The sequence below is a fragment of the Populus trichocarpa genome, chromosome 7 (assembly GCF_000002775.5).
Source record: "Populus trichocarpa isolate Nisqually-1 chromosome 7, P.trichocarpa_v4.1, whole genome shotgun sequence".
NCBI lineage: Eukaryota > Viridiplantae > Streptophyta > Magnoliopsida > Malpighiales > Salicaceae > Populus > Populus trichocarpa.
In genome coordinates, this window is record NC_037291.2 from 5,534,604 (window position 1) to 5,595,858 (window position 61,255).

General features: G+C 32.9%; 1 protein-coding gene and 1 long non-coding RNA gene across 4 annotated transcripts; one reads left to right on the forward strand and one right to left on the reverse strand.

Moving 5' to 3' along the window:
• Positions 1–48,154: 48,154 nt before the first annotated feature.
• LOC18101122 (uncharacterized) lies at positions 48,155–50,782 on the forward strand. Of its 3 annotated transcripts, XR_008059700.1 has the most exons (4): positions 48,158–48,875; positions 48,964–49,090; positions 49,173–49,557; positions 49,846–50,782. It is a non-coding gene; the product is annotated as an uncharacterized LOC18101122 (long non-coding RNA). The 3 variants fall into 3 exon arrangements; XR_008059701.1 differs by having other exon boundaries at positions 48,155–48,875; positions 49,023–49,557; XR_002982955.2 differs by having other exon boundaries at positions 48,164–49,090.
• Positions 50,783–51,045: 263 nt separating this feature from the next.
• On the reverse strand, positions 51,046–54,727 carry LOC18101121 (uncharacterized). The gene is made up of 7 exons (XM_052454517.1): positions 54,489–54,727; positions 54,249–54,392; positions 53,740–53,838; positions 52,978–53,054; positions 52,690–52,798; positions 52,231–52,559; positions 51,046–51,452 (listed from the first exon to the last, which is right to left on the reverse strand). Exons 1-7 carry the CDS (start codon positions 54,556–54,558, stop codon positions 51,360–51,362), a joined length of 921 nt encoding a protein of 306 aa, XP_052310477.1. The 5' UTR covers positions 54,559–54,727; the 3' UTR covers positions 51,046–51,359.
• Between the last annotated feature and the right edge of the window lie 6,528 nt (positions 54,728–61,255).

A 61,255-nucleotide genomic window follows, 5' to 3' on the forward strand; every position in this document is an offset into this window, starting at 1 on the left:
CACTGAGGAACCCATTGTCATCTTGTAGTGGAATAATTCCTTAGAGGTCTCATACCTCTTAGTTTTACTAACTGCATCAAACAACTCTCTATGATATAAAATTATAGTATGGGCATCCATATTCTCATGTTGCCTTTGAAGTTTAGGTGACATGTTGGCTAACATCGCACATGTAGCATGCTCATCGTTATCAATATGACGTTGATATTCATTCCAAACTTCTTCATTAGCATTCTCATCAAGGGCAAGAGGAATTGGATTTTCAACGTATAACTTTTCTTCTTAATTGAAAACAATTCTCACATTGTGGTACTAGTACAAGAAATTTAGTCTTGTCAATTTGTTACGATCAAGTATGTTGTGTAGGGATACATTGCTACTAATTTTTTTATAAACCCCTAGTCTAAAATCGATAAATTGGTATTGAAAGTCCTATAATAAATCAAATAAGTTTCAATTGGATAATATATTAACAAAAGAAAAATCTAAAATATTGGTGGAAATTCCTATAAAGCTTAAATAAATATCGAATAACACAAATGATCAATGTAAGTCTTAAATAAAATCCGAGAAAAATTATTATTTTCAAGGAAAAAGGTCATAAAGGAGTATATTTAGCACTACCAGAAATTCAACAAATACAAACGGAATTACTGATGGTTTTTTTTGTTGTTGGTATTTTACTATGATATTAACCGACATAAATTTTTCCATTGCTAACTCTGTCAGTATATACCGACAGAAACACTCTATCGGTAAATACCAAGGGAATCCAAGACAGAATATGAAGAATAAAAAAAAACAAGTTGTGCGATGACATATAAGTTTTTGTCGATGAGTTTACCGATAGAATTATAGTTGGACTCAAACCGGGCTGTCTGTATAGTGACGTGTCAACAACACTAATAGAATTACTGAGAAGGCGACAGATGAAATAATTTCGTCCGTAATTTTATTGGTAATAGTTAATATGTCCTGACCATCAACCCTCCCCTCCCCTCCCATATTTCTCCTTCTTCTCCCCCTAAATCTAAACCAGCAACCAGCTCCCTCCCCCCAAACATCCCCCCTCATCTCAAAAAAATCTTTTTAGTCTTAGCATCCGTGTTCTGATTTATTGTGGATTTTTTATTTTTAGTAAGTAAATCTATCCTTTTTAAAATTTAATACAATTTTAAAATGTCAATTTTATTATTGAATGTTTTTTTAGTATATGTATTTTGTTTGGGTGTTTACTTGTTTTATTTTTTTTCTCAAACATGTAGTGTGGATTTATAATTTGGTACTTGTTTGTTATAGATTTTGTAAAATTGTATTTGTTTGTAAATTGTTGAAACTTATGTCAATTTACCGACTTAGGTGTGTTGTGATGAAATAAATAATGGCTTGTTTACTAGGTCTGTTTTAATTTTTTTTCAATTTTATTGTTGAGTTGTAATTTCCGTAAATTATTGTGTATAAATTTGTATGTACTTACGTAGATAATTGATAATGAATATTTAAGAGAAGTTTGAAAGTAAGTTGGATAATCTTGAGCTAAACCAATATTTTTGCAAATTTATTTACTTAACATAGTTAATTAATACATGTTGTCATCATTGTTTTATACAGATTCGATATAAGTCGTGGCTTCACGCAATTGCACGAAAGACTACCTAATTCATTGATGTATCGAGATTCACCCTAAGGATTGCGAAGGATGGATTACTGTAATGGGGTTCAGAGTTTTATTAATTTCACAACATCTATTCTGAGAAATTTTAGTGGAGGCAGTATTAGATGTTCATGCAGGAGGTGTAAGAATAAAAAGTTTCTTCATCAAGATGTTATAACGATGCATCTTCTACACAAAGGGTTCATGGAGGATTACTTGTGTTGATATGCATATAGAGAACTATTTATGAGTAACGAGAGCATGGTAGGAAGGATGGGTGGGTCAACTTCTAGTGCTAACAATGTGCATGGAGTTGTAGATGACAACAGTAATCCTTATAGGAATATGATTATGGATGCAACGAGAATGAACCAAGGTAATGTCAGTCAATGCCCAATTTTAGAAGAAGAACCTAATGCAGACACGACCAGATTTTTTGATCTGTTGAAAGATTCTGATGAACCTTTATGGGATGACTGCACAAATCACAGTAAATTATCGGTTGTTGCACAGGTGTTCACCATCAAGTCGGATTATGGGTTGAGTGCGACCGGTTATGATAGAATTGTCGAATGGGTGAAATGCATTTTACCTGAAGGGAACAGGCTGAAAAGAAACTTTTATGCTACCATGTCCATGATGAAACCCCTCGGTCTAGGATACCAGAAAATTAACATGTGTCCAAGCTTCTGCATGCTGTACTACCTTGAAAATGCTGAGCTGACTGAGTGCATGACATGTGGGTATTCCCGTTACAAACCCAGAACTAGCATAGGAAAGACTCTTGTAGCAGAGGTTATTCATGTCACCAAAGACTGCTGAACACATGACATGGCACCAATCACATGATGCGGTTGATGGAGTGACGGTGCGTCCTTCTGACAGTGAATCATGGAAACACTTTAAGAGTGTGAATCCTCACTTTTCAGCTGAATCAAGGAACATGCATCTTGGATTGTGTACAGACAAATTCAACCCTTTCGGGTCATTTGCTGCTCCTTATTCTTGTTGGTCGGTTATACTGATGATTTTACAACTTGCCATCGGGAATGTGTATGAGGTCAGAGTTCATGTTTTTATCTATGATCGTACCCGATCCTAATAGTCCGGGCTAGAATATAGATGTTTGTCTTCGACCATTGATTGATGAGTTGACGCAATTGTGGTCCTCCGGGGCTTTGACTTATGATTTATTGAGAAAACAAAATTTTCTTATAAGGGCAACTTTGATGTGGACTATCAATGATTTTCCAGCTTATGGAATGGTTTATGATTAGAGCACGCATGGAAAACTGGCATGTCCATACTGCATGGAAAACAACAAGGCATTCATGCTAACAAACAGGGGTAAAACATCTTTTTTTGACTGCCATCGACGTTTCTTGCCAACAGATCACAGGTACGGAAAAAACATAAAGGATTTTTTTGTTAGTAGAGTTGAAAAGGATGTTACACCCCCCACATCTTTCTGGTGAAGAATTGCATGACGTGGTGTCAGAGTACGGTGACATTGTGTTGGTTTTCAGTTCGGTAAGCAGAAGTTTCCTGGTTTTGGTTTGACCCACAACTGGGTAAAGCAAAGTATTTTCTAGGAGCTTTCTTATTGGAAAATCAATCTCCTTCGCCATAACCTTGACGTCATCCACATAAAAAAGAACATGTCTGAGAACTTTTTCAACACGATCATGGACGTGAAGAGAAAGACAAAGGACAACATCAAGGCTAGAATGGATATAACGTTGTTTTGTAACTGTAAAAATATGGAGTTGGTTTTTGATGGGTCACAGGTCGCAAAGCCCAGAGCAAGCTTCGCCTTAAAGAAGAACCCACAACTACCAGTCTACCAATGGCTTAAGAGTCTGTGTTTTCCTGATGGACATGCCTCGAACATATCAAGGTTGGTTAATCTAGAGGAATGCAGATTGTATGGAATTAAGAGCCATGACTGCCACATGTTTATGCAAAGGGGATAGGAGATGCACTCACGGAGACTAGTCATTTCTTTAGAGATATATGCTCCAACAAGTTGCAAACACATCACATTGAGAGGCTTGAAACGAATATCATTGAGACAATATGCAAACTTGAGATGATATTCCTTTCATCATTTTTTAACTCGATGGAACATTTACCAATATATTTACCGTATGAGGAAAAAGTTGGAGGCCCGGCCCAGTATAGATGGATGTATCCATTTGAGAGGTTAGATATTACTATTGAAATGTAATTACTAATGCATTGTCATTGTTTTTCATAATTAAAAATATTTTTTTAATTCGATGCAGGTACTTGTTGAACCTTAAAAAAAAGGTTAAGAACAAGGTGCATGTTCAGGCTTCAATATATGAGGCCTATATTGTTGAGGAGATCTCAACATTTATATCATACTATTTTGAGCCTAATCTAAAAACAAGAATTAACCACGTTCCACAACATGATGATGGTGGTGAAGTGCCTTCGAGTGGGAACTTGTCAGTATTCTCTAATCCTGGACGACCCACATCTAAAAATGCTTAAAGCAAAGATATTTGTCTGAAATAGAATTCAAACAAGCACTTAATTATGTGTTATTTAACTGCAATGAACTGAGACCTTTTATTCAGTAAGTATATATACTACTTAAACTTTGTTGTAAATGGACTATTTATCTATTGCAATATCACAAACTCATACATTTTTTGAAAATCTCGTAGGCAACATCGACAATATTTATTGTCTAATAAATCACAGCTAATGGAATCCCAAATCTTTCAATTACAAGATGAATAATTTGTCATGTGGTTCAGAACATATGTAAGTACGATCACAAACTCATCATGTATCATTGTACATAATTTCATTACAGAATTCTTGTTTACTGTTCATTGTTGTACTTGATGTACAATGTTTATCAATTAGAAATGAATGCTAGTGCTTTATTGTCTTTACTAAGTTTGGGTCCTGAACGAAAAGTGAAGTGCTACAATGGGTATATTGTTAATGGATATGTGTTTCATACTGAAGAATACGGGGATAGAAGAAAGACATATAACAATGGTGTTTATGTTAAGGGATCGACTAGTAGTGAGTTTGAAGTTGACTATTATGGTAAATTAGAAGAGGTCGTTGAATTGTAATATGATAGCAAGCATAATAGAGTGTTTTTATTCAAATGTTATTGGTATGACACCATTGACAGAGGAATTAGAGTAGATCCCCATTATGGTCTGGCCGAAATTAACTCAAAAGCTAGACTCTGCAACGTAAACGATGTCTTTGTTTTCGCCAAGCAATGCTAGCAAATTTATTACACATACACCCTTTCCTTTGGAAACGATCGTTGAAGAGTTAATTGGTTATCCATTTTAAAAACAAAACCCATAGGTTGTGTAGAGGTTGTTTGGGATGAGAACAAAGACACAAGTGTGGAAGATGATATCTTTCAAGTTGGTGAGTTAGTTGAACCATATCGAGTTACTCCATCGATTGACTTAGAATACAATTCAAATTTTCATGTCTTCGATAATAGTCTTGTTAATGTTGACACTGAGGTGTTAAATGTTGTTATGAGCTCCAGCGGACAAGCACAAATCGATGAAGATGATATACCAATGTTATCAACATTAAAGATTGTAGTGGAGATGATGACGATTCAATTGAAGAAGAAGAAGAAGATAATAATGACTAACTATCAAAACACAAAACGGTAATGAATTTTTTTATAATGTAATTTTTATGGATGTAGAAATATTTATTTCATAATTCATTTGTGAGCTGTTGTTGTCGTGTTGGGCGTGCAACTTTCAATTTAAGTATTTGCATGGAGGATATACATAAAATAGAGACAACTTGTCCTTCACTGTACACATCACCGATGGAAACACTGACGGTTTCTTGTCTGTCGGTGTTTTACGGTGGCGAAGGGAACTGTTCACAATCTTAATTGGTGAACAGTTCCCACATCATCGATGGACACCGATGATTTCTGGTCCATCAGTGTTTTACAGAGGTGAAGTGAATTGTTCACACTCTAAATAGGAACAATTCCCACATCACCGATGAAAACACTAATAGTTTCTAGTATGTCGGTGTTTTACTAAGCCAAAGGGAACCGTTCCCACATCACCGATGGAAACACCGACGACTTCGTTTCCGTTGATGTTTTACAGAGGCGAAGGGAATTACCGATGGAATATGAATTCCAAAGTGCGGGCAATTAATCCATCTCTAACCGTATGTACTGTTTCAAATTAGCGAGGGAATTATCGACGGACGGTGAAAATTCTGGAGGTTTTTTTGAAAATCTTAGAGCGAAATGAAAATTTCAAGGTGAATTCACTGAGGGAATCACTAACGGATGAATTAAAAATAATATTATTTAATAGTCCGTCGGTAAAAGCGCAGTATAAATCCCAGCAAGTGCCCCTTCAGTTCCTTTTTTTCTTTTGTTCAATTTTCTTCAATCACCTCTCGTTGTTTCCTCTCAATTCAAGTGATTGTGCTTTAATTTCTCATTCTATCTTCATCTTCAAAGTTTAAAAGGTATGCATTGTGATTCTCCTCACTTGTTATGATTTTCTATTTTTCATCTTTTCTTCGGTTTATTAACAATATATTTTTTTTTTTTGTATTGTAGTAGATAAATTTTAAAAATAAACACATTATTAAGGTAAGCATTTTTCATTCCTAAATTCTATAGGTTTTTTTTAAAAAAATTATTTTTATTGCAATAACGATTGATTGTTTTGTTGAATTTTAATGGATTATTGTTAAATTTGCTATATAAATGTTAATTGAATATATATAATTAAATTTAATTGTTTTATCTCAATTTTATTATATATATTACATAATAGAGTGTTTGATTGTTTTGTTGAATTTCAAATGTTATTGTTAAATTTATATAGATGTTAGTTGAATATATAGGAATATCTTAGGAATATTTGCAAGTTTAAATAATTTGAGTAGTCTCCAGTATAAGAGAGGCGCTGCCAATTGTTTTTTTTTTTTAAATCATAGTTGATTATGTAATTATTCATCAAATTTGTATAGATACGTGGAACAAAATAAATAACAAGTCGTGAGTACATAGTCGCAGCTAGTTCTTCTAGCTACGATGATGACGTGTCATTAGGTGCCGACTAAGAAGAGGCACCTGCGGCGAATCACGACGCTGCCTTTTCCAGTGCGGTTCCACAACGTAGTGGTGGTGTGCCTTCACAACAGGGTCAATTCACCCGCAAGTACGAGACATATTAGAAGGATGATGATGCAACCATATTATTCGATAGTTAGAACCATATTTAACTAGTGTTTTGCCTATGTTTTATATATAAAATGTCTTGATATTCTTTGTTTTATATTTTGAAGGTACTTTTGGATGAAAGATGCAAAAAAGAGTAAATTGGATGTTTTGTGCAGAGCATAAGCTCTAAAGGTCGAAATGAAGTGATTCTAATGGCATTAGAAATCTAACATCCATACCTTTCTATAAATCTAAGGCAAGAAAATAAAATAAGGAAGAGCATGGAAATCGCAGCCTTCAAAGTCAAATATCGCAATCTGCCAGTGTTGAGCTTCAGCCATTCCGACTTGAATATCTGGAGCTACAGAAGTCCAATTGATGCAAACTCAATTGTTTTGGATTCCTAACTCAAATACCTATTAACTCTAGAAAAGTCAGCCAAAAACGATGTCAAAGATGACAACTGAATTCTGCCAGCAAACAGGTTTCGTGAAGAAACGAGTCCAAATTACGTTCCGAAGCATCTAAAACGACATCCAAGTTTTTATTTCAACAATTTAGCTCCTCTAAGTCAAAGCTTAAAGATTTCATGCAAGGCTATTTCTTATTTTTTAGGAAAATAGTTATTGAAGTACTTAAATGTAAATTGTCTACTTAAAGGAGGACTATTTTGTAAAATAGAGATTAGGGTTTTCTAGGATATAAAATGAATGAGAGAAGAGAAGGGGGGCAGCCAACCAAGAAGAGAAAAATGCCCCCTTCCTCTAAGAAACTCGAAATCATGCATTCCTCCTTTTTGATTAGTTGTTCAACAAACATGTAAGGCTAAACTCTTTTTCTTGGTTGCAAGGACACAGAAACCTTCGGATTTTAAGGACAGTGAGATCTATTTTACCTTTTCTTTTCAGTTTATATAATGAATATGTTTGTTCTCCTATGCTTATTTTTTCTATGATTGTTTATTTTAATTGCTAGAGTGGACTCTAAGTTATTATTGTAGACAATCTATTGCTAAGTTTGATATCAAAACCAGAGTTGTGGTATATGAACTTATGAAGCAACTGAGTTTAATAATTATGGCGGATCTACGTTATTAATCTTAGGGAGAGCATTCAATCAAATCAAACATAGACTGCGGACAATTGTGTTTTCTTGATTAATCAATTTATCTAGTTCTTAAGTCTGCTATTGAATTAAATTACTAGTGCGGACACTGTGGTTGTTTGATGGTTAGGGTTAGTAATACAGCGGATCTGTTAACTAACCAATGTTAAGAAGAGATAAATATTCAGAATATAAATTGATGTCTCGTTTCCATGATCAGTTTTGATTTATATAGGTGGACGTTTACTTGTGACCAAGGTTTGTTCTCTTAATAATTTTCTGATTTTATTTAATTTTGCTTGATAGTTTTCTATTTTCTTTTGTTTTAGCCTAGATAACATCCAACCCCCCCCCCCCAAATTGAATATCATCTAGCATAAAAATCTGACTTGAACCTTCCTCGTGGGATCGACCCCTTGCTTGTTCTATACTATCTTGTGTGTTGTGTTTTAGGTTAAGGTAGTTAATTTGTGCGACCATGACATCACAACAAATTTTGGCGTTGTTGCCGGGGAAGTAATTTTAGTTGATTCTTGTGTTGTTATTTTTATTTGTTGTGATTATTATTTATTTTTCTGAAAAAAAAAAGAGAAACAAAATTTTTGTTTGCTACGGTACTGTTCATTTATGGCAGCGATATTGTTCAAAACAGATTTTTTTGTGGAATTAGGTATCGGCCTTTTGTTTCCTGAAGGGAAACGACGTTCTAGGATTAATTAATTTTTGTTCAAAATATATTTTTTGCTTACTGTGATGGATTTATATTTGAAGATCAAATATAATATCTAGAAACATGACATGACACCCTAAATATTAGAAAAGTTAAAGGTGGTTTAATTTAACCTTTCAATAATCAGTTTCTTAGTATAATTATTATCTCTTTATCATGAATGTTCTTATTTAGATATTATAGCATGAATTATTTTCTTTGTTGAATCATGTTTGTTCTTAATACCATAGTCATTGATTCTTTTAATAATATTTGAAGCCCTTTCAAATCTTATTTCTTCTTGCACAAAGATTTCACAATCAATACTATTTGAGAACATATTAAACACTTTTTTTCTAATTCACCTAGGGTGATGAATCATCTCTTTATCATTCAAATACCTTCATATAGTTCATGTTATACCCAATATCTACTTGTTTGTTACCCTTGATTAGGATAATATATAGTCAAGATCAAAGCATAACATTCTGTATTTAAAATAATTTAATGATCTCAAGTCTAAAGATTACTTACACAACTATCACATAAGCCTTTCCATAGACACAAGTGATCTCTCTAAATGGAATTCTCATGCAGGTTAGTTCAATGTACATGTCATATGAGAAGCACCTACATATTAGTTTCAGGTATCTCTTATACTTTAACTTATGAGAACAATTGTTTCTTTTCATAAAGGAAAGAACATAATATGTATCAGTCTTAACGACTCTAATTAATGTTCAATTTTAATAGAGCATCGACTAGAAAACTTTAGGAGCAATTCTTTGATGCAATAGAAATATTATAATTATAAGAAATTATTAATTTTCTTTATAAAGTATTTTTATTCTAATGACTTTATCTTTACTCTATATTTATTTTTTAAATATTAGATTCATTAATCAAACATCAATGAATATTAATGATAAGGAAATCTTTTATTAATAATAAATATTTTCTTACATTAAAAAAGTCAGTGTTACGTGTAACCAACTGATTGGTTATAGGGCACATACACTAGAAAAACCTCTCTACCATTTCTTCTAAGAAAAAGGTGTAAGTACATCTAAATGCTTCTTGTATGCAGAGGAAAATCTTGGGCAATATCTAATAGTAACTTCTTCCACTCTTTCTAAGGTTGTCTTCTCTACACCATTCTTGTTCAAAGTTTAATGTATTAGGAAAGGGACTTCTTGGATAAATCCTAATTGTATTGCTATGAATTAAAGGTTGTATTGATCACAAGAATAGTTAGTATTCTCTTACACTAGATTAATCACTAGCCCAAAGTGTTGATCCCTATATATGAGAATACATTTTTAAACTAGTATGTTTTGTTTTCTTTTAGAGTCCAATCTTTTGTTTCCTTTTATCCTTGCAAATGAAAGAGGAGACATCAAAACACCATTCCTCTTAGTAAGATACAAGAGGGTTTTTATGTATCATTTGAAAGAAAAGTTCTTAAAAAAAAGCTTAGAACAGGCTATTTCCTATGCAAATATAATTGGGTTCATGATTGCCCTAATGCTACCAAATTCTTGAAAATAGGTAGTGGACCATCATGTGCCTATAATAGGATTCCATAAACATTTATTTTTATCATAAAAAGGTGATATTCATATATAGTTTGGCATTCTCCTAATGCCCTATAGTCATAGTATAATATAAATGGTCCTAGGCCAATTGTATTGCTTTCAACCAAAACTACTATCATCTTGGCTTTGGTTGGTTTCTTTAACCTAGATCATATTAGGTATCAACAAATCTAACATATTAGGAAGGCCACATGCTCCTTATGAGAGGATAAGTTTGTCTTTTATTTCCCTCTTTTCTACAACATACTGATTTTAGGAGCGCCTAACAACAAGTCTTTGAAAGGACTAATAGAAATTTAGTTGGTAGCACAAAGCTTCTCACCTATTAGGTATAGGCCTCCAATTAAGGTTAGGTCATACAAAGTAATAGTTTGTATCTCATACATAAAGAGGAAGACATTGTTGGATTTTGACCAGAATAGGGAAATAATGGCTAATAACTCTCTATTAGGTTTGATTGTAATTCTAGAGTTGAATATATTGAAGATTTATTTATATTTTCGTTGTTTACCAAAGCTTTCTTGCATTTTACCTAACCATCTTATGTAATCAAAAAGGGTTGTGCTTGGTCACATCAAGATTGGCTTAGTTTATTTGTTAAGATTTACATGGTCATCTTAAAAAGAACAACTTTTTTCTGTGCTTTTTTTTACACTTTTTTAATAAAATGGGCTAAGAAATTCTTTATTCATATTCTTGGTGCAACACTAATGATAATCCAGTTGATGTTGGACAAACAATTATGAGGTTTTGATAATGAGAAAAGATTATAGATTTTGATGGAGTATAGCTTAATGCTACCATTGTTGTTTTTAATAAGAAGATAAGTGTTTAAGGTTCTTGATTGAATCTCAGCAGAGAAATCTCAAGGACTCGTAAAGAATTTAGGGATTTTTTAAAAAAGATAAAGAATTTGGTGCAATTTAAAAAACTTAAACATTGCATCTAAAAGTTAGGGCAAGCGTTGCTTTTAAGTTAAATTAATTGACTGAAGCATTTGATATGTTAGACATGTTTTAAAGTATGACTGACTAATTTTAGATGAATGTGTTATTTGTCACATCATATTTGGTTGGTTTGGTCGATTGATTTTAGTATAAATGTGATGGGATTGATATTCTTTAATTTAAGAAATAAAGCAATATGGACACATTTTTTATACCTAAAATAAACACATGAGGGTCAAATGTAAAGAATATTTACTATAATGCTAGGGGAAAGCTAAAATAAAACATGAATCACAAGAATTGGCCAAGTTAAAAGAGTTGAAAGAGTAGTTGACTAGTCAACTAACCAATCATAAGTCATGATCGACCAAAATAAAGTGATTAGACAATAACGTTTAAATGTACGAAGAACCCAAAGATACAATCCTATTCATAGTGAGGTTCTTTAATTGAATAACTAATAAGAAGTCATAAACTAGAGTAGAATTATTATATGTATAAATAGAAGAGAAATTTAGCTTATATCAAGATTTAATAACCTTTTTTTATCCGATCTCAGTATATGTATAGGGTTAGAATTACCTATGTAAGTATAATTCAAACTTTATAGTACTTTAAATAGGGCTAAATATTACTGTAAATGATGGTCAACCCATATATTTAATTTTCTATAATTTTATTTCTTTATTCATTTATAGGGTTTTATTTATTTTACTACTTTCTTATTTCTTTAGTTACTACTTTGTTTATTTTCTATACTTAATTTTCCTACAAGCTCATTCTCTCTTAGAACTCCTATTTTTTCTTTACATGATAGTGTTTTTAGAACAAATTACTCTTATTAAGGATACGAGATCTAGAATCCTCGTGTCGTTCGATTAGAGATAGTTTTTGCCTTATTGTAGTTTCAGTCCTCCATATACTTCATGGGTAAAAATAGCCTAACTATTAGGCCTAAAATACAAACATTATTGATTTGGAGCAGCTTCATGTTTATGATATCTAGATGGATCACTTAGTTTCCTTTAAAATATAGAAAATATCTTGAAATTGTTTGTGAAGGGTCTATAAGTAGATTATGATCTCTTCTCTTCAATCCTTTTATAGATCAAGAACACTAATTTTATTGAAATTCTTTACTTGTACTTAGTAGAAAATTTTAGCAACATCTTTATCTTCATTATTTTGTGTATTTTTACAATTTAGACCAAAGAGCATGCGTAAAATTAGACCTTGTAGAATCTTAAAAAAGCTCTTGGATCTTCGTATAAGAGACTTAGTACTTGTTGATCTCAAAAGATTTTTGCATGGGTAAAATTGACTCAATTTTTTTGTTAAGGATAAAGGTAGTGACTAGATTATTGTTCAAATATATATTGATGATTTATAATTCGACGCTACTAATACAATTTTATGCAAGGGATTTGAGTCATGCATGAATAAAGAATTTCATATGACCATGATGGGTGAAATGACATTCTTCCTTGGACTTCAAAATAAATAAAGTGAAGATGAAATTTTCATCAACCAATCCAAGTACACAAAAAAAAAACTTAGGAAGTTTAGATTAGAATCACTTTAAATGAGTCCAACTCTAATGCTCAACAATGATGGTAATGGTAAGGAAATGAATGTTCAATGATATTGAGGTTATATATCTCTTGACTTTATGACTATGGATAAGCAAGTGGCAGACATCTTCATTAAACCTTTAAGTGAAGAACTTTTTTTCACACTTCAACTTGACTAGGAATTGGTAACCTTTCTTAAACTCAAACTTATCTTTAAAATACCATTTGTTTGGTTTATTCTTTTAATTGGTAGCTAATTAATATTTCTATAGTCATATTCTTAGTAATGCATAATTATTAATATGCATATCATGCATTGTATTTTGCATAAATTGGTCACAAAGATAAAAAGAAAGAGTAATAAAAATGTTTTCTAAACTTCATAAATAGAAGTGTTAAAAGATATAGGCATTAGGAATTCTAGATGGCTAAACCAGATAGAAGTTATAAGAGGAAAATTTTAGTTTAAAATGCTAGACAACCCCTTGTATAAGAAAAACAAGCTGAAATTTTAGACAATTATAAGTTATGTTGTTTACTTGGCCTGGGTATCATACATATTTTAAAGCATTTCTCCAACTAAAAATACCTCTTATTGGATGAGTCTTCTTCATGTCGATTATCATTATGGACAATTTCATTTCATGCATTTTATTTCATTTAGAATTGTTTTTGTTCGGGGATTTATTATATGAATATTTAATGCTTTATCATGCTTTGTTGATTCATGAATATTGTTTGTATCATAGAGATTTTTTTTTGTCTCTATGATATGATATTATTATTGGTATGATATTGCTTTTCGGTGTGTGTGTGTGTGTGTGTGTGTGTATTATTCTTATTGATTTTCATTTTAATTTTCATTTAGTAAATGCTTTTATATCTTGAGATAATATGCTTATATGTCATAAACGTATATTTATTGATCTTGAAACATGTATGTTGCTGAATTCTCCCATGCATTTCATAAGCATATTGTATAATTGATTGCGGGAAGTATATTATGATAGATAGAGGGAGCAATCATGCATATTTATTATTGACATGTTAATACTTGGGAAAGTATTAATAGTTTGTCATCATCAAAAAGGAAAAGAATGTTAGACTAAATGTATCCATTGCTACTAGTTTTGATGAATCAAACCATTAAGAAGATACTAATCATTACCTTGAGGTTTTAACATTGAGTATATGAAAAAGGTGCTAGGTTTTAATTTTTATCCTATAAAAGATTAGTGGGTTTTGATCTTGCTTCTAGTGTAAAAGGTTGGTTAGGTTTCAATCTTTATCCAAAACAAAATGGTAGTTTTCAACTTTGAGCTCGTGAAAAACATTAATAGGGTTTTATCTTGATCCTGATGTAAAAGGATCACTATAAAGGTTTGAATTGTGAATTTGTAAAAGAATTTGGTGTAAGATGTGGTCTAGCTTATAAAATAGACTAAGTTTGATAGTACATGATGCGATCCAAACTACACTCAGAAGATCCATTACAAGTGTCAATTGAACTAATTACGCAATCAAGGGAAAAGAAGCTCAATGATGCATTCAATAGGCTTCTTCAGAGTGTTTTGACCAAGGTGAATTTCAAGGAAGCTACAAAAAATAATAATTAAACCTTAATTGTAACATCCTCTATAATTACTAGCATAATTACTAGCAATCATTACTTAGTTTCTCATGAATATTATAATTTTTAGAGTGAAATTTGTTTTTTATATAAAATCATAAATTTGAAAATCTACTGAAATTTCAGCAGAGTCTTCCTTATACCAAGGGTTCCTAAGTTATCGACTATAAACATGATACACTTTAATAGTCAATCAATTCACATTTCATTCATTCTCCAATCATCCTAGACTCATCACAACTCAACCCATCACATCCATCACATTTTATTATGGTTCACTATATACATATATTTATTAATATAAAATATTTAAATTTTCAAAACAAAATAAAAAGGCATAATCACACACTAATTATCTATGACATAATGAAAGAAACTAATATGGCGTCATAGGTTTACATAATCGAATCGAGTTCAAATTACATAGTCTTTAGGATAATTAATATTGAAATACAGAACCCAATACAATACAAAAGGGGTATCTAATACAAGTTCAATCAAAATTATCAAAATGTTGTCCTACATATTTATCATTCGGCTCGTGGTTGTGAGACACTTATAATTAATTTATAAACAACTATTAATTCAATAACAAGCAAATACTTAAACAAACAAAATAGATGTAATAATGCATTTAGAATGTAACTCATCATTGCCAATAATTCTCTAATAATTAATCAACATAATCTATCTATTAATCTACATATTCACTCACCAAATCAAAATCTCCACTCAAAAAGATTAGTTATTTAGAGAATAAATGTCAGTAAAGGAATGACAAATATTCATTCCAAGTAATACCCAACACCAGGTAATTCCCTTCTTCGCCTATGTCTAGGTGTTATTCCTACTTCTAGAAATCTGAATTTATTCCCCCATTATTGGGTATTATTCCTGTTTCTAGGAATCTAAATCCATTGCTCAGTACCTGGCATTAGTTCTAATGTCGGGACACACTACCCCTTACGCTCATTATCGAGCATTAATCCTATTACCAGTAAACTAATTCCTTCACCCTTTACCAGGCATTAGTCTCATCACTGGGAAACTAATTCCTTCACCTCTTACTAAATATTAGTTCTATTATCGAGAAACTAATTATTTCACCCTTAATCACAATTTTAACATGATATAATAATACATTTTCAATAAGCTGTTATGATAAACTGATTAGTACTTAAAAGTGCATTTTTATCAAGGTTTTATATCATCATTTTGCACTTGAAGTATCAATAACTCCTTAACTAAAGCATGTTTTCTAATATCATGTCTAATACTATAAGATACCTTTAATTTATGGTAAATGTTCATCTTAAATGCAGGCCTATCACATAAATCAAATGATTGATTGATGAGTTTAACTACTGAAAGTAAGAAGACAATTAGAGGGTTAAGCTTAGAAAAGAGATGCTGGTTCAGTCCAAAATGGAACACTGTTCAGTCATTGGTCATATCTAGAGCTGTAGATCTTGGATTTCAATTTGGTTTATATGGCTAGAAAGCTAAGACATAGGCCTAAAACATTCATGGGAGTCCAAGACTCAATTCTGCTGTTTGGAAGTCCAAATCTTCGTAACAACAGAGAAGTCAGAATCTGTCCTGCAGCCCAGACACTGTTTAATGTTCAACCCATATCTCGAGTTCTAGAAGTCCAAATGCACTGATTTGTTTTTTTGTTGGAAAGCTGAGATAATTTCCTAGAACTTTCATGCGGACAATCTGTTCAAATTCTGACGTTATCAATGACGTTTTGTTCAGACAAGAAGATAAGGATTGTCACCAAGTCAAGATGTGGCCACCCACTCAACAATTAGTCATCAAATCAATAGTTCCAAATTTTGGCCTATAAAAGGAGACATTTGCTATGCACTTAGGCATCTTGGTTTTCAGATCAAGATCATGCTCTTGCTTTCTCTCTTTTTGTAATGCTTAAGTTTTGTTTATATTAATCTCCAATATCTGTTTGATCTCCCTATTAGTAAGTTCTACCTGTCCACTCGTCTGAGGGTGATAAGGGGTGGTAACTTTGTGTGTGATTCCATATTTCTTCATTAAAGACTCAAATGGCTTGTTGCAGAAATGTGTTCCACCATCACTTATCATGGCTCAAGGGATTCCAAATCGACTCAAAATATTTTCTTTTAAAAACTTTATCACTGTTTTGTGATCATTGTTTCGACTTGGAATTGCCTCTATCCATTTTGAAACATAATCTATTGCGACTAATATGTACAAGAAACCAAATGATGGAGGAAATGGACCCATGAAATCTATACCCCAACAGTCAAAGATTTCAATGACAAGAATAGGATTTAAAGGCATCATGTGATGTTTTGAAATAGATCCCAACTTTTGACAATTTTCACATGTCTTGCAGAATGCATGTGAGTCCTTGAACATGGTGGGCCAGTAAAATCCACTTTGTAAGATTTTTGCAATTGTTTTTTTATGAGAAATGACCCCCACATGCCTTAGAATGATAAAATTTAATGACACTACTTACCTCATTGTCAGGAATGTATCTTCGAAATATTTGATCAGGACAATATTTGAATAAATAAGGGTCATCCCAATAAAAATTCTTCACTTCGTTCAAGAACTTTCTTTTGTCTTGGGTACTCCAATAAGCTGGCAATTGTCCTGAAACAAGAAAATTAACAATATTAGCAAACCAAGGCATTATAGAGATAGAAAATAAAGATTCATCAGGAAAGTAGTCATCGATTGGTGTGATGTCAGATCTTGAATCTGTTGTCAATCTTGACAAATGATCTACGACAACATTTTATGTGCCTTTCTTGTCTTTGATTGTGATATCAAATTCTTGAAGTAACAAAATCCACCACACCAATCTAGCCTTAGAATATTTCTTAGAAAGAAGATATTTCAATGCTGCATGATCACTAAAAACAACAACAGGTGAGCCAACAAGATAAGACCTGAATTTTTCACATGCAAATACTACTGCAAGTAATTCTTTTTCAGTGGTGGTGTAATTCATTTGAGCACTATTTAAAGTTTTACTTCCATAGTAAATTACATAAGGTTTCTTATGTTTTCTTTGTCCCAAGACAGCACCAACGGCATAATCACTAGCGTCACACATTATTTCAAAAGGTAATGACCAATCAGGAGGTTGAATGACAAGAGCAGAAGTAAGCAAGCTTTTAAGTTTAACAAAGGCTTTTTCACATTGTTCAGTCCATTCAAAAACATTTTCCTTTGTTAGAAGGTTACACAATGGTTTAGATATTACACTAAAATCTTTGATGAACCTTCTGTAAAATCCATCATGTCCTAAGAATGATCTAACATCTTTAATAGATTTTGGTGTTGGCAAGTTAGCAATTAACTCGATTTTAGATTTGTCAACCTCAATTCCTTTTAATGAAACAATATGACCAAGTACAATGTCGTTTGTTACCATAAAATGATATTTTTCCCAATTCAGTACAAGATTCTTCTCTTCACACTTGTTCAAAACCTTTTCCAAGTTAGTTAAACAATCATCAAATGAATCACCAAAAACAGAAAAATCATCCATAAAAATCTCAAGAAAACGTTCAACCATATCACTGAATATGCTAAGCATGCATCTTTGAAATGTGGCTGGTGCATTACATAATCCAAAAGGCATTCTTTGATATGCAAAAGTACCAAATGGACATGTGAAAATAGTCTTCTCTTGATCTTCCAATGCAATTTCAATTTGGTTGTAACCTGAATAGCCATCTAGGAAACAATAAAATTCATGACCTGTAACTTTTTCTAGGATTTGATCCATGAAAGGTAAAGGGAAATGATCTTTTCTAGTCATTGAATTAAGTTTCCTATAGTCAATGCACATGCGCCAACCAGTAATAGTCCTAGTAGGAATTAACTCATTTTTCTTATTTGTTATCACGGTGACTCCAGACTTCTTGGGTACAACTTGGGTAGGACTTACCCATTTGCTGTCAGAAATAGGATAAATGATTCCATTATCTAGAAGTTTAATGACTTCATTTTTCACTACTTCTTTCATATTAGGATTAAGCCTTCGTTGCATTTCTCTATAGGGTTTAGCATCTTCCTCCAAATAAATCCTGTGTGTGCAAATCAAAGGACTAATTCTTTTTATGTCAGCTATGGTCCATCCTAATGCATTTTTGTGTATTTTCAGAGTTTGTAATACTTACCTTCTTGATGTGCATTAAGTTTTGAAGAGATTATTACCGGAAAAGTTTTATTTTCTCCCAAAAATAAGATTTGAGATTGAATGGTAACGGCTTCAAATCAGGTTTTGGTGGTTGAACACTTGAAGGTATGGACTCAATTGATCGTGGTGGCAATTCTTCAATTTATGGTCTCCAATTACATGCCTTTGATTCTTCCTGAAAATAGATCATTTGCAAATCGTCAGATTCATCAATCTCAGTTTCACTGGAAGTGGTTTGAAATTGATCATGAACTAATTTTTCAATAAAGTCCACTTCATGTAAATCATTATCATCTCCAGGTTGCTTGCAAATGTTGAAAATTTCATCTCCAATGTCATGTTTCCAAATGATAGCTTCATCAATCCATTCCTACAATTAATCAATGCATTAGAAGTTGCAAGAAATAGATGTCCTAAAATGACAGAAATTGAATTACATGCTTCAACAGGTTGTGTATCCAAGACAACAAAATCTACAGGGTAAATGAATTTATCAACTTGTACTAACACATCCTCAACTATTCCTCTAGGCACTTTTACAGATCTATCAGCAAGTAAAAGAGTTACAGAAGTTGGTTTTAACTCACTTAGAATGAGACTTTGAAAAACCGAATATGGAAGTAAATTCACACAAGCTCCAAGATCAAGTAAAGCTCTTTTAATTTTATGTTCTACAATAAAGCAAGAAATTGTAGGACAACCAGGGTCTTTATATTTCAAAGCATTATTGTTCTGAAGAATAGCACTTACTTGTTCAGCTAAAAATGCTTTCTTTTTCATATTCAGTTTTCTCTTCACAGTGCACAGATCTTTTAAAAATTTAGCATAGAAAGGTACCTGGTTAATAGCATCCAGCAAAGGTATATTGATCCTTACCTGTTTGAAAGTTTCAAAGATTTCAGAGTTGTGATTGACTTTTCTTTGTTTGGTCATGGCATGAGGAAATGAAAGTGCTGGCAGGGAATCAGTCTTTTCTTTGCAATGTTCAGATTCAACCCCTTCCTTACACTCAGAGATTGACTCATCATCTTTCTCACAAGGTTCAAGAGTGGGTTTTTCAATAACCTTACCACTACGAAGAGTAGTGACTGATTTGACTTTATCCATGTGTTGGCTTCCAGAACTACTTGCATTGCATTGTATTGCCCCCTGGGATTTTGTTGTGGTTGAGATGGAAACTTACCTTTCTCTTGAAAACTGAAAGCAGATGTGAACTTTGCAAGAGTATCTTTAAAATCTGTCATGGTTTGAGCATTTTGAGTGTTGATTGTCTCTTGCTTTTCAATGAATGCATGCAATGTTTCCTCAAGATTTCTTCTAGTATGGGTTATGATTGAGCCTTTGAAAACTGTTTAAAGCATGGGCTTGTTCATGGAGGCATTCCTTGAAAGAAGGCAAAGTTGGATAGTCATTGGTTGCATGTTCATATGTTTCACAGATTTGACACACAATGTCTTAAACAGATTTTAATTGACCACTCTTTTTACATTCAAGTGCCTCGACTTTTCTAGCTAAAGATGCAAATTTGGCTTGGAGGTCATGATCTTCCCTAAGGTTGTACATACCTCCACTAGATGTATGAGGTTGAGTTTTACCCGGTGCCTCATAAATGATCGTAGTGTCTCAATTTTAAGCATTTTCAGCTAGCAAATCTAGGTACTCCATTGCTTCATCAGGGTCTTTATTTTTAAAAGTTCCATTGCACATCAATTCCACCATTTGTTTATCTTTAGGTGTTAACCCTTCATAAAATTATGAAACCAATCTCCATGTTTCAAAACCATGATGAGGGCAAGTATTAAGCAAGTCTCGATACCTATCCCAACATTGGTAAAATGTTTCACCTGGTTTTTGAGTGAAAGTGGTGATTTGTCTTTTGAAAGAGTTTGTTCTGTGAGATGGAAAAAACTTCTTTAAAAATTGTTGTTGCATTTCATCCCAAGCACGAATGGATCCTGACCTAAGATTTTGTAGCCATGTTTTAGCTTTATCTTTTAATGAAAAAAGAAAAAAGCTTTAATCTAATGGTATTCATGCTACAATTTAAGTCATTATAGGTGTTACAAACTTCTTCAAATTCTCTCAAATGCAAGTATGGATTTTCTAGATCTAAGCCATGAAAAGAAGGAAAAAGTTGAATAATGCATGGCTTAAAATTAAAATGAGATGCATCAGGAGGAAAAACTATGCATGAGGGTGCACTTGTTCTTGCGGGATTCATGTGGTATCTAAGTGTTCTAACACGGTTATTCTCATTATTCTCATTATGAAGTGACTGGTTATCTTCTTCGGCCATATTTTTTGAAAATGATGAGGATACCCTACAAAATCTACCACTTAATGTACGTGACCAAACTCTCATGCACGTGTAGGAAGAGAATAAAAGGAAAAAGAAAGCAAAAGAAAAAAAAACAAAAGAAAAGAAACAAAGTTAGATACACGAAAAGGGAAAAGTGAAAATAAAATAAATATTATAATTTATACAAGAATTTACCTCCCCGGCAACGGCGCCAAAAACTTGACACAACCAAAAGATTGATGTCTTCTCCCAAGTGTAGGAGTGTCGAAGTAATAAATAACCCGGCAAAACCAGGGTCGAACCACAGGGAGGTTAACTATATAAATTATAAATAATAAAAAAAATAATAACAACAACAACAATAGCAACAACAACAACAATAATAAGTTAAAGAGGACTTTGAGATGTAAGATTAATGTGAGGATTAAACACTGATAAAAAAAAAATCAAGGTTAGAGGATCCACTAATGGTATTCCAAACAAGTATAGTATAAACTCTTTTTATTACTCAACTGGAAACCACACACAAAGGAGGTTCCAATCGGATGATTTGTCATTAATAGCTCATTATAAATTGTTAACATGATCATATTAATTATCTTATTTAAGTAACACCAAACTTTTAAATATTGTCAGGAATTCATGATGCTAACTTATGTTAACAACAAATCAAGTTCCTTTCATAGCACAGGTGTAGGTTATACCATACGGTTAGGCTATGAAAGTGCCAAGCATTTATTGTACCAAGTGTTATACAACACAAATCTAGATTAACCATTTAACAAGCAAGGTATTAAGAATTAATAAGATAAAAATGATAAGACATGTTAATAGCAAGTTGTTTAGGATATAAGAATTGAAGTCCATATTGAGTTTATATTATTCTTATTCTTACACCATTAGTGTAACCTTTTCACCTTGATATAATAAATTTAGCTAAACATAATGAAGAAGAGAAACATAAATAAACAAGATAAAAACATAAATAAGATACAAGTTAACTAAGTAAAGGAAAGAAAATGAAAAGCATAAACATGATATTAATGAAAGCAGAACTTAAGCATTACAAAAATATAAAGAGAGAGAGAGCAAGAGTAAGATCTTGATTTGAACAACCAAGCTCCTAAATGTATGGCAAATGCCTTCTTTTATATGCCAAAATTTGGAACTATTGATTTGATGACTAATTGTTGAGTGGGTGGCCAACTCTTAACTTGGTGACAATCCTTATCTTCTTGTCTGAACAAAACATCATTGCTAACGTCAGAATTCGAATAGACTTGAATCATGAAAGTTCTAGGAAATTGTTTCAGCTTTCCAGGGAAAAAAATTGAGGTCATTTGGACTTCTAGAACTCGAGATATGGGCTGAACATTGAATAGTATCTAGGATGCAGGACAGATTCGGACTTCTCCGTTGTTGCTACAATTTGGACTTGAAAATGGCCTTTGTAAATCTTGGACTCCTCATGACAGTTTTAGGCCTATCTCTTAGCTTTCCATCCATATAAAGCAGACCTAAATCCAAGATCTACAGCTCCAGATATGACCCGATGACCGAATAGTGTTCCAGTTTGGACTGAACCAGCATCTCTTTTCTAAGTTTGGCCCTCTCTTTGTCCTTTCAATTTCAGTACTTAAACTCATCAATCAATCCTTTCATTTATGTGATAGGCCTGCATTTAAGATGAACATTTACCATAAATTAAAGGTATCTTATGGTATCAGACTTGTTATTATAAAACACGCTTTAGTTAAGGAGTTATTGATACTTCAAGTGCAAAATGATGATGTAAAACCTTGATAAAAATGGACTTTTAAGTATTAATCACAGATAACCGAAGAACGCCTTTGGAATTTCCAGTGGAAGATAAGGTGTTTTTGAAGGTGGCATCTTGGAAAGGCATCATTCGATTTGGAGTAAAGGGAAAACTAGCCCCGAGATATATTGGCCAATTTGAGATTATGGAAAGAATCGGGTCAGTTGCCTATCAATTAGAGTTGTCTGCACATTTGGATAAGATACACAATGTGTTTCATGTATCCTTGTTGTTAAAGGCCAAAATAGACCCATCACGGGTATTACCACAAGTCCCTATGAAGATTAAAGGGGATCTAATTGTGGAAGCCAAGCTCGTCAAGATCTTGGATCGAGATGAGAAAGTGTTGAGGAATAAGAGAGTCCCCTTGGTGAGAGTATTGTGGAGAAGCTCTTGAATTAAAGGAAGAAACATGGGAAAGAGAATCCGAGATAAAGGAGAAGTATCTGCATCTATTCACCGATGTAGGTATGTAACTTGAATTTTGAGGATGAAATTTCTATTTGGAGGGGAGAATGTAAACCCCAGGAAAATAAATGTTTGCGTAAAATACAAACTAAAAAATGGAAAATAAAAGTGAAGAAATTTATGTATAGATTTAAATAAAACGAGAAATTGGAAATTTTCATATATAAATTTCCAGACAAAATATTTCAAGATAATATAAATTTAACCTGAAAATATTGAGGGTGGGATTAAATTAAAGAAAATGAACAAAACTAAAAAGTTGAGGGGTGGAATTATATGAAATGATAAGATGCATAACTTAATTATAAGAAGAAAAGTTATGGGGGAAAAATAATACACTTGAAGGAAATGGGGCCTAAATACAAATAAGAGAAATTATAAGGTATAAATACCCCTCTCCCTTGCTCTTCAAAAACCGGTGTAGCCATTAAGAGAAAAGGGAGGAGTTTTTTATTTTGTTCTTCCCAAATCAAAAGAGAAACACCAAAAATCCCAAGAACCCATCCAAGATAAAGAGTTTATATGTAGAATAAACACTTGTGAGCAAGGGATTAACAAGAAAATTTAAAGGTAGAGAGAGAAGGGAGGATCGCCTGTCATTAGCAATAGGGGAATTGAAATTTTTTGACTGGTTGAGGATCGAGACCTTGATTCTTACCAGGTAAGGAGTTCTAAATATGGTTCTATAAGTCATTTCGAATTCGATTATGAATTGATGTCTTAGTGTTGAATTTTAATTAGGGTTCTTAGACTTAAAATGGGGAAAATGTATTAATTCTTAAAATTCATTTAATTCATGTGTTGTGTATGATTGGGAGCATGAAATCATGATGATTCATCAAAGAAAGTGTATGGGTAAATGAGTTAGGGGTGGCCGGCCATATGAAGAGCAAAGAGGGAAAGAGAGGGATTGTGATTTTCCTTATTGAATTTATTATAATAGGTTGTTTTTTATGTGAATGTGTGTGTGAATTGGATGAAATTAGCATGAAAGGAATGAGAGAACTCTTGGTTCTTTAAGGCCATGCCTTCAACCAATTATGCATCAAAAGGGAAGGATGTTTAATTTGACATATTTAGCTTGATGACGTGTGTTTAATTGTGTCGAAATGAGGAAAATACATGTTGAAATAGAAAGGATTGTGTTTAGAAGAATATTGTTTGGAAAGTTAGTAAAATCGATAAAAATGTTCTATTTTGATGTTAAGAGGGAAGATTTAAATAAATAGAGTAAATTGGCTCTTAAAAGATATTTTTGACACTCTTATATGGTATGTGATATGGCTGGGGGTTGAGATAAAAGAGGGAAAGTTGAATTGTGGATGTTGTGTGAAATGGGAAGGTTGATGAATTTTGACAGATTCGTCTCCTAATTTTTAGAGAGAAATCAAGTAGGAGGATGAGGGAATTAGGCTCAAGTTTCTTCATAGAAATTATAGTTCTGGATGTTGACTAACTAAGGAAATTAGTCTTATTCAATTTAAAGCTATAGAACTCCAGTTATGGGTCACCAACCGAGACTGGGTCATGGCAGACCTTATAGGGCAGTAGATCTGATTTGTTGATGAAACATTTCGAGTGTCTTGGGGGAAGAACTGGGTTCTCCTCCCTTCATGAGACTTGTAGCCCCATGTCTTATCCTACCAACAAGACCAACCTCTCTTGAAATGGAGTCCTAGAACTCTGGATATAGTCAAAAATCTAAATAGAGGTCAGAATACGACCTCTACTGGCAGATTCAGAAAGTCGCTGAAGCGACTATCTAGATGTGTTAAATGCGAAAATTGGGTTCCCTCAGGGAACATGTGATATTACATCTTAACTTCCAAAAGAAACGATCCATGTTCGAAATGGAAATTTGTAATGATAACTATGGTCGGACAAAGAATGATGATATTAATGGGTGAAATGAAAAAAACATAAAATATAAAGAAAGGAATAATTGAAAGAAATACCTATATTGGCTGTCAATATGGTTATTATGAAATGTATCCTTGAATTAGGATAATTTATGATATATACTTGTGATTACAGGAGGGACCACAAGCATGGTGCAGCAGCAGCAACAGGGAAGCATGAGTAGAGCTTTTACTGCAAGTAAGTGATCCGCACCTATGTTTTTTAGTTAAACTTCATGATTTAATATGTTATTGATGTGAAATATGAATGGAAGAATGTTGGATATTATATGAAAGAATGAAATTTTGCATAATGATGTTATTTCAGATAGTATCCCGAATGTATATGTGTTCAAGATGAATAGTCTTGCATGTGATTTGCCATGTGATGGAAGTACCGCTGACATAGAAAATATGAGAAGTGTGGTATGGGGTATAGACTAGCATATATTTAGTGTATATTAAGATCTTGGATAAGGGGATCACCATGCATCGATGCCTATGGGGCATAGACTAGCATACATTTAGTGTATGTTAGGATCCTGGGTAAGGGGATCATCATGCATCAATGCCTATGGGGTATGGACTAGCATATATTAAGTGTATGTTAGGATCCCAAGTAAGGGGATCACCATGTATCGACTAGCATACATTTAATGTATGTTAGGATCCCGGGTAAGGGGATCACCATGCATCGATTAACATACATTTAGTGTATGTTAGGGGTTTCAAGAAAGGGAATCGCCATGCATCGATGCCTACAAGGCGATAATGATACTAGTGGAATTGGTGTTGGCAATGTGTACGGCGGAAATGATTCTGATTGATTTTATAGAATCTTGAATGGAAGTTGAAAATGGAAGATGAAACAGTTTTTAGTAGCTGAATGAGAAAGAGTTCCAACGGAAACAAAAACGGAGAAGTGAATAGAATATGAATAGATATTTTTCTTTTTAAATTGTTGGATTTTTGTTTTACTATACTTGTCATGATATTCATGTCTCAATAATATGTGTTTTTGTTTCAGGACCATCGCATACACGACAGGAGTAGATCCTAGATTTTGTTCACTTTTTTTATCTAGTTCTAGGAATTATATCCTTGTATTTTGTAATATTAAAACATTTATATAACTCATTTTGTATAATTAATGTTTAAACTTGAATAGGTGAACTTAACTCTGAAATTCATATAATCATGTTCTACATATGCGTGTTTATCTCGTTTATTTCTCTATAATGATATTTGATGTTCAATGTATGATATAAATATTGTGGTTATGATGATGATGATGTTTGTGGGATTGAGACCTAGGACGATGGGGTCGTGATTGAGTTATGAGATGTGAGATTTTAGAAGTGTAAACAGGTTAAATGTCAATAACTTGGGACCTCCCAGTATAGGGGAGACTTTGCTGAAATTTTGATAGAAATTTGGTAGACTTTTTTATGAAAATTGTATAAACACAAAAAAAAAAAATTGCCATGTTTGTTTATATGTTTGGAGGTGATTTGTTCTGGAAAAATTGGGAACATTACAATTCTCCTCAAAGTCTTTTCATCCATCTTGGAAGCCCTCAAAAGGTATTTCTAGTGTTGGATAAACCTCTTGATGTTACTGTACCATGGTTTCCCATCTGGCGATTCTTTACTTGTTCAACAATGAGCTTAGAGATTTTTAACTTCGATGTTTATCGATTGGATCCTTCCTCTAGTAACAATTTGTGTCATCGAGGCTAAGGTTGCCAAGGCATCACCAAACTGATTCTTTTCTCTGCTCATATGGGTGAATTTTATCTCTTTGAATTCGCTAGCAAATTTTAAGAGATAATTCTGATATGGCTTAAACTTCTCATCCTTTTTTTTTTCACTCCCCTTATATCTGGCAGATGATTAGCATGGAATCCCCATAGACCTCAAGTTTCTTAACTTTGAGTTCCAGAGCAACTTCCAGACTTATGATGCAGGCTTCATACCATGGCCCTTTGGTAGGTGGCCCCTAAATATCATAACTTTGTAGCAAAAGGTTCCCCATGGTGTTACAAAGGTTGTCTTCTTTTTATCCTATTGTGCCATTTTTATCTGATTGTAACCTAAAAATCCATCCATAAAGGAATATTTAGAGTTACGTGCTGCATTGTCAACTAACATATCTATGTGTGGTAGACAGACTCTGATTTTATCTTCCTTTTTTGGTACTACCACTATGTTGGACACCCATTGTGGATATTTGACTACTTCTAGAAAACCAGCATTCCACTGCTTTTCAATTTCTGCTTTTACTTTGATTAAGACATCCGGATGGATTCTTCTCAAATTTTGCTTAACCGGTTTGCATCCTTCTACCAGCGGTACCCTGTGTACTATGGTATCCGTATCTAAACCAGACATATCCTCATAGGACCAAGCAAGAACATCTATATAATCTTGGAGTAATCATAATCCCTATCTTCAGTTGTTTCTCTTAATTTCTTCGTTACCCACATCTATGGTTCAAGTTCCTCTTTAGCGGGTTTCTAAGCTTGTTCATGTTGCTTTATTAATTTTGTGAACTCCCTAATGTTGTATTCTTTAAAGTTTGACCATTTATTCTCGGTGTAAAGTGCAGGTGTTTGTTATGGAAGATCTACTTTCAAGGTTTCTGAAAGCGGAAAGTGATGTGTAAATGCATAGTAAAAACATGAAGATGAACTTTTGAAAATGCATGATCTCATTAAAAGGAAGAGTTTGGCTAAGAAAAAGATAAAATCCAGTTGACATTTGGAACCTTGATTTTAAAAAAAAAGTGAAAAAGGCAAACAACACAATATCATGATCAAACAAGCATTGTTGATTAAATTTTGAACACCAATGGAGTTTCTTGGGTCTCCCAATTCTGGAACATCTCTCCCTTGGCTAGCTTTTGAATGAAGGTCTTAAGATTCAATATGCTTTGATTTTAGGCTTGTTTGGATGCAAAAAGATATTATGGAGCATACATCATAAGGATAGGTTCTATTTCCTTTATGTGAGACATTAGATAGGTTTACTACTTGGTCTCTAAAGATGGTCTCTAGCTGTCCCAGTGATCACCCTCGTAAAGGCAATATGGGGGCTCAGCAGATAATGGGATGGAACGTATACCAATCACTATCAGTCTAAGCACTCAGCAAAGAGTTAGGGTTTACACAAACTTAAACCTTGACTCAAGTCATAAGGCAAGTTGCTAGTCTCCCACCTAACTTAAAGTTAAATGTGTGTGCCCTCAAAAAGATAATAATAATAAAGTGATGCATGACTATCCTATGTATGACAGAATGTAAAGATGCATGCTAAAGCTTTTAAACAAAGTAAATCATTCATAGCAACAGAGAACAACAAATACATAGCATAAACGAACAAATAACCAAGCCTCGTCCTAGCATCCCCAGTGGAGTCGTCATTCTGTCGCACGTCCCCCACGCGGCGTCTGATGGCAATTTTTCATTTGATTTCGGGATTATTTGTTTTTGCGAATAAAGGAATCACCACCTAGTATTTTAGTCACTAGGAACCCTAACTGGTCTTTCAGAGATTCTAAAGCAAGGGACTGGTTGCGTAAAAGGAAGGTATTAGCACCCCTAGTACGCCCTACCTAAGATAAGCTGCTTGGTGTTTGGTTTGCTTTATAATTGCTATGGTGTTGGTGTTTTTCTAAAATAGGTTTCCTATTATAGGTTTGCTATGATGAATGGATTTGGGTTCAAAGCCTAAAAGCAAGAACCATTGGTCAATGTGGATCACACCCTTAGATATGTCTACAAAATACCAAGGAGAACCAGTGCAGATCTCTTGAAATCTGTGTTTGATTCAGACTAAATTTATAACCTATGATTTATGAGATAGGTAAGATAGAAATCTAAGGAGATTCAATGTGCTTAAGAGCTCATTGTTTCCTTAGAACTTCAAGTGTTCGCGAATCGTAAATCGTAAGGAAAAAGAACAAAGATTTAGAAATCTAAGAAAATTTAGATCGCTTTAAAAGCCTCTTTTTGCCATAGTGTTTCATACTTTCACAGCTCGTAAACCGTGGAGTCAAAAATTGAAATGTCCTCGATTATAATCAAGGCTTCTTTCAAGGATCTGTGATGACTTATTATTCCTAAAAAATTATTTTGGATATTTACCACTTAGGGTTTCTTTATTCAAATATTAACAGTGAATAATAACAAATTATTCCCAATAATATTTTGGATATTCATCCCTTTAGGATTTCTTTATCCAAACATTAATGGTGAATAATAGATGAATTCCACCCAAAAATAAGATTTTTTATATTTTTTGGAATATTGGTCAATAGCCTTTGGAGTTTTACAAACATGTTGTCAAATCCAGAAATGCAAGAAAATAATTTTTGTTGTGTTTAAGAAATCCATGCGAAAACACATTTTCAAAACTTCAAATATTTGCTTTTTTTATATAAAAAAACGTTCAAAACATGTTAGGGTATTGGCCGTATGCAACACACAAAAACATTTTTTATATTTTTTTTATCAAAAACACAAACATTACATTTAATCACAATTAAAGTAAAAAAACCACATATTAGTCAAATTCTTAAGGTTTTAATAAATCAGTTATTAAATCCCAAAAAGTATGTAGAAACATGTTCTTACATTTTCACAAGAAATACAACATGATTTTATTTGTCCTTCAGATACTTGACCATATATAAATTAAAACATTAAATTCATTTTTTTTGTCTTTTTTTTATAATTCAATAACATACATAAAAAAACAAACACACACTCATCTTTTTTTACTATTTTTTCACCCACATTTACATGTTACAAATCACAAAAATTCAAAATAAATCAAATAACACATTACACAATTCAAAAATTACATAATAGCCCCTACAAATCCAGGAAACTGCTGGGAAGGCTTTTGTACCACACAAAAAAAGTTGTGGCGCGTCTCCTCCACGCACCGCCACGAGGAAAAACCTGGAAACAGTGGGATCTAGCTCGACTTCCTCTCTTCTTCCCTTCCTCGCTGGCGGTGATGACCACCGTTACCTGCAACAAAAGAAAAAAACGCAACAACAAGTTTTGGTCCCCTTTCCTTCTCGGTTTTTAGATCTGCTTCTCCACATAGATCTGTTTTTTTTCTCTTTTGGCTTCACCTTCTTCTCTATTTCAGGCGGCCGGCTTTGAGGTCAAGGCATCTGGCTTGTGGCCGGCGGGTTTTGTGGGTTCTGTCATGCTTGGATTGTTGGTGGTGGCCTCGGCGATACTGGAGCTGACGATGGCACTGGGGTGTTGTTGTGGTCGGGGGGAAGGAGAAATGACATATACGGCTGAAGAGAGAGACCGGGGGTCTGTGGGCTGTTGTCCTTTGGCTGGTGAAGGAGATGAAGAAGGGAACGAGGGTTGCGGGTCTTCACTAGATGCGCGGTGATGGTGAAGGAGAAACGGCTGAGTGAGAGATGGGAAATGGTGGCTCTTGTTCTGTGAGCTAGAGGATGACAGATCGGTGAAGACAGAGAAGGTTGTTGGGTCAGTTGAGAAAGAGGAAGATGACAGGGAGAGGTTTGGCTGGTTTTAAGAGATGGGGGAAGGAGAAGAATGAGTCGCGGCTGGGAGAGGGAAGATGAGAGGGAACGGTTGTTGGAGGCTTGGGGGTGGAGATCTGTGAGATGGCCGGGGGGCTGTGGTTGGCCAGGAGAGGGAGACCGTGGCTGAGGGGAGCAGGAGCAGGAGCAAAGGGGAAAGTGGGGAGAGATCGCCGAGAGAGAGAAAGATCTGCTGAGGGAATGGGAAGGCCTGGTGATGGTTGTTGGAGGTCGTGAGAGGAGAAGAAGGTGGTGAAACGGGCGGCGGTTGTTTTTTTACTTTTTTAAGAGAGGAAGGGCTGCGGCTGAGGAAGAGAAACGGGTTTAGGGTGTTTTATCTTTAGGGTTTTTTTGTGTTTGGCTCCCCTTTTCTAAAAAAATTGCCCCCTTGTGAATATGTTTTCTCTCCCAGTGCATATGGATATAGGTTCACTTATATAGAAAATCCTTACACGTACTATTTAAGGAAATATTGCAATAATTATTGCAGAGATTATCTTCTATAACCAGTACCAACAAATCCTATATATATGGTATTTTATATTGCAATGATTATTTTCCATAACCAGCACGAATCAAATCATATATCTATGGTATTTTAAATTGCAGTAATTATATATGATTCAGTAGTTATCTCCTTGACATATTGCTTCCTTAATATTAGCCCTAATGCTCTATTATGTTATCGTCACATGTAAACCCTTATTATTTTATTATTTTATTTTTATTTTTTATTATTTTTATTTTTAAAAAAAAAATTATCAAAACATGGGTCAAAAATTGGGTAGCAACACTGGAATCAAAACAAAAGGTGTATTGGTACTAATGACATGAATTCTGCTTGTGTTTGATAAAATTATGTGATAATATGTTAGAATGATGTTATGTGCGGGAATGTGTTGTCTTTGAACCTTAAAAAGCATAATAGAGCTGAAAACATAAACCATATTAAGTTGATGCCCAAATTCCATTGTGTAATTGACGAAATTGTATGGTTATGAACCAAGTGAATGAAGGTGTATTTGTAGCATGTTGTTGTGATTATATTTGTGATAAAATGACAAATTTCATGTGTAAATTAGGGGCCAATGGACATCAATGTCTGGCCAAGGGGAAGAGGGGGAAACAATAAAGGGACCTTGCATGATTCTTAGAGGGACAAGACATAGGATGTAAATGATATTCTTGTGTGATATGCATTGATTTGTAGGTAGTGTAGATGAATTTAGCATGATGAAACTGAAACATTAAAGGTATGGTTGTGTGTGCTGACAATTTCTACGTCAGTTGTAAACCATATGCGCTGACAATTTTAGCATCAGTTGTGAAACTGCATTGCATTGATGATTTCTAAGTCGGCAACGACTCGGTTTTCATCAACAATTTCTACATCAGCCGTAAACCATATGCGCTGACAATTTCAGCATCAGTTATGAGACTTTGTTGTGTTGATGATTTCTGAATCAGCAACGACTCAGTTTTCATCAACGATTTCTGCGTCACCCGTAAACCATATGCGCTGACAATTTCAGCGTCAGCTATGAAACTGTGTTGTGTTGATGTTTTCTAAGTCGGTAACGACTCAGTTCCTATCAATGATTTATACGTCAACCATAGACCATATGCGCTGACAATTTCAGCATCAGCTGTAAGACTGTGTTGCGTTGATGATTTCTAAGTCGGCAGTGACTCAGTTTTTGTCAATAATTTCTACGTCAGTTTTAAATTTATATGCGCTAACGATTTCAGCATCAGCTATGAGACTGTGTTGCATTGATGATTTCTAAGTCAGCAGCGACTCAGTTTTTGTCAATGATTTCCGCGTCAACCGTAAACTATATGCGTTGATGATTTCAACGTCAGCTATGAAACTATATTGCGTTGATGATTTCTGAATTGGTAGCGACTTAGTTCCTGTCAAGGATTTATGCTCCAACTGTAGACCATATGCATTGACAATTTCAGCATCAGTTATGAGACTGTGTTGCGTTGATAATTTCTAAGTCGGTAGTGACTCAGTTTTTGTCAATAATTTATGCGTCAGCCATAAACTATATGCGTTGATAATTTCAGCATCAGTTGTGAAACTGTGTTATGTTGATGATTTCTGAGTCGACAACTTAGTTTTTATCAATGATTTTTGTGTCTACCGTAAACCATGTGCGCTGATGATTTCAGCGTCAACTGTGATACTGTGTTGCATTGATGATTTCTAAATCAGCAGCGACTTAATTTTCATCAACGATTCTTGAGTCAGTATTAGCCTATGTGTGCCGGTGATTTCTGTAGAATCATGTGTCAGCAGTGAATTAGTTTTTGTTGCCGAATTTTGTAGCACCAACGAATCGGTTTTTGCTGTTGAATTTTGTTCCACCAACGAACCAACTTTCGTTGTTGATATTCTGCAACAGACCTCCATAATAGAATTGACTTAAATACTTGTAACGATTTCGTAGTATGATTGTGTAATATGTGGAACACTTAAATGTGAACATATGTATTCTTGAAATATGTATGGTGATGAGTTATGTGACTACCAAATGCAAATATACTGATTTGTGATCATTGATATGTTAGGTGGTGCGACCAGGATTAGACCTTTAACCAGGCAAGGACACCCCACGGGAAAAAAAAGGTAAGTGGTTTCTACCCTCTTCCTACATAATGCTAAATTATGAAATGTATTTACTATGAATGATATAATATTGTATTATTATGAGTACCAAACCATCTATGAATTTCTTATTGAGTTAATGATTAACTTCAACTAATGGCATCCTAGCTTTGGTTAATATGACCGGTATGAATTGATGAGTAGCTTTGGTTAATAGCATCCTAAGTGGATGGCCGGGATGAATTGATGATTAGCTTCGGCTAATGGCATCCTAAGTGGATGGCTGGTTATGTGTAATGATTAGCTTCGGCTAATGGCATCCGAGATAGATGGCCTGTTAAGTTTGATGAGTTGTTTTAATTAGTGGCTTTTAAGATGGATGGTCGACTATGTTTGAAGGTTAGTTTCGGCTAACGACATTCGTAATGGATAGCCGGGTTCAAAAATTATTATTTAGTTTTGGAAATTAGTGTGTTCATACATGCCAAGTTGTGTATGTACCAAGTATATGAAAGAATTATGATTGTAGCGTTATAAATGGAAAGTAACGATATTGTTTCCTAATAACTATTTATTCCCTTATCATAAATTGTTTATAATTCTTGTAAATATTTGTACTGCAACAGGGACGTCACACCAACGGGGTGCCTAGGAATATACGTTTATTTAAACTCATAATGACTATTATTAGTTTAGGAATGCAAACTTTTGACTATTTACATATAATATGATGTAGACTTGTAATATGCAAATGTGATGTTATGTGTTTGTGTAATAACTACTTTTTATGAAAGGTTGATTGATGTTTTTACATATGGATTGTGCCTCGCTGATGAGTGGAATCGGTTTATCAATTTTTGGAATGATATTGTGATGAACAAAAACAAATTACTATTGTTACGGCTTTGAAAAAACCAGGTTATTACAATAGGCATTTCTTTTAACATGTGCCTTGGTAGCACATTTAGTGCAGAACCATTATCGACCAATATCTTTCCAATCAGAATGTCTTTACATCGCATTGTGATGTACAGTGGCTTATTATGTCAGAACCTTAAGACCCAGTTCATCTTCGGTGAGGTACAGATAATTTGAGGCCTTGATTTTTCCCACTAGATGCTTCATGGTTTCTTAGTTAATGTCTTGAGGCACGTAGGCCTCATTCAGCACCTTTTGCAAGGCCTTCCTATGTGATTCGAAGCTCAGAATCAATGACAGTAATGATACTCTGGCATGAGTTTTCTTAAGCTACTCAACAACATTATATTCGTTATGTTTCATCAACTTTAAGAACTCATTGGTTTCCGTTAGATCGACCATTTCCTTACATTTGGCTTTCTTTTGTGTCTCAAGCTCTTCTAGGGTGAAACATCTTCCACTGCGAGTTAGGCCTCCAACTTCTGCTTGAAAGATAGATGTTGGTTACGTGCTTTAGAAAAAGTTCCCATAGTTATAAGGCAAGGCACTATAATCTCCTTTATGTGCCACTATAGGTTTGGACAGGATTAATTTGGGCAACCCATCTCTAGTAAATTGCACCTGGCACACTTCTTTGCTTTTGCTAGATACATCTATTATGGATACCTCTCTATTCATCCTTTTTTCAATTTAAAGAATCCCTTGAATCATCATTTGTATCACCTTGTCGCATAAGCCTTCGCATTGGTTAATCACCATGATACTTATAAAAATTCATGCTACTTTTTTTGTATCCTGATTTTATCATCATCTTATAAATTCTATTCATTGGCACTTTTAAACTCCATAAGTGCTCCACCTCTAGTACATTTACCGGCCTATTGCCTGAAGCATGATTGGGTAGAGGGTTTGTATTCACATTTGGAGTTTCTTTGAACATTATCCACCCAGTTTTAATTAGTTGTAGGAGTTTTTTCTTGAAGGCATTGCAAGTATGAATGTTATATCCTGCAATGCCAGCATGATATTCATATGTGAGGCCTAATTTATACCAGCAAGGGTAAGGTGGTTGCAGAGGTGACACGACCAAAAGATTGATGTCTTCTCCCAAGTGTAGGAGTGTCGAAGTAATAAATAACCCGACAAAACCGGGATCGAACCACAGGGAGGTTAACTATATAAATTATAAATAATAATAATAATAATAATAATAATGGTGGTGGTGGTGGTGGTGGTGGTGGTGGTGGTGGTGGTGGTGGTGGTGATAATGATGAGTTAAAGAGGACTTTGAGATGTAAGATTAATGTGAAGATTAAACAATGATAAAAACAATTGTCAAGGTTAGAGGATCCACTAATGGTATTTCAAATAAGTATAATATAAATTCTTTTTATTACTTAACTGGAAACCACACACAAAGAAAGTTCCAATCGGATGATTTGTCATTAATAGCTCATTATAAATTGTTAGCATGATTATATTAATTATCTTATTTAAGTAACACCAAACTTTTAAATATTGTCACGAATTCATGATGCTAACTTATGTTAACAAGAAATCAAGTTCCTTTCATATCACAGGTGTAGGTTATACCATACGGTTGGCTATGAAAGTGCCAAGCATTTGTTGTACATTGAAGTTGTTGATGTAGTCCTACCACTCCTTGAATTGCCCTTTCATTTTCTTTACCTCTTCTTCTCGGAATTCCAGCTCAGACTAGATTGTAGAGACTTGGTCTCTCAAGGAATTTGCTTTACTTAGGTGTTCCCTCATATCTGACTCAACTGCCTTTTTTGCTTCTCTTTCATCATCAACTTGGATCTTGTATTGAGCTCCTAAGCTTCTTTCTTCTTCAATAGTAAGATTAGCCAATATGTTCTTCTCTTTTTCGGCCTCTAGCTTCATTATGTTATGATCCTTCTCTTTTTTCAAAGCAGTTATTGACTCCTTGCAAGCACGTCTTCTACTTTTAGAAGTCTTTTTCGGACTCACCAACTCTTTTTCTAGCATCACGTGCTTATTTACCAAGTCATCATATTTGGTCATTGTTTCTTCCAACTATTCTTGGATTCCACACACAATTTCCTCAAACTAGAAGTTCTTTTCTTGCACTGAATCTTATATCAATTCAGCTATCTGCTCATCCTTCTCTTTTATTTATTGGTTCATGAAGGTCTTCATCTTTTCTTCTTGCAACAGCTGGTTTCTGCTGACTCTTGTAGTTGCTCAATTCAATCCTCAGCCTATCCAACTCATCTTGCAAATTTTCTTCATTATTTACCCTTTCCATGTTGGGTTCCGTAGTGGTGGATGATTCCTCCATGTCGATTGAATTTTGTCTTTGCATTACCATACCTCTGAGTGTCCTAAATAATTCACCACTCCTTAATATTAAGTAATTAGGGCTGGTTGAAGATTTTTTTTACTTCTCCTCCATGTAGACTAAAACAAGCTGCCCCCAATCACATCTGATGGCGTCTAGCTCGACTAAGGAATTAGCTTCTTTGAACAAACCAGTATACTCGGCTAATCCCCAGGTTCTCAGTATTTATTGTATGCCTCCAAAAGGCCTAACTACCAGTAAGGGTGAGTAATTGATATAACCAGTCAAACTAATCATGGAACCCATGCTTTGTCACCACAACTTATAATATAAGATGGATTGCCCAACCAAGGAGTTTTCCACATGAAATTACTTTGAGGGACTGCTTGGTTTTTTTTCACCCATGCTTTCTCATCTAGGTCGTTCCATTCTTCACTTAAAATAAGCCCAAATAGTCTTATGTTGAACCCCAAGAAATTATTGAAAACTTCTCTCAATATCTCTAAATGACTGACTATCCACAAAAATAACAGAGGAACGCAATGCCACATCACTCCTTTTCCATTCAGTCTATAATGATTTAAGGACAAGAAAGTTTCAACTAAGATAGCTGAGGTGGGGTTATTCTTTGTCTGTTCATATTCAATAAAGACATTGGCAACTTCAATACTGATGATCTCAGTGGCTTCTAAGGGAAACAAAACTAACTCGAAGATGGCAAAAGCAATTGTCTGGTATATTTCTCTTCACCTAGCTTTCCCCTTTCTCTATTTGTCTTCAGCTTATTCTCAATCAACTTCCATTTAAATTCTCCATTAGATGTCCTATACTAATCAACTTGGTTTAAATATAGTAGTTTTGTGACCTCAGCAGTTGTGTTCTCGATTCTTTGTCTGAAATATACTTTGTGATGGTCATTTAGGAAATTTAAAATCTGGGCATACTCTTCAATGGTGGGGGTCATGTCAACATCTCCAAAGGTGAAATACCTATAACCTGGATTCCAGAAATGCATTAAAGTTTTGACTGCTAAAATTTGAACTGGGATCCCTATCAGGTGGGCAATTCTCTCATACTTTCTCTCAAACAATGTTTCATTCACATACCCTAAGACTGACACAAGCTTCTTTATGTTATCTACGAAGTAATGTACTTTGGTCATGTGTGGTAATTCCCCAACCTCGATCCTTGGGTAATCCCCTTCAACTAATTACATTGTCTCGGATCTTTCCCCATACTCAGAAAAAGTCATGGAAGTCAATGGTCTTAGTTTAGAAATCCTGTAGAGTTCAGGATTTTAATCGGGTTTGCCTTGATGCAAAATGAATTATTAAGGAGTCTAAACTCTAAAGGCAGGTTTTAGGCAATTACATGAAGGGAAAGCTTACTATCTGGTCTAAAAAAGGATCTATGATCTACCTAGTGACCACCTTCTATAAAGGCAGTATAAGGGTTTACAAGGAATGGTTAGGGCATAGTGTGACCGCCATTACCGAGTAAACACCTAGTTCATAGTTGGATGTTTCACAAATTTAAACCCCGAGTGAAAGTTATGAGGCAGACCACTACTCTTCATCTAACCTAGAGTTTGGTTTAATCAAGATGCATGAAGGCATTATTTTATACTCGATGTACTTATGCATGAGCATTGTATAAAAAATGCATGGTAAAGTAATAAAAGAAAAATATGCTAAAATTAAATAGACTAAAATAAATAGGCAAACAATCAAACAAGCAAAGCTTAGTTCAACTAGGAAAGGTTTCCCCAGTGGAGTCATCATCTTGTTGTGACGTGCTTGATGCTATCAAGCAAATTCCCAAGTATGCCAAATTCCCAGAGATTTTAAAGGTTTTCAACAAAGTGGAACTCAACATTCCTTTGTTTGATACTATCAAGCAAATTCCCAAGTATGCCAAATTCTTGGAGTTGTGTACTACCAAGAGAGCTTTCAAACTGAAAGGTCATGAAATGGTAAGTATGGATGAAGTTGTATCTGCTGTTGTTCAAAAGAATATGTCTTTGAAGCAAAAGGACCCAGGTGTGTTTATTATCCTATATGTTATTGGTAATGCTAGTTTTAAAAGGGATTTATGCGATTTAGGTGCATCCATTAGTGTTATGCCTAAACATGTTTATGATTCTCTTAGTCTGGAGCCTTTGAATAAAACTAGTATTGTAATACAACTTGTGGATCATAGTTTTGTTTATCCACTTGGTGTGATAGAAGATGTCCTAGTTAAGATTGATAGTTTGGTTATTCCATGCGACTTTTATATTCTTGATATGGAACATGACTCTTGTGATTCATCAAACAACACTCCTATATTTTTTGGGAGATCATTCTTGAAAACTGCCAATACAAAGATTGATTGTGGTAAGGATACTTTGTCTATGGAGGTAGGAGATGAAAAAATTTAATTTAATTTTCATGATGCAATGAAATATCCTTACAACAATATTTATTCTATCATATGTTATGACTAGGTTGATAAGTATGTGCAGCAAGTTTTTGATTATGACTATGAGAACGGATTAAGCATGGCTTTGAGTTATGACTATGATTTTATCGAGATAGAAGAGATAGAGAGGCATATATGTGTTCCCCCAAAATGTGCACCAATCAGCATTGGCTTTGCAAGCTTTGCAAATTGTCCTCCATGATGCAAAGGTCATTTACCCTATCACGAACAGTAAATGGGTAGCGCCTATCTTTTTGGTACCTAAAAGGACTGGAATCACGTTAAAGAGATACAGAATGATGCTTATGAGAATGCAAGGATTTGCAAAGAAAAGACTAAGAGTTTTCATGACCGAATGATTACAAGAAAGAGTTTAATGTTGGAGACAAAGTCCTTTATCATTCGCGTTTGAAAATTTTTCTTGGAAAGTTGTGCTCTTGTTGGATTGGACCCTTTATTGTCTCTAATGTTTTTTCTTATAGTGCAGTTGAAATTACAAGTTTAGAAACAAACAAAGTGCTCAATGTCAATGGGCATCGCTTGAAACCTTTCCATAAAAGGTGGACAACACAACTCACCGCTTCTGTGGAGTTAGCTGGACCAATCTATGAAGAATGAGCATGCGACATGTCGAGCTAATGACATAAAACAAAAGCGCTTACTGGGAGGCAACCCAGCACAAAAAGAAAAAAAAATCAGATTTGCTTTCTTTTTTCCTTATCTTTTATTTTTCGCATTTTACTTTATTTTTTTCATTCTCTTATATTTCTTTTCTTTTCTTTCAACATTGAGGACAATGTTATGTTTAAAGTGTGGGGGTATTAAGAGAATTTTGGTTTTCTTTGTTATTTTTCAAAAAAAAATCTATGTTTGATCTTTTTGAACTCCCATTGGTTTATGAGAATATGAGTATTATGTATGAGAATTAATTGAGATAGATGAAGATATAGATTGAATGAATAAGTGTGTATGCAAGTTCTAATGTTTAATTGGTTTAGGGATTGACTTTATAGTGTTATATACCAATGCAAGCTTTTGAGTCTTCAACATTATATTCTTTGATTGTGCATTCTTTCAGTGATATGTATCTCTAGAACTTGCTTCATATCTTGTTGAGATTACATTCGCATTACATATATACATGAAGATGATAAAAGCATTAGGAATTTTAACCATTTGAGCCAAAAAGTCAACCTAAAGTATATTATCCTTAGTGAGCCCCTTTTGAGCTTGTTTATCTTTTCTTTGTTTTACCCATGTGTAAACCTTAACTTTTTATATGTTTTCCTTTTCCCCTAGCCAAGGATTAGTAGAGCATATTCGTGTGATATCTCATGGAATTATAGTTGGAAATTATGTGAAAAGAAAAAAGAAGTGATGCTTAATGAAAAGATGGGCAAAGTTGCTAAAGGTGAAAAACCAAAAAAAAAAAAAAGTGTTCCTTTATGTTCTTAAGATTTTATGTTGAAAGAGCTTGAAATCAAAAGAAGTTAAGCATTGGTGATTAAAGATGGAAACTTTATGTGCTTTGATGGAATATCTTATTTGAAATATCATTTTTCATAATGCTCTACTTTCTTTGGTTTGAACCTTTTCTTTTACTCTCTTTTACCTCACCTTAACCTTAGCCCCATTACAACCAGAAAATAAAACATTTTGATTCATGCATTGCTTGTAATATGTTAGTAATGGAGATGAGATTGAAAAGCAAGCTTATGGTAGAACATATTCATTGATTGAATTTGAGAGATTTAAACACATAAGCCCTAAACACGTGAGTATTGGATTGTATATCAATGAGACAACCTATCACTTTGGCATGGCATGGATTTTGTTTAAATCTCGACGATTAATTGAGTTTTGAAATTTGCATATAAATAAATTCATGAAAATTTATACTATTTATCCTTCTTGACTGTATTCTTGTTTATAATGCATATATTCTTGGATATGGATGGGAGATTAGTCATAGTGATTTGATTTGATTTAATTTAATTTTAATTTGATTTTAACTATCCTTTCTCGAGGATGAGCAAGAGCTAAGTGTGGGGGTATTTGATGCAACCATATTATTCGATAGTTTCACCCACATTTAACTAGTGTTGTGCCTATGTTTTATATATAAAATATCTTGATATTCTTTGTTTTATGTTTTGAAGGCACTTTTGGATGAAAGATGCAAAAGGGAGTAAATTGGAGGCAATTGGCAGATTTGACTTTCAGTTGATGTTTTGTGCAGAGCGTGAGCTCTAGAGGTCGAAATGAAGTGATTCCAGTGGAATTAAAAAGCTAACATCCATACCTTTCTGGAAATCAAAGGTAAGAAAATAAAATAAGGAAGAGCATGGAAATCACAGCCTTCAAAGTCAAATCTTGCAATATGCCAATGTTGACCTTTGACCGTTCCGACTTGAATATCTGGAGCTGCAGAAGTCCAAGTGATGCAAACTTAATTTTGTTGGATTCCTAACGCAAAGACCTATCAACGCTCCAAATTTTGTAAAAACGATATCATATGAGGGAGATATGATTTTGCAAATATGACAACTGAATTCTGCCAGCAAATAGGTTTCGTGAAGAAACGAGTCCAAATTACGTTCCGAAGCATCTACACCGACATCCAAGTTTTTATTTCAGCAATTTAGCTCCTCTAAGTCAAAGCTTGAAGATTTCATGCAAGGCTATTTCTCCTTTTTTAGGAAAATAGTTATTGAAGTGCTTAAATGTAAATTGTCTACTTAAGGGAGGACTATTTTGTAAAATAGAGACTAGGGTTTCCTATGATATAAAAAGAATGAGAGAAGAGAAGGGGGGCAGCCATCCAAGAAGAGAAAAAACACCCCCTTCCTCTAAGAAACCTGAAATCATGCATTCCTCCTTCTTTTTCGTTAGTTGTTCAACAAACATGCAAGGCTAAACTTTTTTTCTTGGTTGCAAGGACACGAAAACCTTCGGATTTCAAGAACTGTGAGATTTATTTTACCTTTTCTTTTCAGTTTATATGATGAATATGTTTGTTCTCCTATGCTTTTTTTTATATGATTGTTTATTTTAATTGCTAGAGCGGACTCTAAGTTATTATTGTAGACAATCTATTACTAAGTTTGATATCAAAACCGAAGTTGTGGTATATGAACTTGTGAAGCAACTGGGTTTAATAATTATGGTGAATCTACGTTATTAATCTTAGGGAGAACATTCAATCAAATCAAACATAGACTGCGGAAAATTATGTTTTCTTGATTAATCAACTTATCTAGTTCTTAAGGCTGCCATTGAATTAAATTACTAGTGTAGACACTGTGGTTGTTTGATGGTTAGGGTTAGTTATACGATGGATCCGTTAAGTAACCAATGTTAAGAAGAGATAAATATTCAGAATATAAATTGATGTCTTGTTTCCATGATCAGTTCTGATTTCTGTAGGTGGATGTTTACTTGTGACCAAGGTTTGTTCTCTTGATAATTTTCTAATTTTATTTAATTTTTCTTGATAGTTTTCTGTTTTCTTTTGCTTTAGCCTAGATAACGTCCAAATCCCCCCAAATTGCATATCATCTAGCATAAAAATCTGACTTGAACCTTACTCGTGAGATCGACCCCTTGCTTGCTATATATTATCTTGTTTGTTGTGTTTTAAGCTAGGGTAATTAATTTGTGCGACCGCGACATTGCAACAGTGATTAAATCAAATTGGCCTATTAAAAATCTAAGTAAGTCTCCAAACTTAATTTTTATGCAAATCCATCCAATAATCATTTAATTTGACCCTGAATATGCATTGTCTCTTTAATCTTGGATACAATGGGGTATGATTAGGCTCATAATTCCATCCAAAATTGTAGCTTGATCTTTCTATATATCTGAAACCTTCCTCGTCCTGTTTTTGCCAAGTTGTCAATCTTCTTGTTATTATTGCTTTTGTTTTTTATTTTTATTTTAAAAGGAAAATGTAAATTTAGGGGAAGAACTCAGGAATGGGTTACGATAGCTTGTATAGTCCTTTACTAGTACTTAAGGAACCTTATATTGATATATTTATGGATTTTTGTAGGTTTGCCTAGGTAAAAAAAGAATAGGGGTTCTATTTTTATGGTTGTAGATAGTTTTTTAATATGAAATATTTATATCTTATCATAAAATCGATGATATAACTAACATAAAGGACTTATTCTTTAGAGAAATAGTTCAGCTTCATAGGGGTTCGTTCATATAAGCATTGTTTTTAATAGTGATATTAAATTTATTAGCTACTTTTAAAAGGTTTTATGGGGTAAGTTAGGAACAAAATTGTTATTTTCTACTACTTGTCATCCACAAACAGATGGTCAAACTGAAGTAGTTAATAGGACTTTTAACTATATTGTTAAGAACTATCACTCAAAAGAATTTGAATAATTTGGAAGATTGCTTGTTGTTTGTTGAATTTGCATATAATAGAAGTGTGCATTCTACTACTGATTATTCACCTTTTGAAATTGTTTATAGCTTTAATCCTTTAATTCCTTTATATTTAATTCCTTTACTTGTTGATAAAAGAGTTGGTCTTGATGGCAATAGAAAAGAATAGGTAGTGAATGCTCTTCATGAGAGTGTATGATGAAAAATATAGAAAACGAATTGGCAATATTCATTCAAAGCTAATAAGAGCATAAAAAGAGTTATCTTTGAACTTGGTGATTGGTTTTAAGTGCATATATGTAAGGAGAGGTTTTCTAAATGTAGGATATCTCAGTTGATGTCAAGAGAAGATGGTTCATTCAAATCCTTGAAAGAATTAATAACAATGGCTACAAAGTGGATTTACTAAGTGAGTATGGTATTAATGCTGCTTTTAATGTTTTTGATCTCTTTTTGTTCGATATAGGTAAAGATTCGAGATAGAGTTCTTTTAAGGAGATAGGAGATTCCAAGGGATCCATTAGAAGTGATAACTGGACCAATTACATAATCAAGGGCAAAGAAACTCAATGATGCATTCAAATGGCCTATTCAAAGTATTTGGAACAAAGTGAATTTCAAAAAGGCTACAACAAGTGATGATGAGGCCTTAATCAACTTAATGTATGTGCAAGAGGGGCCTAATCTATCTACAACATGGGCCTAATTATTTTGTAATCAAGCTTATTGAGAAATGTTTCCTTATCATTCAAGGACATTAAAGGTGGTTTTGGGATTTTTTTTTTAATGCATAGTTTTACGCTAATAAGCATAATTTTTATCCAACTATTTGATCGAGCTAAAATTTTACCAAATGTTTTCATAGGTCGTTTTATATTAGGTTGAAGCTATTGTGCGAGATTTGCATTAGTTTCCTAGTTGATTTAGGATTCTTTTTTCTATTTTATTTAGAACTCTTTTATTATTTTTTATAGACTTGTTTAGGAAATTTTTTTTTTTACCTATTATAAATAAGGTTATTTAGCTTGTATTTAGATTTTTTATATATATATGGACTTTGATTTCAAAATAATATATTATGATGTGAGAGAAAATTCTATAATTTTGGTTCTTCATTGAACTACTCTGATTTATCGAAGATTAACCAAGTTTCATAGTGTCTTTCATACTACTTGTTCACATCTTTGTATAGGTGTTGGGTATAGGTTTGGTTTCTATAATCATGGTGCCTCGATACAAGTTATCGTTGTGTCAAAGTCAATTACAAGTTTGAATTTAGCTTTATTGGGAATGGTCGATATGACTGTGGTTTTCTGGATCTTTATGTATATAGGGTATGCATTAGTAGAAGCTCAAGCTTACCACTTAGGGATTGGAGTAGGTAGTTAGTTTCTAACCACTATAAAATTCGTGTGCATCTATCTTTCCTATCTCTTTATTTTTTACACTTATTTTATCATGATTGTCATGTTAGTTGTGTGATTGAATAAGTTGCTTCCATAAGCGTATGTGAGTCGGAACTTTGTGACCAAAGACTTATGTAGTGGGTGTTATTATGTTCTTATGATTGTTGGACCTAAAACTGAGTTATTAGGATTAGTTTTAGAACCCCTAATTCACCCTTTTTTCCCCATCTTATAAGCTTTGGTTTTTCAAGGAACTTTGTTGCATATTCTAACTCTTCTATTTCAAAAAATTATGTTTCAAATACGTTTTTCTTTACCTTAGCCGGGTATAAAAGCAATGTCCCTCCTAGTACAAGGGATTACCTTGTTTAGATACAAGTCATCACCTTTACATATGTATAAAAAAACACCTTTAAGGCTTGATTGCCAATCATAAGATCACTTTGCTCAAATACAAACAAGTTTTACCTTATCTAGGTACTCTCACATGAGCACAAAGGAACACTCCACATTGATATAAAAGAAATTTTATATCTAAAGATACAAAATGCATTATTTAAGCATCATCTTTTCCTAAGATCATTTCACGCCTAAGCATGAGGAGCCTAAGCATGAGGAGGACCGATGTGGGAAGAGTATTCCTCCCAGCCAAAGCGGATGGCCATTCACTTATCATGGAGAAAATTCTAATTTATAAAATTCACCTACATGATACAATAAGAATCGCTAAAATGTATGGGGAAAATATTGTTTTCTATGCCACTGTTCACTCTTTCACAATTCATTGTGGATTGTTACAGTGGATTTTTTTTCAATTTGGTCATCAAAGTTTTTTTTCTCCTCGATTCAATCCTTTTGTGGTTAAATTAATGGCCAATTGGCTCTAATTTGTTTAACAAGGATAAGATTAATATACGGAGGATCCAAGTATAAAGGAGTGGAAAACTTGGTGGCACCTTCAAAGTTTGTGTGAAAAGTTCATTTTGGTCATTATACTTTCTATTTTTATTGTTTTGACCATTTTGGTTTTTGGAATTTTAATTTTGATCCAGAACTTTATTTTCTTTATTTTTTTAGTCCTTGATTTAAGAGATGAGGAAAAAAAAAAAGAGTCACTGGATTATGTGGTAGAGAGAGAAAGTATTAGTTGACACCAATTTAGATTATGAAAAGGTCGATCTTAGTATCAAATTCGTTATGGGGAGTCTCACATTTGTATTCTTTGTCCTTTCCATCGTCTAAAATGGTAAATCTAAGTTTGGAAAGTTTTGTTTTTATTTTAGGTTGATCTTGGATTTTTGGGTTGTTATTTTGTTTATAAGTATGTTGATAAGTTTGTCAAAATATATTATTTTCTAGGTATTTCAGATAAAAAAACTAGTTGAAAATTAAGTTTTTTTAGCAAAAACAAACCATTGGCTTGAATTTTTTAATGACATTCTAGTCATCTAAAATTAGGAAAGTAGGTAACGCACCACCTATTTTTTTTTTATAAAAACAATAAGGGAAAAATGATAGGTCATTTGCCCCTTGAAAAATAAAATAACTCAGTCGAGGCGCACGAGCCTAGGCTAAAAGGCCCACATCTTTAGGCCTATTTTTTTGTGTCAATTTTTTTTTCCCTTTTATTTTTATCCTTTGGTGTTGGGTTTTAATTAAAAATTTTATTGACTGCTTTTTTAGTTTTTTCAAATTTTTATGATGTTTTTAATAAAATATAATTTGATTTTTACTTAATTTAATAATACGCTTTCAAAGATTTTTTTTCTAATTTTAGGAGGCATTCTTTTTATGCAGCTTTACTTAATTTTTTTTTCTCTTTAATTCTATTAAAATGTTTTCTTATTTGTTTTTATTATTATTTTATTAAATAAAATATTGGTTCCAATAAACATTGTTATTAAATACAAATGAGTCTATGGCCCATATTTCAAGATCAAATATCTACATCCACATATATCTCTCAACTTTTCAGTTTATTTTTTGATTAAATATTATTTGGTTTTTACTGGTTTTCACAAAAAAGATAGCATTTTTTTTAATAATATGTACAATCTTATATAATATTTTTTTTAATTTTATTCAATCAATTTCATGTTTCTATTATCATTTGATTAAATTAAAAAATTAATTCTAATAAAAAAAATTATTAAACACAATCGGGTAAATGACTCGAATTGCGAGATCGAATATTTTAAACTACTTCAATCTCTTAAATTGTTTAATTTAATATTTGTTTATCGTTAATGTTTTTTATATTTATTGACACAAATTAATCTCAATTTATTTAATTATATATATATATACACACATATTATTTACCCTTGATATTTTTAAATTAAAAGCACACTGAGAAAGTCTATATATTTATTTTATTTTTTTCTGAAAAAAAAAAATCGTCGCCGCGGGTTAGCTAGAATGAATTATTAATACGTGATAGTGGGTGCATGTGCTTGAGCATGTGGTTAAGGATGTGACAAGGGAGTTGTCTTCATTAGCAATATATCGGATAGATTTCAGAATTTGGCACGTCAGATTGAGAGTGTTGATGGAAAATCCAAAAGGTGGCGCGTGGCTTGGAGAAGAAGACCTTTTGGCTTGGAGATGTCATGGTCTCCGCGAACGTGGCGTTCTTATCCTCAGTGTCAGGCATGCATGCCACCTTCCCACTTGCAAGGGTTCACATAGACTTTGCCGATAAAACCAAAAAAACCAGCACAGCAGCGGATAGAAAAAGAAATTCCTCACCAATTGACATTCCCGACGTCTGCTAATGAGACTTCAGGGTGTTTGAAATTGTTTTTTAAATGTTTTTATATAGTTTTATGTAAATATATCAACATACTTTTTCAAAAATACGTGACCCGTTGGTTACCAAGGGCCATTTTCCCTCCAGCTGTCGAAGTTTTTGTATCTATCGATAGACACCGGTGTATAATCTGGGGTTCAAATTGGTATTACATGATCCCAGAAAGTTTCAAGTCTGGAATTTCAATTATTATCCTTTTCTTCTTCATCATGGTAACCAGAAACGATAGCCATAAATTTCAAGCCGAAGAAAGGATATTAAAACTCAAAATAGGGATTCTGGGACCATTTGCCACTGTACAACAACATATCATAAGCCCCTAAGAACTGCGATGCTGGGGGACCATGCATTGCCACTGAGAAAAAGCTAAAGAGAGCAACATGCCTGTATAAGAACAAACAAAACCTAAAATCATGATGAAATACAGGCAATATCTCTAAGATTCTGATTTGTGGGCTCGTCAGTGAAGGCAATTTGGATTAGATTTAAGCCTACTTTCCATCGCTAAATGATAGTGGTTCTTTTAAATTCAAAGCATATAATCATGAACCGCCCAGCTTTCCAATCACTGCATGGCATCTTTTAGTACAAGTTGTAAAGGACGAAGCACATGTTGAATCATATCAAGATGCCGCGCAAATCAACATAGACGATCCATTATAAAGAGTTAAAAGGAAAAAGCTCAACAAGTAGACGCATTATTCCTTTAATCAGTGGCTAACTTTTGTTACCGCCAACCAAAATGGTTAAAAAAAACAAAAAAAAAAAACACAGGCTTTATAGACAGTTTCTCTAAAAATGTTTCAGAGACAATGTAGCCTTCGATATTGTTTGGCATCCATAATTTATGTGTGCTAGTTCAATCGATTCTCCAAGTGTCCGTCCATCCACTAAATATAGAGGACAGAGAAATGAAACTCTATGGTGGCTGTCAAGCTTTAACTGAATGAATCGCAGCAGCAGTACTTTGAACAACCCCAATGAAACATTTTCTTCCTTTTAATTACATTAAGATCGAAAGTTTGGGCAGAGAGCCATGGCAAAATATGCTGCACGATTGATCGTTCCCATAGATGTCAAAAAGAAGCCATGGGAGCAGAAACTTCCACTTCACAACCGGTGGCACCCAGACATACCAGTAGTCGCATATAGGTAACAGTGGGAGAGCTTTCCGGGGTTGAGATGGTGGATTTCAGTGGAGATGGAATCACGATGGAATACGCCACAGAGGACATCAAGAACGCTGATCCCTCTACCGTGAGTTGTAGCTACCTTCTTACTATTTCCGTAGTTTTCAATTTCTCTACTCTACATGTAACCATATCATTTCGTGGTTTCTGTCTAGGAATTGCTTGAAAGGCATTTCATTAAAAAAAAAAAATCTAAGAGCAAACGATGATGCAGATATATAAAGCCTAAGTCCGAACTTCAAAAGTAGTAGTAGGAGGAGTCAGAAATCCAAGACAACAAAGGTACAACTGGGTCTTCAAATTCAAAATTTATTACCATGATCATTATCTTCTGCTAGTTTTCTTATCTTAAATCATTTTGCAGATACAGAACCTGAATCATGTACTCCTACTAATTATACAAATCATGTACTCCTACTAATTATACAAGTTAACTCCTCTTCCAACGATGTTGTTTGGTTAACCTAATAATTTTACGACAAAAGATCACATTCTCAAGCTCTCTGCATCTCCACTGGTGTATTAATTATGGCTCCTTCAACCGCAAGACTAGTACTGCCAACAGACTTGAAGAAGCAGCCTTGGGAGCAAAAACTCCCTATCCACAACCGTTGGTCCCGAAATACCACCGGTTGCAGAGGTTAAAGCTGGAGAGGTCTTTCCAGTAGAGATGGTAGACTGGACCGGAGGTATGATCGATCGAGGATGATGATTCTGCAGTTGATGTAAAAACCGTTGACCTATCAACTGTAAGTACGAATATTATTTTTCAGTTTGTTGAAAACAAAACCCTTCCGAACTGGTAGATTGCAGGTATATGTTCAACACAAACTAATTTCTCATGCAGACATGCAAAAAAATATACGAGGAAGTAGGAGAACAAAGTAGTACCTGGTAGCGAAACATGCGTAGAAGTTTAGGAACTGCTAATAATTAACTTCATCAGAAGAACCTACAAAATTATTTTAATCAAATCACTATGTGAACTAGATCTATTTGAATGATTGTTAACCATGGTTTCTTTGGAAACTGGTTAGGTTCATTATCTCAGTTTCCCAATCAGAGTTTTGGACAAGGATGAGAACCCAGCAAAGCCAGGTGATCTTCTTGCTGTTGAAATATGCAACTTGGGTCCTCTCCCTCGAGATGAATGGGGTTTTGCAGCATATCATTTGACACAGAAAATGGAGGTGGTTCCTTGACCGGCCATTTTCCTTGTGCAACCAAAGCTATTTGGTCTAATTTTGAAGGAATATATGCCTATTCGCCTCAAATACCATCAACAAAGGGATAAAGTTTATTTGATAACTGATATAGAGAATACAATGGTGTTTCTCACAGATGTATCTTTTGCTATCATGCTGTCCATGTGTAGGAAGGATTTCTGGAATAGTCGATTCTCCTAATGCTGGTGCGACCTTTGCAGTCCCAATTAACAGCTATCTGTGATCAGGTAGTTAATTCACATCCTATCTCCAGATTAACATACATTCTCAAATAGAATGTATGAAGTTCTATTATCTGGTACCCAAGGGAGAATTGAACTGAAGAGCTATGCTATTCCTTACCGTAATCCCAGACACTCTACTGATGCGAACCCCAGTTGACTGGATTGCTCACCTATTCAAACAATCACAGCATATAAGAGTTTACTTGTAACCTGCATGAACCTTTGTATATCTTCACAGCAAACAAGAATCCTCATAATGGAAAAGCAAGGAATAGTAGTTATCAGCAGCGAAGATTTGAAGACAGGAAAATGTCATGACTTTGCGTCCTTTGTGATTGATCTCCTGGGTTTTGAAATGGTGTTGGATGAGTGCACTGTGCAGGATATTCGATCAAGTGAAAGGATAATGTGTTGATAACTTGATATATATAAAAAAGTGAAAAAAAATAAATTTAAGACTTTTTAAAATATTTAAAAATAAAGTAACAAGGGGATGTTAGCTCCTTTGAACCTTTTGTATTAAATCTTATGTTTTAGTAAACATGCCACTACAAGCATGCTGAACAATAACAGACTGTCACAACGTATATATATCGCACTGAATTTTAGAGTCAAACAAAAATATAATTTATTCGATTATCTCAAACATCAACTAGAAAGAAACTATCTCGAACATCAACTAGAAAGAACATTAGTTGCTTTATAAACTCATTAGAAAGCACAATTGCAGCAACCAGCCCTTCAATTTTGCAAGGGCAAAGGTTCCACCAGAACTTGTAGGCAGAGGAACACAATCTCCCATGTATAAAATATAGTTCAATAACTGACGAAAATTTCCCACAGTTCAAGAAATTTCATGTGTTCACATAAACGGCAATAAGAATAATGCCCACGCAAGAGATAACATTTCTTGGAGTACGAACGTCAAATGACTGAAACAGAGTTGTTTGTCTTCAAAAACAGGTTTAGCCCTTCACAAAGGAGAGCGAAGGATGTATGGATTAGTTCTTGTATGTTTATAAGAATAACCTCAAAACTTTAACAGGTAAAATGTATCCTCCTCCCACAGAATTATTAAAGCTCCTCTAGCGTAGCATCTGTTCAATAATATATCGAGAGTGTCCGATGGTATGGAAGAGATGGATTTTGAACACCGTAAGCCCAGAGCCATAGGTCCAACTCCACACTCAGCACCTGAAAAAAAGGAGTCTTCACTGTTAGAACAAATAGAATTCAAACAGCAGAAAATTGAGAATCAGCAAAAGAAAGAGGATTTATTTTAGCAAAAAAGCCAGTTTTTTCTCTTGACAGAAGAAAACAAAAACTTCGTATGTTTACTGATCAGAAAAAAATGACTGATAATTAAAAGGGTTAGATCTACAGAAGCATCATCTCTGAATATATATATATATATATATATATATATATATATATATATATATATATATATATATATATATATATATAATGGCAGAAGCAGTAAACTTGAAGTATAAATTTATTTATTTTTCAAAATTTGCTTGGATTAACTATCAAATATGATAACGTCACGAGATTCTGACACCCAAGATGAAATTGTTAGGAAAGCAGATTGAGAATATTTGATAAACCATCACTAATGTGCAGGATTTTTTTTCCAAATACCAATAAATGGGTGCTGCCATTCTTCTCCTCTGTATTTTAAAAGAAAATGCCTATCATGATGGTGTAGTCAAAAGTGATTATATGAAGATTGTTGCCAGAAGAGTTACATAAATTTAAAATATTTATAGAAATTACATTGGTCAATATATACATTTACAAAATATGGCATCACAGTCAGATTTCTTCCCCAAGAGATCACAAGTTCAAATTCCAGCAGGAAGTAGAGCAATCATTCTCCATTTATGTGTAACCAATATAAAAACTCTACAGTATGCAGACAGAAAAATATTTTTTTTAAAAAAAAAAAAAGCTGTCAGTTCCACCATACCTGTTTTCCTAATTTTACACTAATCAGGTCCCTCATTTTCTCCACAGCATATATGGAACAGGCTCGTAATTCAACTTCCTCCTCACTTCCTGAAACTATTTCTTTATTAGACTCAATTATGCTGGCAAGGGTTGAACTATATTTTAGCACACCAAGCTTCCGCAGCATAGCTGGGACAATATAGTCTGCAAATATAGTGATGGAGCTAATGTCATCGAATTCTCCATATCCTTGGCCTTTGAAAGCACCATATAGATCAGCAGCAAATATCTGAGCTCTTTTATACAAGAATATCTGGTGGCCTTTGTAAACAGAGTGGTCTCGAAAGCCTGAAACATCCCAATTGTGTACAATCATGGTTTAAGCATCCTTGCAAGTTAACTGTAGTATCTTCACATACAACCATGTCAAGATACATATCTATTGAATTGGAGTTGATGAAAAACTGTAAAAAATTACCAGGAAAGTGACTGGCTATAGTGGCAACAAGCTTTGCAGCTGATCTCCCACAGGACTCCACTAGATTCGATGCTTTACCCCCAAAACTTCTTTCCAGCTCAAAACCAACCTATATCAAGTCAAATGATATCAAACGACTTATTAGATCACAAGACTAAGAAATTGAATGAAATTAGATGCAGATTGATACCAATCAACTCAAAGACTAAGATATTTGCATAATAATCCTCAAAAATATTAAAACGGAAACAATGTTAATTGGCAAATAATTCTAAGTGAAAAGGTAACCTCATGCAGCAGACGAACTCGTTCGTCCTCCAGAGGAAGTGGTCGGGGCCACTTTAACAAGTTGCGTAATTGAAGACCTGGCAACAAGAATTGTGGTCTTTCAATATTTATCAAAAAAACTTATACCCTATACTGCAAAAAGTGTAGACATTGTATCCAGAAATGCGTTTCAAGAAACATTAAATTTTAAAAAAGAAAAAAAGGGAAATAGAAAAGGTCAATGATTAAAACTTAAAAATTAATTCCCTCATCTAGAAATTAGAATTAAATACTTTCAGGGCACTTTGAGAAGGAACAGGAATGAGTGTTGAAAGGTCGATTCCTTCATGTGGACATCAGATTAAACCCTAGTTCCAGTATAGTGCTTGTTGCTCAACTGAATTTAAATTTCATGCAATGCCGAAGACAAATACCACATTTAGAATGTTAAAACTATATGCATCATATATTCAGCTTTAATACCCTTGAATAGCAACTTCTACACTAAGAATTTAGGCTGCCATGAATAGAGAGACAATCAACAAGTTAAAGGCACCGGTGAAATTCAATTTGCTTGTGAGTCTTCAATACTTCCTCCAATCTTTTTATGGAAGTCTCAATCCCTTTTTTCTTTTTGCTTCAATCCAAATAATTTTTGAAATCTGAGAAGTAGCTCGTTATATATACATAAGTGTAAATGTAGCACTATGTGCTTGCAATCATTTAAACAGCAGTGTATATATAAAATGATTCAATCCAACATTTCAAAAGAAGTGTAATTACCGGTGATTTTTTGCAGATGATCAGCATCAAATACAGATTTGTCATTTTCCAAAGCCTCCTTTAACCCCGAAGCCAAATCATCATAATTTAAGTTCTTGTCTATAAAAAAATCACAAAACATATGATCAAATCGAAAGAAGAGAAAGATTAGCCAAGCAAACCACACAAACTTTGTATCAAATATCTCACAAAAAAAAAAAAAAAACTGTCCAGGGGATTCTAGATGACATTCAAATAAGTTGGCTACAATGGATAATTTTAAAAAGCGAAAATCTTTAATAACATTTTAAGTTAAAACTAAAGAATAAAGATAGAAAAAAAATTTTGAATTCGCTGGCTGCCTTGCCTTTCCATCAATTAAAAGGACAATTAAGCATCTTGAAGCAATGTTTTTACCATAGGAACCAATCAATCTCCTGAACAATGAAGTAACAAAAGCCAAAATACAGACATGCAGAGCAATGAAGTAACAAATTTACAGGGTTCCCAAGCAAAGAAGAAAGAAATACCAGGCCAAAAGCAAAAATTGAGCGTGTCCAAAACAAAGAGGTACTGAACGGTGAGAGGTCCGTTGTCAAAATAATGAATCCCTTCAAAATCCCACTCTATTTTCGGAATCTTATCTTGAATATTCTCCACTACTTTCTCTAACCCTGCATGCCACTCCACAAACATTCATCAATTCTTTTATTTTCTTTTATAATAAAAAAAAGAAAGAAAAAGAAAATGTGACATCGTTAAGGGCGGACCTGCAGAGTCGACAACAACGTGAGAGGAGCGGTTGGCGACGAAGGCAGCGGTTGCTTTGACCTGGTCCATAGCTGTCCCGAATGCACTGCACCGGCTGCTGCTGCTGCTGCTGCGTTTGACAGTAGCAGACAGTTTTTGAATTCTACCAACCCTAGTAGGTAGATACTATAAAATAACCCAAAGGAAGTGTTCCGGTTGTCAAAGGTTTGCTGCTTCTTTTTTAAAGTCTAAATCTTCCGTCTGGAATACAGGATATAATTTATTAAATTTTACGATCGTTTTTAGAAACAATACAATAAAAAATTCAATATCAATTAAAATGTAAATTATATTAAAAATATCTTTACTGTCAGACACAAAATACTATAATACTTCATAATTAAAATTGTAATTATAATTATAATTATAATTAGATTATGTTTGCATGTGAACCAAATACAAGTGCATGTTCTTAACTATTTCCACGGATGGTCGCTTTCCACCTTCGTGGTTTGGACTGTGGTCCTCTCCTCTGTCTGTGGATTGCGTTTAGACCATTAATTTTTCCCTCGTCATCCGTGTTTCGGTTTTCACGTGAAGCTTGGAGACCATAGCGTGGACCAGTTCCACTTTCTTCCAGGTTCTTCGTAGTTTCTGTTTTTTAAATTATGTTTTATTTAAAAAATATTAAATTAATTTTTAGATGTTTTTATATTATTTGATATAAAAAATATTATTTTTAATTATTTTTAATTAAAAATACTTTTAAAACTATCATACACAACAATATCAAATACATTTCAGTAGAGTTTGGGATTAAATATAAGGTGTTTTTAAAGTGCTTTTCATATAAAAATACATTAAAATAATATTTTTACATATTTTTTTTTTGTTTTTGACGTCTTCACAACAAAACAATCAAAAAAACTAAAAATATTAATTTGAAACTATAAAATAAAACTCAAAATTTTAATAAAATATGATCCAACTACACTCCCAAACAGTATCTTTATTAAACCTCATTTGATGGTCGAATCCATAATTTTTTACTCCTCTTTGAAAAATTAGTCTATAAAATCATTTTTTCTGTAAAAAATTAAAGGAGTAGAAGATACTTTCCAAATACAGTTCAAATTTAAATAACATGCCAAAAACTATAATAAAATAATTATATAATAGATGGAACCTATTCAGAGGTCTATATTTTTTTTCATAAAAAATAATATTTAGATATTGTAGCCGCATTTTAAAGAAAGAAAAAAACTCTACATCCCATTTTATAATCTTGAATGGTCAAATAAGTTAATTTTTAATTAGATAACAAAAAAAAATAAGAATAGTAAAACAAAAAACGATCACAATAACTTAGAAAATAAACTTTTTTTTCAAGAGCAAAAAAATAATATAGTATAATTTTCAGCCAATTAAATATAAAAAATTAAAATTAAAAAAAAAATTCACCTTGAATTAACCTAAATTAGTATGAAAGAGATATAATACAAGACCTTGAGTCTTATAAAATAATATCTCTCTTTAGACTTCTCTCTCTCAAAGTTTTTTCCACTTTAACACAATCTTAGGTGTATTGTTGCCTTACATACCATTAATGGTAACATCATGCTCTAGAAAGTACTTAATAGTAGAAGAAGGGCTTTTATTATTTGGATTTTCAGTGAGCACTTTGACATTTGGAAACGTACGAGCCGATTCAATAGTCAATTATTGAATAAAAAAAGAAATGTGTGAGCATTGTTATGTTTTTTTTTCAATGTGATAAAATATTTAAAATGATGATGAAAGATTTGACTAGTGTATCAAATTAATTGATCATTATATATATTAATAAATACAAAAAAAAAAATTGTGGCTTGTTCAACCTAGCATGTCAAAATCAAACTTGTCATCTCATTTAATTTAAATGGTGCGATCTAGTTAGAAAACAAAATTCCACGTATTTTTCATCTTAACCTTTACCTAGCCCCATCTTAAATATGAATTATCAAATTATCAAATGATTAAATCATAAAAAAAAATAGAAAATAGAATGAAAGGATGGAGATACATTATACTAACCCAAGTTAATACGCAAAATGTATGACCCAGGTAATAGACATAATGAGTTAACCTGATAGAACAATTTGTGTTTTTTTTCCCTTTCTTATTCTCTTCCTGATTAGCCCTAGATTGGGTCCTAATTGATCTAGGGTTAGATTAAATCTAAAACTAAATTGAAGAGTTATAAAATTGCATGAAATTTAAGAAAAAAATAAATATTGAATAGTGAAACTAAAAAAAAAACATGAGAATAAAAAAAAGAACAGACCCAAATAAATCTCCTAAACCTAGGTTAATTTTTCAAACCCGCAACCCGTGAAATTCCTGACTCAGGTTCAACCAAGAAGCTCAACTCTCAATTAATCTAACGTTGAATTATGAAATTGAAAAAAAATATCAATTTTGAAAATTTGCAAAAGAAAAAAATAGCAAAAGAATGATGATCAAATCTGATAGAAAAAATCAGAGGATGAAATTATAAACAAATTCAATTTTAAAAATTATCTCAATAAAATAAATAGCAATCAAAAGAATAATAAGAGCTAAATCTAACAGATGAAAAAAATTTGAAAAATGATGAAATTGAAAATATATTCTAATTTTATAAATAATTTCAAATAAAATAATTATTAATCAAAAAAACAAGGACCAAATCTGGAAAAAAAAAAAACGGAAGGGTTTATGAGAATTGGAGGGCCATTCGTACATAATCCTGGAAGCCACCGTTTAGCAACCAAATGACCCCTCACGCGCCGCCTGAGCCTGTTTATTTTTGCGTTTCAAAAGAACATTTAAAAAATTTATTTTTTATTTATTTTTTTCTTTGCTTCAAATTAATTTTTTTAGTGTTTTCAAATCATTTTGATGTGCTGATGTCAAAAATGATTAAAAAATTATTTGATACATTTCGAGCGAAAAGCACTTTGAAAAGCAACCGCTACTACATCCTAAACACCCCTTAATGGCATAGAAAATCCCAATGCTTGTGTATGCATTTCGCCAACCACTTTTTATTTTTAAATAAGATTATATCTATTTAAATAATGATTTTCCCCTGACCTACTTGATTATAATAAAAAAAAATTAAGATGAAAATATAAAAAAGCTTGAGGTCACCACCTAAAGAGTTTTTAAGTTTAAAGGTAATTTAACCATTTTATTATGCTTTAAGAATTAAAAAATCAAAAAAACTTAGTTTATTATTATTTTTTCGAGAATAATTTAGTTATTTTACTATACAAAAAAATAACCAGGCCAAAAGGTTTTGTTTTTTTTTTAAATAATAAAATTATCATTTTACTATTCTAATTCATAGTATAAATGAGTCTACTACACTATTTTACATCGTTAAACACCACCTTTTCATTTTAGTTTTTTTCTTAATAGGTTGTATATTCCTCCTCCATATTTGTTTTTGAGGTAACTTTTATGGTTGTAATTTAAAAAAAGTAAATTTAAAAAAAATGTAGTCATATGTGATTAGTTGGATTTAGATACATGTTTGGTGAAAATTATGGTTGATGTTTATGTGCAACAAAAAACATGTATAAAATATTTGGTAGTTGTGTGGTTGTGGTTACTTTTCAAAGTGCTTTTTACTTGAAAATGCATTAAAATAATGTATTTTATTTTTAAAAAATTATTTTTGATATCAGCACATTAAAATGATCTAAAACACCAAAAATTTTAATTTGAAGTATAGAAAAAAATAAAAAAAAATATTAATTTTTTTCAAAAGCGCTTTTGGATCTAGGGTTAGATTAAATCTAAACTAAATTGAAGAGTTATAAAATTGCATGAAATTTAAGAAAAAAATAAATATTGAATAGTGAAACTAAAAAAAAACATGAGAATAAAAAAAAGAACAGACCCAAATAAATCTCCTAAACCTAGGTTAATTTTTCAAACCCGCAACCCGTGAAATTCCTGACTCAGGTTTCAACCAAGAAGCTCAACTCTCAATTAATCTAACGTTTGAATTATGAATTGAAAAAAATATATCAATTTTGAAAATTTGCAAAAGAAAAAAATAGCAAAAGAATGATGATCAATCTGATAGAAAAAATCAGAGGATGAAATTATAAAACAAATTCAATTTTAAAAATTATCTCAAATAAAATAAATAGCAATCAAAAGAATATAAGAGCTAAATCTAACAGATGAAAAAAATTTGAAAAATGATGAAATTGAAAATATATTCTAATTTTATAAATAATTTCAAATAAAATAATTATTAATCAAAAAAACAAGGACCAAATCTGGAAAAAAAAAAAACGGAAGGGTTATTATGAGAAATTGGAGGGCCATTCGTACATAATCCTGGAAGCCACCGTTTAGCAACCAAATGACCCCTCACGCGCCGCCTGAGCCTGTTTATTTTTGCGTTTCAAAAGAACATTTAAAAAAAATTTATTTTTTATTTATTTTTTTCTTTGCTTCAAATTAATATTTTTTTAGTGTTTTCAAATCATTTTGATGTGCTGATGTCAAAAATGATTAAAAAACATTATTTTGATACATTTTCGAGCGAAAAGCACTTTGAAAAGCAACCGCTACTACACTCCTAAACACCCCTTAATGGCATAGAAAATCCCAACATGCTTGTGTATGCATTTCACGCGCCAACCACTTTTTTATTTTTAAATAAGATTTTATATCTATTTAAATAATGATTTTCCCCTGACCTACTTGATTATAATAAAAAAAATTAAGATGAAAATATAAAAAAGCTTGAGGTCACCACCTAAAGAGTTTTTAAGTTTAAAGGTAATTTAACCATTTTATTATGCTTTAAGAATTAAAAAATCAAAAAACTTATTATTATTTTTTTCGAGAATAATTTAGTTATTTTTACTATACAAAAAATAACCAGGCCAAAAGGTTTTGTTTTTTTTTTAAATAATAAAATTATCATTTTACTATTCTAATTCATAGTATAAATGAGTCTACTACACTATTTTACATCGTTAAACACCACCTTTTCATTTAGTTTTTTTCTTAATAGGTTGTATATTCCTCCTCCATATTTGTTTTTGAGGTAACTTTATGGTTGTAATTTAAAAAAAGTAAATTTAAAAAAAATGTATAGTCATTGTGAGTTGGATTTAGATACATGTTTGGTGAAAATTATGGTTGATGTTTATGTGCAACAAAAAACATGTATAAAATATTTGGTAGTTGTGTGGTTGTGGTTACTTTTCAAAGTGCTTTTTACTTGAAATGCATTAAAATAATGTATTTTTATTTTTAAAAAATTATTTTTGATATCAGCACATTAAAATGATCTAAAACACCAAAAAATTTTAATTTGAAGTATAGAAAAAAATAAAAAAAATATTAATTTTTTTCAAAAGCGCTTTTGAAACGTAAAAATAAACAGTGTTTTACAAAACGCAGTTAAAAAAACATGTAAAAACTGCTTCACAAAAACTGCGTTTCAAATTCAATTTTTTAATAGACCCTACAATATAAAATATAATTTTTACAGTTATCAAATACTTTTCTGTGTTTTTTGCACCCAAAATACAAAAACAGCTTCAAAACAAACGCACTAGTTGGATAAAATACTGTTTTCATCGGCAGATAGTCCTAAAACAATTGACTTAAACCTTAAACCTGTTAGGTAAACATTGAACACTTGCTTGGTGAAGAATAACGAGTCTAATAAGCGAACATATTCCGTCAAAGAATCAAAATTTCAGTTTTTGCGCTTTTAAGTTAAAGTTAAGCCTTTTCTCAAAGAACCAACAAGTTCAATGAAGGTTTCATTTTAATGGTGAACATACATCTAAGGCATTTTTTTAACCTTAAACCAACAGTAACTTATGCTAAACTATATAAAAAAAATTACAACGAAAAGATAGGGTTTCTTTTGGGAATTAAGAAAACAATTAAAAAGGATTTTTTAGAGGTTTTGTTTGCTATTCTAAAACTATCAAGTTAATCTAAAATATATTTTATGAGTTATTGCTATTTTAATTTTAAAATTTTTAAAAATAGGATTAAGGTTTCACATACTTTTTTTTTTTTAGCTTTGATTCATATGAGAATCAAAGTAAACTAGCAACAACAACCTCCAATCAACTAGTTTTATTAATTTCTTAAGTTTTTTTTTGTTGTTGAAGATTTAGTATTTTGTTTTATATTCACACCATCTCTCTTTGATCCCCATGGATCATGAGTGTTATTAGTGTGATAATTAAGTATGTTTAGCATTGCAAATAGCTTTTACTATTATAGTTTAATAAATAGATTTAAAAAATTATAAATTATAGTTTTTTTATAATTAAAGTTTTAAGATAAAATTGCAGGTAAATCTAATAAAATTAATTATGATGAATATTAATTAACTAAATATTTTAAAAATTATAGTTGAAGTAAAATACAGTTTAAATATACTCTAAGTTCAGATTGGAGGCTTGAGGTAGAGCTCGTCTTCACAGGGGTGTGAAGAAAAAAGGACAGAAATTAGGTATTTCATGAATAAAAAACTAGAAAAGGTTGTGCCAATAGACAATGAGGCGGCTCTGCCAATAAGAACATCCTCGTTTGTTTGTAATGATTTTTATTTTTTTTTGTCTTAAAGAAGAAGAAGAAAAGATAACAAGTTATTGACAGCTCTCGAAAGAACATATCTTTATCTTGAAACAGACAAGCACTCCTACCCTATATCTATATGCCAATTGATTGATTAATGTTCGCTGGAGAAGGGAAAAAACAAGAAGCTTAACAA

Excerpts from the sequence above, each read along its gene's own strand:
- LOC18101121 (XM_052454517.1), bottom strand. The coding sequence starts at position 54,558 with ATGGACCAGGTCAAAGCAACCGCTGCCTTCGTCGCCAACCGCTCCTCT. Across the intron at positions 54,393-54,488 it reads CGTTGTTGTCGACTCTGCAG|GGTTAGAGAAAGTAGTGGAG; the intron begins GTCCGCCCTTAA and ends AGTGGCATGCAG. Across the intron at positions 52,799-52,977 it reads GAGTTCGTCTGCTGCATGAG|GTTGGTTTTGAGCTGGAAAG; the intron begins GTTACCTTTTCA and ends GACTTGATATAG.